The sequence below is a fragment of the Homo sapiens genome, chromosome 8, assembly GCF_000001405.40.
Source record: "Homo sapiens chromosome 8, GRCh38.p14 Primary Assembly".
NCBI classification, from domain to species: domain Eukaryota; kingdom Metazoa; phylum Chordata; class Mammalia; order Primates; family Hominidae; genus Homo; species Homo sapiens.
In genome coordinates this window covers 58,719,522-58,791,610 of record NC_000008.11, presented here as the reverse complement: position 1 = coordinate 58,791,610, position 72,089 = coordinate 58,719,522, and the positions used below count along the sequence as shown (strand labels likewise).

Sequence of the window (72,089 nt, the reverse complement as noted above, 5' to 3'; positions counted from 1 at the left end):
TCTCTCTCTCCTCTTTCAATCATGTGATGGAGAAACTGTTAAATGGCATAATTTTAAGGTTGTTTTTGAAAATTAGTGGCTCTTAAAGACCACTCAAATTATTCCAAACCAAATTCGAACCAAAAGGCTTCTTTGTTTATTCCATTAACAAGGGAAGGGGAGAATATCATTATTAACAAAAATAGCAATTGATGCTTACTGCTAAGATGAGCCTGATGTCTGTAGGGTGATGTCCAAGAGGAGTCATAATTCCTGCAATGAATAGACTTTGAATGTTGAGCCAATCAAATAGTTGCTTTGAAGTGTGAGTCATATTAAACTATTATAAAATATTTTTTCTAAAGACATGCTCAATCATTGCTTTTACAAGTATCAAACCAAGGTGGTTTGATAATACTTCGGGTTATTTGGGGTTGGGGGAATTTTTGAGCTGTTGATGGCTTTGAGTGTTATGATATATCATGCATGAGCAGCCTCACGCAGAATGCATTGGATGTTAATGCATTTCTGACTATTCAGATATGGCTCCAACCTCACACATAATCCTGCCAACCTCACACCTAATGCTGCTATCAAAAGGTGCCAACAGCCCCATACCGGAAGAGCAATATAGGTTCTTCTCACTGGGGCTGTATTCACACTGCTATTTCCTGGGTAAAGACCAAGTATCTCACTGGGAAGAGGGTTGAAGATGACTGGCAGAATCTAACCTGCTAATTCACTTACCAGAAAGCATAACTCAGTAATAAGAATCAGCACAGGTCCAAGTTCCCCTAGTCTAAAAAGGAATGCAAAAAAAAAAAAAAAAAGAATCTTAACCTAATAAAAACTCTGCCTTACATCTGTGTTTCTTTTGGGCCAGATTTTTGTGATCATATATGTTTGAGAAAAAAAATCCCTTAGTGGAAAATACAATAGATTCTGGTTTCTCCTAACTGGTGTTGTGGAAGACAGTGGGCAGAACCCTGGCAGAGCCAACACCTGCTTGGTGGAGAAGAGACTGTTCCAGGTCCCAGAAGCCACATGAAGTTGAGAAACTATAACTTTCTAAGACCACTGCAAGGTGTTAGAGAAAGCCTGAGAGGCAGATTCAGTGTCAAGAAGCCTGAGCCCAAAAGCCAGATCATGTATCATCTGAACCAAGAAACTCGTGTGAATAAAAAGGAGGTACAACCAACAATTACACTGAAACAACAGAGGACCATTTCGAACAAACCGGAATGTATGATTGCCTTACTTCTAAGCCACACAGAACGTGGGCAACTGGCTTAATCTCATGAGTCCTCTATATCCTCATCCATAAAATCATATTGGAAGAAGTTGCAATAGCAACCCCAAACAGGATAATGAAAATGTCAGGTCGGAAACTATACAAATTTAAGGCACTGCACAGATTGATTAATTTGGAAATGTGTCACTCAACAGCAGGATCTAGTCAACCCTGGAACAGCCTGCAGGTCTCCAGTTTTTCCCCCACAGCCCTCTAGAACTTGGCCATTCTCTTGACCAAGGTTTCTGAGCCAACACTCCTCAGCAAGGTGTGTGCTTCTCTGGTCTAAGAACACATTTTACTGTCCAAGTTCCACAAAGTGGTTACAAACCACTCTCAGAGGGAAAATGCTTTCTTTGTCATCATATGACTACGAACACTTGGACAACCAGAGCTGAGGACTCTGTGGTCCTTCAGGCCACACCTAGACCTGGCAGATGATTTTCAAAGCAGACATGTTTTTTAAAAACTTATTTCAAAAGTACTTCTCTCCAGTATTTTGTCTGCCTCTAGATATCCATAAAGACCTATAAAATCCTAAGCACACCAGCATAGCCCACTAGGGTAGATATAAAAATAGATCATGTATATATTGTATTATGATATATGATATAATGTATATATGTTATCATGTGATAGCTATATGATATATGGCTTACACACAAACACACACACACAGACACACTACATAGAGGAACTTTATCCCCAAAATCAACCAAACAAATATGTTGGTAGGAAACAGAGAGTACCACGGGAAAGAGCTTCATCACGTTTTTGCATACCTTAAGAGCTAAGCCACATAAGGAGAGTGGCGTGGCTGCCGTGGTGTGACACCCAGATGTCTCCCTTCAGGACTAAGCGACTCATTGCCCCAGCTGTTGGGAGCATTAGGTCAAGGCTCTCAGCTAAGACCCTCTCTGGGGGCTACTCTTAACCCAGGGAAGCTGCCCTGCCAGGTCCATGCCCACACCCCAGGGGCAGTACACAGCCGGTGGTTTGGCACACATGGTTGGATGAAGGCCCTGTCTCCTTGCCTCAAGCCAGGACAACTCTGCAGGGCTGTTCCAGCCCAGAGCTCTCTGTGGGATCAGGACAAGATGCAGCCTTCTTGGTGATTACATTGTGGTTCTCTGTCTGGTCCTCCTTCCCTCTTGTTCCACAGGTGTTGATCCCAGGAACACTCCTCAGCCATACTCCTTTGCTCCAGTCCAGAGTCTGTTTCCCAGGAAACCCAATTTTAGGCAATGCACCGTTCCTCTTTTTGGCTTCTTGAAGGAAAAAAAAAGTACTAATAAATATAAAGAAAATGTGTTAAAGATGCCTTGCAAGGCCAGGTGCAGTGGCTCACGCCTGTAATCCCAGAACTTTGGGAGACCAAGGTAGGCAAATCATTTGAGGTCAAGAGGTCGAGACCAACCTGGGCAACATGATGAAACCCTATGTCTACTAAAAATACAAAAATTACCTGGGCATGGTGGCAGGTGCCGGTAATCCCAGCTACTCAGGAGGCTGAGGCAAGAGAATCACTTAACCCGGGAGGCGGAAGTTGCAGTAAGCTGAGATCGCAACACTGCACCCCAGCCTGGGCAACAACAACAACAAAAAGATGTCTCCCAAGATGAGCAAGGCAAGGTAGGTCTCTTAGGGTGAGCTGCTGAGAGAGACACTCCACAGCCAACTTTCAGCCATGCAAAACTCAAAGAAGACACAGCCACAATTAACCCATAGGAAAAGAGCTTTATCCTACCAACAAGCACAGAATCATTTAACTGTTATTTTAATAAAGATATTTTTAAAACTTTTTATAATGTATAAAGCCGTGTGTTTTAAAAACTGCCTATTTTTCTAAATTTCTGACATGCCATTAATCATCCCTGGGGAAAATCTATCCAGTTATTATTGTCTAACTGCTCATGTGGGGAACCCTATCTGAACTGCAGACAGTTCCAAGGAGGAAAGGCCCATTTATGAAGGTCTGGCGGGAACACCAGAAAAACCCCGTTGTATTTTGGCGATGCAAACGTTAGAGGAATAGTTCTGTATTCCTGGAACCTAATTCCTAATGCATTTCTGTACTGAAGAGTTTACTCATAGCTCAATTCTTTGGCTGAGTGCTGCTGAAAAGGGAAATCCCTCTCATATTTGACCTTTAATTTTTCTGCACAGATCTGTATAAAGAATCTTGCTGGAGAGCTTCCCTAAGGCTTCTGATTGGACAAAAGTTTCACTGTCTGACAATAGGAATTCTCTAAAGCTGATCAGTCAGAAAGGTAGCCCTCCGGACAAGTCAAAAAATACCCTTCAAGATATACTTTCTTATCATCTACAAAGGCCTGTGAGCTCAAGGGCAGAAAGACACTATAGAATAATAGATACCAAGTCCCCTTTTGAAATTACTATATGCACATAAATCCTTCCTTTTAAATTATGAACCAAAGTATGTTAGTAGTGAAATTGAAACTAGGTGAATGAAATTCAAAGAACCAGAAATTATTACTTAGGATTTGCTACACAGGATCTTGGTCTATCTTGAAGGCCTAAAGGGAATATGAACAAGAGTTAAACAGGTGAGGCATTAGCATGGACCCCTGGGATCTTGTCTCTGCAGATATAAAACCCTCCTTTATATTCCCAGGCAGGTACCATATAATTCAACAACGAACTGCAAAAGCACATGCATTTGAAAGGTGGCCCCTCTCTCTAGCTGTCCAGGATGGCTCAGGATTCTGGCTACCCTCCAAGAGTGGTATAGGCATTGAGCTCATTTGCTTCTGTGGCATTTAATCTTCATATTCTCTTAATGGCATGAATACAAACTCACCTTTAAGAAAATCAAAATAGAGGCCTCTCACCTACATGGGATAGCAAATGCCCAAATCCCTAGATTTCGTGTACCTAATGGAATCTATAATTCAGAGGTATATTCAGGAACAGCACTTGGAAACCATGTGCAAAAGAAACCCGAAATGCCAGAAATGGAAAAATCAAAGTGGTCCCTCGCAGCAAGCCTCCAACTCCATGTGCGGCCTCTCTCTGTATACCCATGCTGCTTCCCAACTTTCCCCACGCGGCTAATGGAGATCTTGAGTCACAAGCTGTCAGAAAGACTGTTGAAGGGAGAATAGCCTTTTGAGAAACAGATTCAATGACATAGCCAGAAGATCCTGAGTGGTACCAGTCAATGTACTGAAGCATACTTCCCCCCTAACTCCAAGCCCATGTGACATCCTAAGCAGCATTATGTTGTCAGAATTCAGGTGGATTCCTGCAGTGCATATCAAAAATTTGAAGGCTATGGTTAGATTCCACCTGGTCAGACAAACTGATAGAAACAGGGAGAACATTTTCTACGGAGAGGTCACTGCAACAGGAATGAAGTGCCCCACTCAGCTCCATCACAGGACAGTAAGACAATCTCTAGAATTCTAACCAGCAGAAATTGGGACTTGAATTCCTGTTGTCCTTTGGTTATATTAAAATCTTTTATTTCTGTAAAATTTTGAATTGTTCAGAGGATTTCCATCTATGATTTCCTTTCACTATAAGACAAACAGCACCAGAAGTGCAACATGAAAATAGATATAAATCAAAATATCTGTATGCATATGCTGCTGAGAAAAGACTCCTAGTGACCCCAGATGCTCACAGACACTACCCACCCAAACCACAATGCCCGACCACGGCATCACCTAATGGACTAAGACTGCTTCACCTCTCGGCAAGGCACAGGCACAGGCAGTTCACTTTCAGGTGCATTTTTAGTAACGTGGGGCCAGGGTTTACTCCTATTTTTGATGGATTCTGGCTTCAAGTCTCTAGGGTTTTGTTGAACATCTTTTTTTTGTTGTTCTGTTTGACTTCCACTTGAACCCCCATCTGAAATATAACCTGGAAATAGGGAAGGTAGAGGGAGCTATGAGCCAAAAATTTTTAAAGAATTATGTGAATTTCTCCTGTCTACTCTCCTGGCATTCAGTTGATTCCAGCGGCATCCTGCTGCAAATAGAACTAATTTTTTTTATTTAGTTGACAGGCAGACACCATTTTATAAACCTCAGAAAGGAAATGCCAAGGAATCGCTTACATTTGCTGTTCATTTAAATCACAGTTTCTCAAGCCATTGTGCCATATAGCCTAGATGGTGGCTTTCAGCAGACTGGCTATGACTTGGCAATGCAACAAGTGCTAATCTCATTGAAGGGGTAAAGTAAAAAAAAAATTTGCTGCCATCAAGGAAAATGAAGCTGAAAAAGGAGTGATTTGAAAAGCAGGAAAGCTCTGGTTGGGAGAGTGGTCTTTACACAATACTATTACCTTCAGCAGCGGGATTTTCAACTACAATGTGTTAGCATCGCATTACCACTCTGTTCTATATTCTGAAAAGGACTGCTTTTGCAATCTCTGGTCAACATAAATTATGTGGCTCACAAATAATTTCTAACCTATGTTTTATTTTAGCCTATGACTTAGAGTTAAGGTGATATCTTGGTCCCAATCCGCTCACAATTTTAGCTTTGCAAACAGAAAGGGAGAGAGGGAATAAAGAAATGAGAACAAGGGGAGTTTCTCTATGAGTAGTAAATTTACTACACCAGGCAGGAGCTCTGCGCCCCACAGCTCTGATTCGCATCACAGAAGCCTTGGTAGGTAATGACAGGGTGTGGGAAGAAGCTTCATCCTAAGTCATAATCCTGTCATCACTAAGGGAGTCAGTAAGGAATGTTTACATTCCTTGGGGAACCTGAGCATGACATTTTGGAACCAAGGAAAATCTAAAGCTTCTCTGTCTTTCTTTCTCTTTCATAAATCAGGAGGAAATGATAGGTTTCTGAAACTGATAGGGATCCATTTATAAGGCTCACTCAATCGGTTGAGTGCAACAAAACTCTGGTTGCTGCAGGGACCACTACTGTTTCACAACCACCTAAAATTGAAGGCTGGAAATTAGAGATGTAATAAGAAAAATGCCAGCAGGAGGTAATTGTGTGCTGTAATCATGAAAGCTCAAGTGCCATTCAGTTGTGTTGCACACACCAAATATTTATAGCCTATCATGTACCAGAGTGATGGAAGGCCAACAGATCCCTCAACTGGTCAAGGAATGAAACTCCAGGAGCCACAAGAGAAAAACGCTAAGGAAAAAAGGTTACAAACAGGGAGAATCAGTTGCTTCTGCCATTTTTGTTATCATGCATAAATAAGGTGAGTGATTTGAACATGAGTAAGAATAACAGGAATGGTCCATGATGTGCCTGGTTCAGGCATGAAAAGAACAACTGGCAAGAGTGCCAGTAAGAAAGAGGAGGAGTGTGTTGGCATCTTTCCTTCAAGGCTTCCAGCAAGTTTTCATGAGGTGGTTCATCTCAAATTACTCAGTGACAAAAGTGAGCATTGCCGCAGCAGCAGGCGAGCCCACCAAAGGAAAGACAAGAAGGTGCCAGATGGGGCTCTTGTCTGGACAGGTAGGTCACGTGTGGCCGTGTGCTGCAAGGTGCTGCCAAGGTGACAGCACACTGTGCCTGGATACACTAAATCCAAGTATCATTCCGGAAGAGAGCAGTTGCCTGAAGGAAACATCTGTTCCTGATCACTCATGGGCTTAATTGTGAGGCTCTTATCACCCAGAAGTGTTTGTCTACACACCACATGCCATTCCTTCTGTCCAACAGCAGTGGATACCCACCCAATTCAGAGCAATCAGAAAAGCTGATTAGTTAATTGACTCATAGCCTGATACTTTCAACCAGCTGGTTAGCTTCCTTTATAAGGAGGGCAAACACAGAAAGATGGACTTTGGAATTTGAAAACGTTGCCTTGAATTTTATTTTTAAAGGACAATATGAATCAGCCAGGAGTTTGAAGGGGGGCGGGGGGGGAACTATTTTCTTGTTCCTGTTCCCTACTAGTAGTTTTCTCCCTAGACGAATCTACAAGTCTTCACTATAGAATGTGCGATTGATAGGTACATCCACTTAGTCATTCCAATAATATCCACATGTTTTACCAAAAACCAAGCTGAGGTGGAATAAAACTGTAAGCCATTCTCCTCTTGCAGCTCGCTGTCTCTTAGGTATGCTGCACCCAACTCCATGGTACACTGGGCACCAGGCATTTAAACTGAGGGCATAATTCCTGCCCTCACTAGGCTCACATTCTCACCAGAGACCCACAAAGGAAGCAGCACAGGCTTCTCTTTTCTTCAGCTTTTCCTGCTATCCTGTCAAATCAGCAGGAAGCTCTGGCCCCAGAGATGTACAGCAAATTGCTAGTGACCAAGCAGGGAGAAAGGCTTACAAATCCTGCCACCTGTTGTTTTTGCTGTTTTAACCCAGATAAACCTTTGTCCTGCCCTTTAACACTGGACTCTACAACCTACAAACTGTGTACCACATTTCAAATATCTACCTGGATTCTCTGTGCTTAACCCAACATAAGAAAATGAAAGCATTCACTAAATTCATTTACTTGCCTGTGAAAGAATTGGATAGCCATCTCTTTCTAGGGTAGTATCTTAGTGAGATTAATTGAATCAAATCAATCCCACGGAACCCTAAGAAAATTTTGATGAAAAAGAGTCTAACTGCACCATAGCAGATGATGTTTTATATGCCTACCTTCCCTAGGATTTCCATAGTGTGAATATAATTTTGTTGATATGGGTACTTTGGGTTTTTTTTTTTGCCTGATTTTCATATTACTATATTCTGCCTTCATGCTCCTTTTTAGATAAAACCCCTGCTATGGAGGATAAGAAGTTTTGTAGGGATACAAAAGTCTTTCATTAAGAACATCTGCTCCTCAAGAGGGCTTCTTCAATCCTGGAAATTATTCCAAGAACAATTACAAGTATGTCTCCATTTGGAGAACTGAGTTGTTTCTGCATTCAAATGAAGGCCAACTTCTGAGCATGTCAAGTCAAAGACAAGTGGCTTTTGTTGGCTTCCAGGGAATGTTTCTGTATCAACCTTTCATTTATTAAAAACAACAACAACAAAATTATTCACTGTATTTTTAATACTAACACTGGGATAAAATAATGGCCAGGTGGCCAGATGTTCATTCTTTTAAATCTCCAAATTGCATTTATGTGACTTATTCCCTTAGAGTAACTCTTAAAGGATAATATCATAGAGACTCTGGATTTCTTTTAAGTTGTGTAAAGTTTCAGGCAAGTATTTCTGGTGGGATTGAGCCCACTTCCTAATTGGGTTTTAAAATTGCCACTTTACCTTTCCTCTTTCTTAATTTGATTTATGATTCGTTAGATAGTTACAATGAGGAAGGAACTTTCTTAAGAATTAAATTTCTTAAGGCTGAAAATAGGCAATAAACCAGAGAAAGACAGTCCTCTTTCCCACAGTTTCCTGTTCATTCTCTGTTTCTCTTTTCTCTGTGTCTCTCAGACTCTTTTCTTCTTTCTCTCCCTCAGTTTCTTCTCTGATCACAAATGCACTTCACAATCAAGAAATCCAGTGGTAATATTTTTGTTACATACAAAACTGAACTCATCATGTCCGCCTTCCCTGAGTCTACTGGTTTTCTCATAGGCCTCAAAACAATTAATAACATTGCCTTTGCTCTCTTCTCATTGATCCAAATCAAAAAGTGGTCATTCTCAACTCCTCTATCTCTTCCATCTCTTACAATAAATTGGTCACTAAAATCCATTGCAACCTTCAAAAGATGTTCTTAATCTATCCCTTCTGTCCATTTCACCATCATTGTCTTAGCTATTGTTTCATTGTGTCTCACTTGGACCTTTGTAGTAGGCAAATGGAATTCACACTAGCTATTCCTTTACTCAGATCCATCTTCTTGTATCACTTAGGAGATCTTTCTAAAATGGGAAACTGGCCATTCACATTCTGGCTTAAAATGTTTTCAATGGTGCTTTACTCCCTGCAGTTGAATTCAAATTCTTCTGTGTAGCATATACACGTGGCCCTTTTGTGATCTGTGCTCTTCTGGATATTTCTCCTCTGTGCATCCATATTATTGAGCCATACTTTATCCTTCCACGAGCACCACAGTCTTGTGGTTTCACTTCTTTACTCATGTTCTTCATTGGTCTGTAATGCCCATACATCCCTTTTCTGCATGGAAATTCCTTATCAAGGCATCGCTCAGTATTACTTTATCCGCAAAACTTTTCATTATTCCTGTTCTTCTTGCCTCTTCTTCACTTCTACCACAGCGCATAATTATAACAAGCCATTTATCTCATGCACTTAAACTATTGACATGTCTCTCTCTCACACCAGATTGAGAGTTATGTGAAGGTAAGGTATCTTTTCGATTTTCTTTGTATTCCTGGCATCCAGCACCATATACCACATATAATATGCTGTCATTAAACAACAGGTAAGTGAATGCTGATCATCTTCTGTGTGGTTCTGCAGCTTTCAGCACAGTTGGCTGTCAGTTCTTCTGGAATTCTCGAAGCCTTTGTTTTCCAAAGCATTGCTGTCTTCTTATTTCTCTATACCTTTCTAGACCATCTTTTATCCAGATCATGAGGAATCAAGGAATCAAAGGTCTAAAAAGATTTACAGACCATAATAATCACGAAAACAAATAATATCGTGTTTATATCGGAACATAAAACTCAGTGTGGAGCTAGGAGAATTTAGACAGAAATTAAAGTTAGGCTACTCCTATTTCCTGTTTATGTCTAGGAAGCCTTTCAAGGCAATTAATGTGATTGCACAACTCTTAGAGTGATAATTCCATTCTAAAATATGAATCCCACTGCCTTGGCCTCACCTCACTGATAGGTATGTGGAGTCCAGAGCCCAAATGGGAGGCAAATGCTTAATTTAGTGGAGATAATGCTTGCTGCCCTTTGGAGACACTCTTTTGGGAAGGCAGAAATGGGAATTCTCCTAGAAGGACAGGCTTGCTGCTTCAGTGATTGTTTTCGTTTGTTTGTTTATAGTCCATCCTTCACCAACTTCCCTATTTGTCTTCTTGGGATTAGAGAAGGCAAGAATCATGTTCACTTCTCACTCAATTCATAGCCTTTTTATTGGTGGCTTATTTGGCTTTGGCATTGGGTTCAGGCTTTGGCCTTATAGAGGAAAATTTCATTATCTTAAAGGATGGGGATTATCTCATAATTCTGCTTATTTCCCATGATGGAAAGAACACAATTTACCAAAACTTCTTTTAAAAAGTGTGTGTGTGTGTGTGTGTGTGTGTGTGTGTGTGTGTGTGTGTTTTCAAACAAACTGCTTCCCCCTAACTACACGGATTGAAGATTAAAGAAAATCACAGATCCTCTTTCTGACTCATCATAAATTGTGCCTTGCCCTGGCCATACAGCTATCTGAAGTTTGATTTGGTACAATGATGAGGTTCCTTAATGTTCGCTTAAAAATTCACTTATCTTCTCTTCCTGGATGTCCAGTGTCCTCAACTTTGCCCCTTTTGATAAAGGTACCAAGAACATACATTGGGGAAAAGTCATCTTCTTCAATAAATAGTGCTGAGGAAACTGGATATCCATGAGCAGCAGAGTAAAACTAGATCCCTATTCCTCATGATACATGCAAATTAACTCAGAATGTAATAGAGACTTAAAGTTTTGAGACCCAAAACTGTAAAACTACTAGAAGAAATCTTGGGGAAAACACTCCAGGACATTGGTCTAGGCAAAGATTTTATGGCTATGACTTCAAAGGCACAGGCAACAAAAATAATGGTACTATATTAAACTAAAAAGTTTCAGCACAGCAAAAGAAAAAGTCAACAGAGTGAAGAGACAACCTGCAGAATGGGAGAAAATATTTGCAAACTATGCATCTGACAGGAGAGTAATATCTAGAATATATAAGAAACTCAACTCAACAGCAAAAGAATTCCCATTGAAAAGTAGGCAAAGGCCATGAACAGACATTTCTCAAAAAAAAAAAAAAAAAAGACCCATACAAATGGCCAACAGGTATATAAAAAAAGGCTCAATGTCACTAGTCATCAGGGAAATACAAATCAAAACCACAATGAGATAGCGTCTTACCTCAGTTACAATGGCTATTATAAAATGGACAAGAAAATAACAAATGCTAGCAAGGTTGAGGAGATTAAGGAACTCAAACACTGTTGGCGGGAATGTTAATTTGCATAGACATTATGGAAAACAGTATGGAAGATTCTCAAAAAACTAAAAATAGAACTATCATATAATCCAGCAATCCCACTGCTGGGTATATACCCAAAGGAAAGGAAGTCAGTATGTCAAAGGAACACCTGCTCCCCCATGTTTACTGCAGCACTGCTACCAATAGCAGCGATATGGAATCAACCTAAGGATCCATCAATGAATGGATGGATAAAGAAAATGAGGAATATGTACGCACACACACACACACACACAAACACACAATAGCATACTATTCGGCCATAAAAAAGAGTATAATCCTGTCATTTGCAGCAACATGGATGGAACTCGAGGTCATAAGTGAAATAAGCCGGATGCAGAAAGGCAAATATCATATGTTCTAACTCATATGTGGGAGCTAAAATAGTTGATCTCATGGAGGTAGAGAGTAAAATGATAGTTATCAGAGGCCAGGAGGCATGAAGGAGGTGGAGATGAAGAGAAGTAGGTTAATTGGAACAAACATACTGTTAGATAGAAGAACTAAGTTCTAATGCTTGCTGGCACAGTAGAATGACTACAGTTAATAACAAAATATTGTATATTTCAGAATAGCTAGAAGAGAAGATTGGAAATGTTCCTAACACAAAGAAATGATAAATGATCAAGGTGATAAATATCCTAAACACCCTGATTTGCTCATTACACATTATATGCATGTATCAAAATACCACATGTACCCCATAAATATGTACAATTGTTATGTAGTAATAGAAACTTTTTTAAAAAGAAGTCCTTTTAGTTATGGAACACTTCAACTCTAGAGTGTGTTGGCAGCTGCTCCACATTTCAAAAAGAAGTGTCCTGGCCGAAGACATTAGAGGCACAGGAAGTATTAGGAAAAGACTTCCCAAATGATGGGCCAACTTTATGGTATCTCATTCTTTTACTTCTGAGTGGGTAAAAAACTCAATGAAACATGCACTTCCTCATGCCCTGCCTTCCTCTGAACTTCTATCTTCCTTCCACGGCCTGCTGCTCCTTGTCAGCTTTATTCTCCCTCTCCCCAATAGTTCCCAAAGGGAGAGAGATACCAAACCCATGCCCAGGATCAGAATGGGGGCAGCCTGGGCATTCCCTTTGCCCAAATCCTTGTCCTACGGAGCAGAGAGGCAGATTCTGTATTTCCTACAAAGGCTAACCCTGAAGACACCAGTGCTTTCCCTGTTCACTTGGTGACTGTCCATCATGAAGAAAAATTATACTCCTCATGATGGTTAATCTTACGTGCTAACTTGGCTAGTCGATGATACCCAGCTTTTGGTCAAATACCAGTCTGGATGTTGCTGTGAAGGTATCTGATGTGATTAATATTTTAATCAGTAGACTTTGAGCAAAGTAGACTATTCTCCATAATGTGGGTGAGCCGTATCCAATCAGTTGAAGACTTTATGAGAAAAGACTGATGTCTCCCGAGGAGGGAAGAAATCTCCCCCAGTCTGCCTTTGGACTCAAGGCTACAACATCAACTCCTCTCTGGGTCTCCAGCCCACTGTCCCGCCTGCAGATTCGTATTTGGGTTAGCTAGCCTTCACAATCGTGTGAGCCAGTTCGTTAAAATAAATACCCCACCCCTGTATACACACACACATGCACACACACATTCTTTTTTTTAAACTTTTACTTTAGGTTCTGGGGTACATGTAAAAGTTTGTTACATAGGTTAATTTGTGTCACTGGGGTTTGTTGTACAGATTATTTCATCACTCAGGCATTAAGCCCAGTACCCAATAGTTATCTTTTCTGTTCCTCTCCCTCCTCCCACCCTCCTCACTAAGTAGACCCAAGTATCTGTTGCTTTCCTTTTTGTGTTAATGAGTTCTCATCATTTAGCTGCCACTTATAAGTGTGAACTTGCACTATTTGGTTTTCTGTTCCTGCATTAGTTTGCTAATGATAATAGCCTCCAGTTCTACTCATGTCCCCACAAAACACATGTTCTTGTTCTTTTCTATGGCTGCATAGTATACCACGATGTATATGTACCACATTTTCTTCATCCAATCTGTCATTGATGGACATCTAAGTTGATTCCATGTGTTTGTTATTATTGTGATTTGTGCTGCAATGAACATTCACATGCATGTATCTTTATGGTAGAATGATTTATACTCCTCCGAGTATATACTCAGTAATGGTATTATTGGGTTGAATGGTAGTTCTGCTTTTAGCTCTTTGAAAACTCACCATACCGCTTTTCATAATGGTTGAACTAATTCACCAACAGTGCATAAGTGATCCCTTTTCTCCACAACCTTGCCAGCATCTGTTATTTTTTTGACTTTTTAATAATAGCCATTCTGACTGATATAAGTGGTATCTCATTGTGGTTTTGATTTGCATTTACCTAATGATCAGTGATATTGAACTTTTTTCATATGATTCTTGGCCACATGTATGTCTTCTTTTGAAAAGTGGGTCTGTTCATGTCCTTTGCCTACTTTTTAATGGGGTTTTTTTTCTCTTGTAAATTTGCTTAAGTTCCTTATAGATGCTGGACGTTAGATCTTTGTCAGATGCATAGTTTGCAAATATTTTCTCCCATTCTGTAGGTTGCCTGTTTATTGACAGTTTCTTTAGATGTGCAGAAGCTCCTTAGTTTAATTAGATCCCATTTGTCAATTTTTTTCTTTTGTTGCAATTGCTTTTGGTGTCTTTCTTACGAAATGTTTGCCCATTCCTATGTCCAGGATGATATTGCCTGGGTTGTCTTCCAGGATTTTTATAGTTTGGGGTTTTACATTGAAGTCTTTAATCCATCTTGAGTTGGTTTTTGTATATGATGTAAGAAAAGGGTCCAGCTTTTATCTTCTGCATATGGCTAGCCAGTTATCCCAGCACCATTTGTTGAATAGGAAGTCTTTTCCCCATTGCTTGTGTTTTTTTTTTTTTGAGTCATAAAACCTTTTATTGACATCAAAATAAACACGTTTATTTTCCATAATCTTCAGTTAAGATTGGAATTATGTGAGAAGTCTCTGGAATAATGGAATATTCCAGGGGAGATCTCTGTCAGTTTTAGGGAATTTTACCTGGTTATACCACTGCATAATATCCATTATTTTTTTTAAAATTTTTTTAGTATTTATTGATCATTCTTGGGTGTTTCTCGGAGAGGGGGATTTGGCAGGGTCATAGGACAATAGCGGAGGGAAGGTCAGCAGATAAACATGTGAACAAAGGTCTCTGGTTTTCCTAGGCAGAGGGCCCTGCCGCCTTCCGCAGTGTTTGTGTCCCTGGGTACTTGAGATTAGGGAGTGGTGATGACAGATGCTGCCTTTAAGCATCTGTTTAACAAAGCACATCTTGCACCGCCCTTAATCCATTTAACCCTTAGTGGACACAGCACATGTTTCAGAGAGCACGGGGTTGGGGGTAAGGTTATAGATTAACAGCATCCCAAGGCAGAAGAATTTTTCTTAGTACAGAACAAAATGGAGTCTCCCACGTCCACCTCTTTCCACACAGACACAGCAACAATCCGATCTCTCTATCTTCTCCCCACATTTCCCCTCTTTCTACTCGACAAAACCGCCATCGTCATCATGGCCCGTTCTCAATGAGCTGCTGGGTACACCTCCCAGACGGGGTGGCGGCTGGGCAGAGGGGCTCCCCACTTCCCAGATGGGGTGGCCGGGCAGAGGCGCCCCCCACCTCCCAGAAGGGGCTGCTGGCCGGGCGGGGGCTGCCCCCCACCTCCCGGACAGGGTGGCTGGCCGGGCCCCATTGCTTGTTTTTGTCAGCTTTGTTGGAGATCAGATAGGTGTAGGTGCGTGACCTGATTTCTGGGCTCTTTATTCTGTTCCATTGGTCTATGTGCCTGTTTTTGGACCAGTACCATGCTGTTTTGGTTACTGTAGCTTTATAGCATAGTTTGAAGTCAGGTAACGTGATGCCTCCAGCCTTGTTCTTTTTGTTTAGGATTGCTTTGGCTATTTGGGCTTTTTTTGTTGGGGGATTCCATATAAATTTTAAAATAGTTTTTTCTAGTTCTGTGAGGAATGTCACTGTTAGTTTAATAGGAATAGCACTGAATCTGTAAACTGCTTTCAGCAGTATAGCCATTTTAATGATATTGATTCTTTCTATCTATGAGTATGGACGTTTTTTCATTTTTTGTGTGTCTTCTCCGATTCCTTTGAGCAGTGTTTTGTTATTCTCATTGCAGAGAACTTCTACCTCCTTGGTTAACTGTATTCTTAGATATTTTATTCTTTCTCACACACACATTCTATTGGTTCTGTTGCTCTGAAAAACCCTGACTAATATATCCCTAAAGGCACAAGCCCAAGACTCCTGAAACCAAAGGAGAGGATGTGTAGAACCAATATATTTTCAGGCTCATTCGTTCCTCATTTGGTTTATATACACCACCAATTACATTGCACATTTTGCAAGTGATTACCCAGAGGGTTTCTAGGATATCCCTGGAGTGACCAGATGACTGCAGCGGGACTAAGGTGGCAAATTTGATTTTATATCTAAATTCGTTTTTCAGATTTGTTGGTATACTAAAGCTGCTTCTCCTTTTTGTACTGTTTCCTTGGTGATTCTGTCTAAAATGTGCATTTTGTTTCTCTGTTCTGTTGTAAGGAACAATTCCTCTTTGTTTTCTGTAAAATCATCCTAGTTAGTCTTAGTGTTTTGCCTGGGGTCTGGCACTCCTTTTCACTGATTACCTTGGTATAGAGTCAACAGATATATAAACACACACACACACACACACACACACACATAATGGATATATGAAATCTAAGAATCTAGTAAAAAATTGATTTCATTGCTTGGAACACCACTAAAAGTAATCAGTGAAATCTTTGACTTCCTTAACTCCTTTCTGGATTGAAATGAAAAATTAATAAATTAACACATAGAGTGTGCCATATTCCAAGAGGACCTAGTAACAGAAGCTTCAGGAAAGTAAGATTTATGAAATATTCCCACATATCTGCTAATTCACATTCATGTAATTCTCCCCCCAATTTTTTGCAAAGTGCTATAGAAAGGAGAAGGCTAAGTAAGAAAATGGCAATGAATTTTAATAAAAGCATTAAAATTAAGTCAACACTAAGATAGCTGGAAGCTGTTCACTATTCCGTTTGGTTGAACTAGTTTCTTGGAAAATAATAAAATGAGTCAACATGAGTACATACACACAAATGATCTATTAGATGGATGAACCATATTGGTAGCATCTGTGCTTACGTAAGACGACTCTGTATTTTGGTCTTTAAAATATATTCTTCTCATTTTTGACCACTGCTAAAAGCAAACAAACAAAATGGTAAATAAAATGTGACTTCAAAATGCCTGTCTCTTTACAAAAATGATCCAAAGAGGAACTGAAAGTTTTGAGCTCTTTGGGTCCTTGGGTTTATTCTTCTGTCTATAAAGGGGTTGGACAAGATCAGAAGTTTCTGAACTAAACCAATCACCAGGGAACCCTGGAGATAATAGCTGCACATTCCCAAGCTCCTACCTAGGCTAATTAAGTTAGAATCCCCAGAAATAGAGCTCTGGAATCTGAGGTTTCAAAAAGCTTTTCTACTTTAATCTACGATAGATATATAAATCTTCTTACAGTCAAAACATCTAGGATTTTATAGGGGAAAGATGGCTGGGCTTTTTCTTCCATTTAAAAATGTATTGTAATGATAGCACTAACACAAATTATTGAAAGGGAAAAAAGGTCATCTTTATTAGCTCCATTTAATATGTTGTTTTAATTCTTCCATGATGGCTAAAGACTTTTAGGAATTCCAACAACAAAAAGTAAATATTAGGAACTGATTTTATTTCAGTGTTTGATAAGATTTAGAATATTTTCATTGTTGCAGACTCAGACTTATTCACGTCCCTGCCCTACCCCAAGGAAACTTCCATAGGCTCCCTGTCTTTCAGCATCAGGCCCACCCTACTCCCTGTAAGGGAAGGCTGTGCTCACTTCCCTCTGGGGTACAGCATTCATTTGGCAACTCTGACCCTGCGTCAACGTCTCTGCAAAGTCTGATTCTTCAGTTAGAAACCACCCCGCTCTGTATGAGTTCATCTCTGTAGGAATTGATTGAAAGTGGGGTACGGAATTGATTGAAAGTTGCATATTGGCCAGGCGCAGTGGCTCACGTCTGTAATCCCAGCGCTTTGGGAGGCCGAGGCGGGCGGATCACGAGATCAGGAGATCGAGACCATCCTGGCTAACACGGTGAAACCCCGTCTCTACTAAAAATACAAAAAATTAGCCAGGCGTGGTGGCGGGCTCCTGTAGTCCCAGCTACTTGGGAGGCTAAGGCAGGAGAATGGCATGAACCCGGGAGGTGGAGCTTGCAGTAAGCCGAGATTGCACCACTGCACTCCAGCCTGGGCGAAAGAGCGAGACTCCGTCTCAAAAAAAAAAAAAAAAAAAAAAGAAAGTTGCATATTGAAAGTTGGTACCAATGGAATTCACATCTTATATTTATTTCTATTGCATGTCCTCAGAGTGCCTGGCTTAGGGTGCTAAGCCATGCTGTGAAGTAAAACACAAGAAAAGGAGCACAAAAGAAGGCCACATTTGGTCTGCCAGGGCCAGCAGCCCAGGATTGAGCCTCTGCACACAGCCCATGGAGCTCTCAAGGCTATTATTTTGAAACTCTGGTGTTCAAGGTCTCTTAAACATCCTTACTTCACTTAAAAACTTCTGAGTAGCATAGATATAGTCTCTCTAAAATTACCTGAATCCTCCTTGAGTTTATTCATACTTTTAACTTTTCCTACCTTCATGCTGGATGTTCCAAAGATGTCCTGTGACTCACCTTGTAAAGCCCTGTATCCTTTTGTTGGATTAGAAGCAATATTTTTTCTTTTTTTAATTTTACTTTAAGTTCTGGGATACATGTGCAGTGCAGGACATGCAGGTTTGTTACATAGGTATACATGTGCCATGGTAGTTTGAGAAGCAATATTTTTTCAAGTTTTATGTATTGACATTCCAGAGTTTAAGTCATTCTTTATCCTTTTTATCTGAGGGCACTAAGAACACATAAGGAAGAGAACAATGTCCTCACTTCAGTGGAGCTTATTAATGGGGGAAGGAGACAGAACATTAAAAATCAAATAAATACATAATACAGTGGCTAGGCAAAGTTTACATGGGGTGGCCAGGAGGGCTTTTCAAGGGCTTAGGCCCTGTGCAGTTGTAGAGGGCCCCAAACTCAGAAGGGCCCACACCTGGGGCTTAATGCCCTGTGGTTATTGTCCTGATAGTCATAATCTCATCTTTGCATCTGGGTTTTGTAAGTGAAATCTTATGGGACAATGGGGCATGGAGTGGAGACTTGGAGCCTCAGCCCCATCGTGCCTCCTGCCACCTCCCAGGACAAGTTCCCAGACACCTGCTCCCGACCTTCTGGCACTCCAGGCCCCATGGGGCCACCCCATTCATGCATCCACCCCTTGATCGCTGCCACCCTGTGGCCCCAGCTGGGACATAAACAAAAGCATGGGAAGGGTCAGGATTGGGCACATACGCTCTGTGCCATCCCAGATGGGGTGTGGCCAGGGCTGTCTTCATCCCAGAGTTGGTAGCACCGCAGTGCATTCAGTGGGTGACTCAATGAGGGCAAGCCTCTCTCCCACCCTGATCTAGGTACCTAGGGCATCGTGGTGCTCACCTGCAACTTGGTGCCTTGTGCAGCTCTCTGGCTGCCAGGTTCCCCTTCCCACTGATTGCCAGATGACTGATGTGCCATGCCCAGGAAGTTGGGCCAGGCATCTTTCCTTCCACCAGGCCCACCACAGTGGATGGGCACCCCATGTGCTTCTGAAGGTCTACCCTCAGTCTACAAGCATCCTGCGTTTTAGAGCACAGCATTAAATGGCAAGTTAAAAAACAAGTTGAGAAAGAGGTCACGAAGAAAAGAAAAAAGTTTCCTATTTTAGTACTTTTAACAGCATTTTTCCCCTGCTTTTTGAACCTCATATTTTATTTTGTACTGGGTCCTTCAGAATATGTAGCTGATCTGGGGGTCATGGGAGAGAGAGCAATGGGTGAAGAAGCTCTGGTTTATTCAGGGTGGTCAGGGACAGAGGGCCTTTCTGATACGATGTCGTTTGGACAAAGTCTAGAAGGAGGTGACAGTGAGCCGTGTGAATATCTAGGTGAGAGGGTTTCAGGTAGTGTGAAGAGCCAGTGCAAAGGCCCTATGGCAGGAGTGCGCCAGTGTGTCGTAGGAGGTGCTGGGAAACCATTGTAACTTAAGCAAAAGGAGCATGGGTGGAAAGGTAGAAAATGAGGTTGCAGCAATTGTGGAGTGGGAGCCTATTAGGTAGGACATGGCAGTCTATTGTAAGGACTTTGGATTTTACTTTAAAATGAAGAATGACTAGAGATATTTTAATATGTTAAATCACTGAGGGACCTACTAAAGAATGGCTTGGTATGATTTATATTTTAGAGGAACTGTCCACGGAGTCTCACTCTGCATTTGCATATAACAGTTCTGTTCCTCTCCCATCCAACATCCTTCCCTATCCCTTTGTCCTGTGCACTCCTCCTTCATAGAGCACTTATCATCACCCTGCATATTACATGTGCCTTTATTTATCTGTCCCCTCAGACTAGAATATAAACTTCACGAGAGCAGTGACTTGTTCACCAGTGTCTCTGAAGCCTAGACCATTGTCTGAGGCTTACTGAGTGCTCAATAATCATGTGCTGGTTGAAGAAATGAATAGATCCATTAGGACACTGTATAGAGCATCTTGAGGTTGGATAACCTAGTGCTCCCTCACCTCCACGGCCTCTGCAGATCCTCCCCCAGAGTCTCCCAGGTGCTCCCTCACCTCCACGGCCTCTGCAGATCCTCCTCCAGAGTCTCCCAGGTGCTCCCTCACCTCCACGGCCTCTGCAGATCCTCCTCCAGAGTCTCCCAGGTGCTCCCTCACCTCCATGGCCTCTGCAGATCCTCTCTCAGAACCTCCCAGGTGCTCCCTCACCTCCATGGCCTCTGCAGATCCCCACCCAGTATATCCAAGGTGCTCCCTCACCTCCATGGCCTCTGCAGCCCCTCCCCCAGAGTCTCACAGGTGTTCCCTCACCTCCACAGCCTCTGCAGATCCTCCCCCAGAATCTCCCGGGTGCTCCCTCACCTCTGTGGCCTCTGCAGATCCTCCCCCAGAGCCTTCCAGGTGCTTCCTCACCTCCACGGCCTCTGCAGATCCTCACCCAGAGATCCCAGGTGTTTCCTCACCTCCACAGCCTCTGCAGATCCTCATCCAGAGCCATCAAGGCCACCCGCTCCACTCATGGAAATGTGTCACCATTAGACAGTTCTTCCAGATACAGACCTAAATCTAACTGCATTAACCTCCATCCATGGTCCTTCCTCTGCCTCTTTGTCTTTCTGTTTGCTTTCATTTTTAAATGTTTTCCCTGGATATCCAAGTAATGTTTTTGCTTATTACAGAACATGTGGAAAGAACAGGGGCTAATAAAGTGTGCTGGTCAAGAGCACGGGCTCTACAGCCTCACAGAGCTGGATTCAAACCCTACTTCCTTCACCTACTAGCTGTATGACCTCGGAAAAGACAATTACCCTCCCTGGCCCTCAGTTTTCCCATCAATAATATGGGGACATACTATTTTCTCACCAGATTGTTCTAGGAAATAAGAGAGGCAACATTTGTGAGGTGCTTGAAATAGCGCTTAGTGGAGTTCATGCAGTCTAAATAGGGTAGATTTTTTTTTAATTAAAGAAAAAGAACAAAACAAAACTATTTTATAATCCCCCCACCCAGATAGAATCAAAAGCAGTTTATGACAACGTTCCTTATATTTGAAGATGGTTTCGTATTCCCCACAAGGCTTCATACCTCTAAGTTAACTCTCTCCAGATCCCTGAGCCAGCACTACATAGAGCAATAGCAACTGAGTTGAACCAGGTACTGGGCCATCTTAGTCATCTTCCTGAATCCTTTCTACATTATCAATGGCCTCCTTTCTACATATGTCTCCCAGAACCGGTACAACATGGGACTATCACCTCGACCTAGATTTAGACTTTTAAGAACACAGCCTGGGTTGCTGTGACTCATTTCCCCCAGGATTTTTTCTCAACTTTCATCCTATCTTATATAATGTCTTCATCTTCAGTAATGGATTGTACATTTATCTGGCTGAATGACATTTCATTAGTTGAATCCATAAATCTAGCCCGTAGGTTTCATTTTGAATCTTGATTTTATCATCCAGTATATGAGCTGCACACTCCACAAGTATGTTTTCTATGTTTATAACTATGTTCTTAATGAAAGTGTTAACCTAGACATGCTACCAATGACCTTTCTCATGTTCGACAATTACCTATTAATCTACACCCATCTAAATTTACCATTTTCTAGGATATGTATTCAATTGATCTATAGTGATATCATAAAAATATTCTTGTCAGATGCTATGTTAAAAGCAAGAGTCATCATCTCTATGGACTGAATTGTGCCCCCCACCCCACCTGGAGTTCATATGATGAAACACTAACCCCCAGTGTGACTGTATTTGGAGATGGGGACTTCAGCAAGCAATTAAGGTTAAATAAGGTCATAAAGGTGGGATCCTAATCCAACAGGATCGATGACCTTCTCCTACCCCCTCTTTCCACACTCAGGCATCAAGGAAAGGCCATGTAAGCACACCATGAGAATGCAGTCATCTGCAAGCCAGGAAGAGAGACCTCACCAGGAAATGACCATGCTGGCACATTGCTGTCAGACTTACAGCCTCCAGAACTGTGAGAAAATAAATTGTTGAATCTAGCCAGTCTGTAGTATTTTGTTGTTGCAGCCCAGTAGAATTTGAATATTTGTCCCCACCAAATCTCGTTGAATTGTAATTCCCACTGTTGGAGGTGGGGCTTGGTGGGAAGGGTTTGGTTCGTGGGGGTGGGTCCCTCATGTTTTGGTGCTGTCCTTGAGATAGTAAGTGAGCTCTCACTAGATCTGGTTGTTTAAATATGTGGTGCCTCCACCCACCCCACTCCGCCTCTGTTGCTCCTGCTGTCATCGTGTGAGCAATAGGCCTGCTCCTGCTTTGCCTTTTGCCATGAATAAGAGCTTCCTGATACATCTTCAGAAGCTGAGCGGATGTTGGTGCCATGCTTGTACAGCCTGTGGAACCGTGAGCCAAATAAGTCTCTTTTCTTTATAAATTACCCAGCCTCAGGTATTTCTTTATAGCAATGCAAGAACAGCCTAATACACAGCCCAAGCAAACTAAAGCAACCATCTTTGTAACATTTTCCATAGCTTGCAGAATAATAATCCCACTCAAAAAGGGGATAAATTAAGTTTAGTGAAATTTTCTCTTAGTGAACCAATCCTGACTTCCAGGAATGATTTCTTCTTTTATAAGTGGTCACAAAACCTTTGTTAAATGATGATTTCTAAGCTTTTTCCTGGTATCAACATTAAATATACAAATTTCTAGTTTCAAGAAGTCATATTATTTTCCTTTTGAAAAGTCCAAACTTTTGATCATGTCTTATCTTCTGGCATTATTCCAGACCACCACTATTTCTCAGAGATTGCTCTTGGTAGAGATACATGATATCACCCCTGCCATTTCTCTTAGCAGCCTGTAACTTGGTAAATGTGTAATGATATGAGTCAAAACATTTGTAAGTTTCCATTTCCCCATGTCTCATTTTTGTATCTCCTGGGCCCAGCACAGTGCCTGGTCTGTGGTAGGAGCTCAATAACTTTTTACTCAGATGAAACCAAACTTACTGAAGAGTGAATGGGGGTATCCAGTGCCAAAAACGCAGAGTTGTTAAAAGGTTTAAGGGATAATGAATGTGACTGTGGGCATGCCTAGTAAACTCTACAGCACAATATAAAAAGTCTCAAATTCTAATCATACCTAAGGGAGTCTACCAGGAAACATAACTGGGTAATACCTTAGGGGTATAAGAGATAATAGGGAATGGATCTTGCCATACTAGAGGTTGCATGAACCCGGCTACAGAGCATATTGAGTAGCATCTGCTAACTGTTGTGTCTGATGAATGCCAACATACAAAACGGCTCAAACATCACAGACGATTACTTCTTGCTCACCCAATCTTGTTTTGGGTTGGTGCAGGGAAAGAGGAGGAAAGAGTGGGAAAGGAGACTCTCCTCCACACTGTCATTCAGGGAAACAAAAGGGCAAAGAGCTGGGAGGGCTGCTCATGGTCGGTTTGCATGGGCCAGACCTGTAGGAAGCGCCCATCGCTTTCATTCACATTTCACATGGTGCGGTGGAGGCTGAGAAATGCAATCTAGCTGTGTGCCTGGGGGATGAAGTGAAGCAGTTTGGTGAATAGCCAGGCTGTTTCTAATTTTAAATCTGGGTAACTACTAAAAATTTTTACAAACACTATCTGGCCAATGCTGTGTGGGCCAAACAAAACATATTTGGAGACTGAATGCAGCCCAGGGGCCTCCCATTTGCAACTCTGCACTGTATAAATGTTAAGTACCATATTATTACCTAGGATGTAATTCTTGGGGGTATTGAGATCCGAGCTCATTTAAAGTGGTGGGTTTAGAATGTGGTGGGGTTTTTTTAAAAAAACTTTTCATTCTTCTCATATGGAAACCTCTCTAGCTCTTTTATTGTTTTATACACTGTTTTCTTGACTCCCGTTGTTTAAAAGCAGCATGTAAGAAAGTATTTTACCTGCACCTCATTTTCCTCCGAACTTTTTAATAGTAATCGCCAGTCACCTTCTCTCACTTTTGCCCCGGATGATTTTCTTGTTGGAACAGCCACCCTTGCCAAGTCTTTTCTAACAAACTGACCAGACTGGTTTCACTTTTGTCTGGTAGGGGACAGTGGAGCCAAATGGGAGCCCTCCTAAGCCTGCCTGGCAGCCTCTCAGACCTCCTCTCGTCCCCTCTCTATCCTTCCTCTCTTTACCCACAATGCAGCACTCAGGTACTCCAGATCTATTATACCAACAGGGAAATACCAGCAGGGAGAAAAAGGAGTTATATTTGAAATAAAAGTAAATTCTAAAAATAAATTTTAATTTCCAATCACTTGAAACCATCTCCCTCCCCAACAACCCTTTAATGAACAAATACGTGACTTTGCTTAAGGCCTTGATCTACTTTAATGTTGCAAATAATTGCTGAGGAAAGATATGTACTTGCTCCAGATGCAGGGAAATGTATCACTGATTAGTGGAAACTACCAAAATGAATGAAGGTTGTTTTTCTCAAGAAGCCTGTAGTCTAGAGGAAATAAAAAGACATACATTAAAGAGCCTGTGTTAGTAGGAATATATTGATAGGTTTAAAAAAGAGATGAAAAAAATAAATCTTGACAAAGATGTGCAGAAATTGACCAAAGCCTAGTGTTTATTTAGTAATGGTGTCTAAATACTTGGTGATGTCTTGGTCCATTCGGGCTACTATAACAAAATACCATAAACCGAGTGGTTTATAGACAACAGAAATGTATTCCTTACAGTCCTGGAGGCTGGAAAATCCAAGATCCAAAGTGCCAGCCAATTTGGTGTCTGGTGAGGGTCTGTTTCCTGGCTCATAGGTGGCGTCTTCTCACTGTGTCTTCACATGGTGAAAGAGGAAAACAGACTCCCTTGGAACTATTTTATAAGGGCATCAATCCCATTCATGAGGACAGAGTCCTTGTGATTTAATCACACCCCAAAAGCCCTACCTGCTAATAACATCACACTGGTAGTTAGGTTTCAACATATGAATTTTAGGGGGATACAAACATTCAGACTACATCAGAGAGAGTAGTAGTTGTTACAACCAACCAGGAGAGCGATTTATCAGGATGCATAAAAATCTTGATGTACATTTCCTTTGTAAAGCAATTTTACTTCTAAATGCTTATCTTAAAGAAATAATAAGATAGGTATAGTAACATATATCTTTATGTAATTGATTTAATTATAGCATGGTATATAATGGAAAAACTTGGAAACACTTGAGTATACATTTGTAAGAGACTGCTTAAATAAATTATTTCTATACACATATAGAAAGAAGCACCACATAATCATTTTAAAAGATGAGGCACATCTCTACAGGTTGAAATTTAAAGACATCTACTATTTACAGGAAGCAATAAAAGGAGATTAATTAAACACAGTATAATCCTAATTAGGGAACATTGTTTTTATAGTAGCATTAGAATATCTAAAAGGACATTCACTAAATTATGTATCATAGTAAGTAGAGGGGATCCTAGAAAATGTCAGAATGATAATTTTATCACTGTCTCTGCTCATCATCATCACCATTATCACCTTCATCATCGTTTGGGAGGAACATACTACGTATCAGACAATAAATTAGGCCATATACAAATACGACCTCATTAAATCCCTGTGACAACTCTGTTAGGTATTGCTCTGCAGAATTTAAATATGTAAAAAGTAAGGTACAGAAAGGTAACTTGGCCAAGGTCTCACAGTTAATGAGTTGCTGAGCTGGACTCAAACAGCTCTATCTGACTTAAAAGTTCACACTAACCCCAAAACACCATAACTGTAAGCTATCTTACCCAGCCTCAAAAAAGTATATAAATCTAATGTGGGGGGAATATACAACCAAAAATGACAGTGGCAACAATAATAATAATAATAACTAAAGCTTATTTAGTGCTTACTGTTTACCAAACTCTATTCTAAGTGTTTTGTATTTAATAATGTGTTTAAATTTGACGGCAACTGTGTGATAGGTACTATTAATAGCCCACTTCACAGAAAGGAAAACTGAAGCCCAAAGAAGGTCCAAAACTTTTTCAAGGTCACAGTTTCAGGATCTTAATATTTAGTTACTCTACTTACACTACCTCTAAAATTAGCACAAGAAAAGAATCAATGGATTTTTATGAGTGATCAAGGGACAAGATTACTTCCCAATAGAGATTTGCAAATCTTCTGAGGCTGAGGACCTTTTCTGCCTCTTCTCCTCTGTGTTTCCAGGGCCTAGGAAAGAGGCTGATGAGTAAGACCTGAAATAAATGTTTGTTGAATGAATGAATGAGCATCCTGGAGGAGGCGTTTCAGCAGGACCTTGCAGAACCGTTAGATTTGGGCTGTACATATGTATGTCAGGTGAGCAGGTTCACTTCAGACAGAAGATACGACGTGAGTTAATGCACTGAGGCTGTGAAGCGTGGGTCCTATAGAGGCAACATAAAGAATGCGTATTTGGCTGAACGTTAAAGTTCACGAAAGGGGAAATGAAAGATCAGTCTGAAAAAATAGGCTAGAATCAAGTCATAAAGAGCTTTAAATGTCAGTCAAAGGAGTTTGGGTTCTAATTCATAAACAAAGAGGGATTTGTTTCAAAATTTTTTTAGCAAAAGTTTAACAGATTTTTAAAGCTGGCCATTAGGTAACCATGAATAAGACGAAATAAAGAAGACAGAAATTAGAACAGGGGATCAATTAAGAGTATTCACTAACAGTACAAATGAAAAATTGTGAGAATCCAAGCTAATGACGTTATACTAAGGATAGAGAGGACAAGGATGCAAAAGATATTGAGAACATAGATGTGTAAAATGTCTACTTGGAATTGATCCAAGTAGGGCATTGAGGTTTTTTAAAAATGGCTGCAGATTTTTTTACATCCCTCCCACTGGGCAATGGGGTTTACGTTCCCTCTTCTTGAACATAGCAGGCTGTGGCTGCTTCAATCAATAGAATGAGGTGGAAGAGACACTAGGTGACTTCCAAGGCTTGGTCATAGAAGTCATGCAGCTTCCACCAGGCCAGCCACCTCATTAGAGGGTCATCTAATTACCCTGAGATGTCCACTGTGGAGAGGCCACATGGAGGTACTCCAGTCAACTATCCCAGATGAACCCTGTCTCCCAGCTATCCCCAGCAAAGTTCCAGAGTTTATGAGTGGACCATCTTGAACCCTCCAGATCAGCCCATCTGCCAGTTTAGTGCCTCCAAGTGACTGCATTCAAGGCCAGTAGAGCTAAAAGAATTGCCCAGCTGAGCCCTGCATGAATTCCTGACCCATAATATTGTGAGCTATGTTAAAAATTTTTATTTTAAGCCATTAAGCATTGAAGATTATTTGTTACAAAGCAATAGATAACTGGAACATGGAGCAATTATGTAATTTATTACAAAATCCAGGGCATCTGGGGGGGTGCAAGTGAGTGTTAACAATTTTGCCAAAACAGATAGATATGGTTTGTAGAGACGGTTTTCCTATCTATAAGCTTCTTGAGATCCTGTTCATTATTACATCACCAACCCCCAGCCTTGTGCATTAGTAAACCTTTATTGATGAAATAAATCAGTTTGTTTTTCTTTCTTATTAATGTATACCTTACATAAAGTTGACAAATGTTAAACTAGATGAAGATTTAAATGTAGATTGACCCATGTAACCGCTACCGAGATCAAGATCTAGAACACATTTCCATCTCTCCCGATGGCTCCTTTGTGCCCCCTCCTGGTCTATAACCCACCCAAAAATAATCATTATACTATTGTTTTAATCTCTAACACCACGGATCAGTTTTGTCTGTGGATGAACTTCATAAAAATGAAATCAAAAAGTATAGTCTTGCTAAAACTGTGACTGTGAAAGTCAACCCTGTTATTATATGCAGCAACAATTTGTTCTTTCTCATTGCTGTGTAAGATTCCATTGTATGGATATAGCATGCAACTTTTGATAGAGATTTTGGGTAACAACTCTTGGACTATTATGAATGATGCTGCTATAAACATTTTTTATGTCTTTTGATCCATCAGCTGACAATTCAATAAGACCTTTTGAAACAAAGTTTTAGAAATCACTGGCTCATTGGATTTATTTACTTAATCAATTTCTGGGAAGAATACTTTTTAAATTTTACCACTTTAGCAAGTGATTATTAATTTACCTGCTACTCTTTCACTTAGAACCACCTTTTTAAACCCAGTATACTCAGAAGGGGAGAGGAGAATGGTGATAGTGTTATCTGAATACACCTTTGTGAATTATATTGTCGCAAGTTAACTATTTTATTTATTTGTTTATTGAGACAGGATCTCATTCTGTCACCCAGGCTGGAAAGTTGTAGTGCAATCATGGCTCACTGCAACCTCAGGTAATTCTCCTGCCTCAGCCTCTCAAGTAGCTAGGACTGCAGGAACGTGCCACCACATCCGGCTAGTTTCTTTCGTAAACATAGGGTCTCCCTAGGTTGCCCAGGCTGGTCTCGAACTCCTGGGCTCAAGGGATCCTTTCACATTGGCCTCCCAAAGTGTTGGGATTAGAAGTGTGAGCCACTGTGCCTGGCCCCAAGTTAATGATTCATAGAGCCTACTTTCACTCTCAAGAATGCCCTTGTTCGATTGTAGGTTTTATGGTCACCTGAGTTTCTACACTCCAGGCAACACACCATAGTGAGAACCAGGCTGGGTGAGAGACGTGCCTTTCTTTTGTAAAGTGTAAGAAACATGATAATGACAGTGGAGGTGGTTTACCTGTGTGTTCTCAGTTGAATAAATTTTAGAAAAGAGTATATGTGGAAACTGAAGATCTGAATGTTGATTTCCTTTAAGTGTTTTTGTCTGTGAATCACCTGAAAAATCTTTGTCTATCCCCAGAAATACTTATGCCCCAGTTTGAAGACAGCACTGGCTTATTTTACCTAAAGTGGAACTCCTAACAAGAATAGACAATTGAATTTACTAATTAAAAAAAAATTAAACCAACTGATTATTCAGGAACTTTAATTCATTATGGTAAAGGAGTCCTAACACAAGAGCTTTTGTTCAATTGTGATAGTTTCCAAAAATTCACTCATTAATTTATTCAACAAATATTTCTGGAGCTCCAAATATGGACCAAGCATGGTTTTATGCCCTGAGAAGGCATCAGTGAATACAGCAGACATATCCCCATGTTTGTAAACTGGGAATTTACAGTGAATGGAAAATGGCAGTGATGTAAATAAGGAGGACTGACGGAGCCAAAGAGTCCCACAAAAGGAACCATGGAAAGAGACTTTGTGATAAATCTCAACGCATGTTTTCATTGCTTTTACAGTTTGAAGGAACTTGTTCCCAACTTCTAACTGTACTGCAGGGCTATAGTAACCAAAACAGCATAGTACTGGTACAAAAACAGGCACATAGACCAATGGAACAGAATAGAGAGCCCAGAAATAAGGCCGCACACCTACAACCATCTGATCTCCAACAAAGCTGACAAAAACAAGCAATGGGGAAAAGGCTTCCTATTCAGCTAATGGTGATGGGACAACTGGCTAGCCATATGCAGAAGATTAAAGCTGGACCCTTTCCTTACGCCATATACAAAAACCAACTCAATATGGATTAAAGACTTAAATGTAAAAGCCAAAACTATAAAAAGCCTAGAAGAAAACATAGGTAATACCATCCTGGACATAAGAACAGGAAAAGATTTCAGGACAGAGACACTGAAACAATCCAACAAAAGCAAAAATTGACAAACGGGATCTAATTAAACTTAAGAGCTTCTGCACAGCAAAAGAAACTATCAACAGAGTAAACAGACAACCTACAGAATGGAAGAAAATATTTGAAAACTATGCGTCTGACAAAGGTCTAACATCCAGCATCTGTAAGGAACTTAAATTTACAAGATAAAAACAAACAACCCCATTAAAAAGTGACAAAGGACATGAGCAGACACTTTTCAAAAGAAGACATACATGCAGCCAACAAACATATGAAAAAAAGTTCAATATCATTGATCATTAGAGAAGTGCAAATCAAAACCACAATGAGATACCATCTCACACAAGTCAGAATGGCTATTACTGAAAAGTCAAAAAATGACAGATGCTGGCAAGATTGCAAAGAGAAGGGAACACTTATACACCGCTGGTGAATTATTAGTTCAATAATTGTGGAAAGCAGTATTCCTCAAAGAGCTAAACGCAGAACTACCATTCAATCCAGTAATCCCATTAGTGGGTATATAACCAGAGGAATATAAATCATTTTACCATAAAGTAATATTAATGCAAATGTTCATTGCATCTGTGTTCACAATAGCAAAGACATGGAATCAATTTAAATGCCCATCAATGACAGATTGGATAAAGAAAATGTGGTACATATACATTATGGAATACTATGCAGTCATATAAAAAGAACAAGATGATGTCTTTTGCAGGAACATGGATGGAGCTGGAGGCTATTTTCCTTAGCAAACTAACACAGGAACAGTAAATCAAATACTGTGTATTCTCACTTGTAAGCAGGACCTAAATGATGAGAACACTTTAACACAAAGAAGGAAACAATAGACACCAGAGTCTACTTGAGGGTGGAGGATGGGCGGAGGGGAGGAGCAGAAAGGATAACTATTGGGTACTGAACCTAATACCTTGGTGATCAAATAATCTGTACAACAAACCCTCATGACATGAGTTTACCTGTGTAACAAACCTTCACCTGTACCCTAGAACCTATAATAAAATTTCTTTTTTAAAAAAAGAAACTTGTCATATTCAAGTGTTTATATGAACATATGTTTAAATGCACATTGCTAATTAAAGTCATTAGCCCTATGAGAGACCGAGAGCACAACGGACCAATAATGTGAACCCCAGATCCTGAAATGCTATTGTTTAGAGGCCTGTTTGCATTTCTACTGGACTCTCTAATTGCATTGCCTGTCAGTGAACTTGATAGACAAGTTTGAATTTTGCACTTACTTTTTAAGTTAGGAATAGACTAAGTCAATATTTCACATATTAACACTTAAAAGGAAAGTCATGGTGTTTTATTTAAATTTACACATTATGATCCTTCACAGAGCTATAAACAGACCTCTGGTTCATTAAATTGGTAATGACTCTTCCCTGCTGAGAACATTTATTTCTATTTAGTTGTAAGCCACAGGTTCATTTCTACTCATAAGTAAAGGCGATTTGGATGAGCTGTTGCACAAGGTTTGCCAAAAGGTTTGTCCCTAAATAACTGCTCCCTTTAGACTGTGGAGATCTCTGAAGTAACCAACATTGCAATTAGTGTGTTTCCAAGAGACAATGATTCTAAACTCACCTAACATATGTCTGTCACATAAATGTTTATAAAATCTGAATGGGGGAAGAAAGATCCTTTAATATTACAAACTTACTAGTAAGAAGACCAACATGTTAAGTAAGCTCTTATCAATTTAAATGAGCTCGTATTTTCATTTTAACTGTCCAGTTACCTAAGAAGGACCCAAGAAAAGGAGACAGAATAGCCCTTTTCCTAAAATCTCTCTTTCTTAATGCAACAACCCTGATTTGAAAATTTGAGAGCAAACTGGGACTGTTCAGGGGTATTGAAAAAAAACACCCATAATAAATGTTCTACAAACAGAGCTGCACCTTGAACTCCACTCCTACAGCCCCCCAAGTGCTAGAGAACTACAGAAAGTTTTGTTCTCATGGAGAGTTTTTGTGATGGCTGCTCCCTGGGCTATGACAGAATGGATCCTGACCATATCTGGGCTTGGCAGGTGCTGTGGTCCTCTAGGACTGCCTGTCATAGGCATAGGGAGGAGGAGAGAGAAGACAGATGGATGCATTTGCCATTTCTGTGCCCTGCCATGACAATGACTGATAATGACGTGTCTGGCAATGAAACTTTGAGTTGGGTGAATTTCAAAGCTCAGGAAGTTAAAACCATCATGTCCCTAGTAATTGAGATTAGATCATCAAACAGATCATTCCACCATTCTCCCCTTTAGCTGAGTCATCCAAAAAAACTATTCATTGACTCTCACTGGACTGGTGTTTTGTTCCTTAAATAAGACTGCAAAGTATATTTTTAATGGAAAGAAATCTTAAAAGTTGATTTAAGTGTCTTATTGTCTTTTAATGAAAATCTGTCGGTCCAAAATAATATGATTCCATGATTTAAAACATTTAATTAAACCATCGATTCATACAACATGAACAAAACTTAACAAGTTATTCAGTGAACTGGCTGGGCTCATTCATGCGCAGGTCTTTGGAGCTCCAACTCTGGAGCCAGCCTCCTGCTTCCTCCTGTTTCTCTTACTTCCTCCCCATGCAACTTTTGCCAAGTTGTTCAGTTCCTCTAAGCTGTGTCTCTCCTTATTGTGAGTATTATAATAATATAATAATAATTCCCTCTTTGCAGATTGTTTTAAGAAAAAACTGAGATATCCCTGTAAATTGCATGTGGTCCACTATGTTTATTCAATACGTATTAGCTGTCATATCACAGTATAGAAACACCTGGCAGAATCATTTCTTACCGTATTTGAAAGCCAAATGGAAATATAATTAAGTTGGATTTACAAATTATTTCACATTTGTACATCTCTCTTTCTTCCATGGTCACAAACAAGCGATTTCTCATTACGCCTTGAAAGTTTAAAATATATTTATGTTTAAGAAGGTCCTATCATATCCAAATAATTAAAGCCAAAATGAGGTAGGAATTAAATTATATTGTAATTTCTTTAATTCTTTTATGTGTGCAAACATGACCTCAAATTCATGGGCTAACTTTTTCTTCACATTAGCGGAACTATAATGTTCAGAAAGATTCCTCAGATATCTGGAATTTCTCATAGAAATTCTAAGATTCCAGGGGCATTCACAGAGACACACAGAAAAACCAGAGACATGGCTATAAATACTCAAAAGCGTACACTGTAGCTGTATTTAAATGGTGACTACTCACTTATCTGGTAGCTCCCACTGTGGCCATTCAGGGCCATTTTATAGTCCCCTCCCTACAACTGAGCTGGTTTGATGATGGATTGACCTATTTATCCTCTCTTTGTTCAGGCCCATTGATCACTGTCAACAATTACAATGTGGGAGGATTCCCCTAGATGAGGCGTACAAATATTAATGTCTGATCATGCCTGCTTTACAGAAAATAGATTTACCTGAATTACAAACACAGCAAATTTTACAGAGCAGAAGTTTCTATTCATTTTGTAGCACAATTTTTATGTTAGCTTGGTTCTTGTGTGCATGGTTTTGTATGTATGTTTCTTAATCAGAAAAGGACTTCATTTGCCTATTCAGAGCTCTAACTTATTTCATTCTTCAAATGTAATGGCCTTCATCATTTCACTAAGCAACTTAAGCACAAGTTCACTCTTGTTTAGAAATTAGGGAATCTGCTTCCATTAATCTTGATAGTATCTTGATCTGTGTTTCAAGCTGGGTTTTCCAAAATCCAAAACACTGAGATGGAGTTTGGGTACAAAATCTTTATTAGGAATCCACACCTGGGAAAAGGAAACAGGTGGAAGTAGCTTTGGGCAGATGAAGCAGAAGTGCAGTGCAGGCCCCCGTGAGAGAGTCTAGAACAGCAGCTGACCATCAGAGTGTCCCACATCAGGCTGAAAGGGCTGGGCTTTTATGACCCTGCTAACTCTCCATTACTAACACAGGCTGTCCTGTAAGGGCATCACTTCAGCAAGGGGGCTATCTGCAGGGGAGGTGGGTCCCAGAGTGTCTGACGGCTGGACCATCTGCTGGGCACACTCCCTTGGGCGGGCAGTGCATCCTTCCTTGGAGGCGGAGCTGGCAGGTGCATCTCTGTGTCTATCACCTTTGGCTTGTTAGCATGCCTTAAAAGTGATGGGCTACAGAGTGAGGTGATTAAAAATAACCCACTAGAGGCAGGAAAAAATAGTAAGAATGAGCATTTATCTCTTACGTATTTTATTAAAAATTGTGGTAAAATATGTATTACATAAAATTTATCATCTCAACCACTTTTTTTTTTTTTTTTTTGAGATGGAGTTTCACTCTGTTGCCTAGGCTGCAGTGCAGTGGCTCCATCTCGGCTCACTGCAACCTCCACCTCCCAGGTTCAAGCAATTCTCCTGTCTCAGCCTCCCAAGTAGCCAGGATTACAGATGCCCAGCACCACGCACAGCTAACTTTCTGTATTTTTTGTAGAGATGGGGTTTCACCATGTTGGCCATGCTGGCCTTGAACTCCTGACCTCAAATGATCTGCCTGCTCTGGCCTCCCAAAGTGTGGGATTACAGGCATGAGCCACAGCGCCCGGCCAATTTTAACCACTTTTAAGCATACAGTTCAGTAATGTTAACTACATTCACATTTGTTGTACAACCACCACCACAACTCTTTTTATTTTGCAAAACTCTGTACCCAGTAAACAACAACCCCCATTTCTCCCATTCTCCATTCTTTGGCAACCACCATTCTACTTTCTGTCTCTATGAATTTGACCTAGGTACCTCAACTACCTCAAATAAGTGGAATCATACAGTATGTGTCTTTTTGTGTCTGGCTTATTTCATTTAGCATAAGCTCCTAAAGCCTCATCCATGTTGTAGCATATTCTGAACTTTCTTCCCTTTTAAGGCTGAATAATAATATTTCATTCTAAGTATATGCCACATTTTCTTTATCCCTTTGTCTTTGACTGTCTGTGTTGCTATAACAAAATACCTGAGACTGAGTAATATATAGAGAACAGAAAGTTATTTCCTACAGTTCTGGAGGCTGGAAATCCAAGAACAAAGCATCTGCAAGTCTGTTTCCAAGAAGGCACCTTGTTGCAGTGTCCCCTGGAGGGTATTAACACTCTGTCCTCACATGGCAGAAGAGACGGAAGGAAGGGCAAAAAGGACAAATGTGGTGTCCTCATAAGGTAGAAGACATGGAAGAAAGTGGCAAATGCACTCCTCAAGCCCTTCCGTAAGGGCATTAATCCCATGTCTTAATCGCCTCCTAAGGGCCCCATCTCTTCATTCCATCACTTTGGGAGATAAGTTCCAACTTATGAATTGTGGAGGGACACATTCATCTGTTGATGAGCACTTGGGTTATTTCCACCTTTTGGCTATTGTGAATAATGCTGCTATGGACATGAGTTACAAATATCTTCTCAGGACCCTTCCTTCAATCCTTTTGGAGATACACCCAGAAGTGGAAATGCTAGATAATGTAGTAATTTTATTTTTAATTTTTTGAGGAACCTCCATACTGTTTCCCATAGCAGCTGCACCACCTCACATTCCTGCCAACAGTGCACAAGGGTTCCAATTTCTCCATGGCACACCAACACTCGTTATTTTCTGATTTTTTTTAATAGCAGCTATCCTCATGGGTATAAGGTGATATTTCATTGTGGCTACTTCATCTTTCTAATGTTTGCTGGTGATATATAATACAAACTCTCTGTTACTGCAGTGGCAGATGTATGAACTCGTTCACTCAGCAAGGGGCTCAGAGCAGAAGAAGGCTGAGAGCACGTTCAGCCTTGGGGGCCCTGAGAAGGCCATTTCAGCATAGAACTGTGAGATGGTAAGTCTGTAAACATGTACTGGAGTGGGGCTTAAATATTTTATAAATAAAAGTGTAAGATTAAAAGAGCTTACAAACTGTTTGAAGAGGACTTCTTCTGTATTCCAAAAGTTAGAATCTAGAATCCTCAGACAGTGTCTATTTCCTAGGTCTCAGTCAAAAGCCCATACACAACTGTTATCATTTGACTTGTACCAAAAACAAACAAACAAACAAAACCTAAAACCTAAACATTAAAACCAAAAATCAAAATGCGCAAAACTCAGGCTGGGCGCAGTGGCTCACACCTGTAATCCCAACACTTTGTAAGGCCAAGGTGGGAGGATCATCTGAAGTCAGGAGTTCGAGACCAGCCTGGCCAACATGGTGAATCCCCGTATCTACTAAAAATACAAAAATTAGCTGGGCATGGGGGAGGGCACCTGTAGTCCCAGCTACTTGGGAGGCTGAGGCAGGAGAATCGCTTTGAACCAGGAGGCAGAGGTTACAGTGAGCCGAGATTGCCCCAGCCTGGGTGACAGAGCAAGACCTTGTTACAAAAAATAAAATAAAATATGCAAAATTCATTTTGGAGGGATGAGTAAAAGTTGAAATAAAGAGTAATAAAACTGAACAGAATCTAAAGATGTTAAAAGTAACATTTAGGAATAAAACCTGTAGATGAGAAAAGAGGCATCGCTCCTTAACACCATTCCTGGTTGTTCTCAAAAGCAAAAAGCTGAATTACTGCATGGAAAATGTCAATGTTGAGGTGTTTAGGGCAACTTGAAGTGATTGGCACAGGATTATCCATGGTTTTTTTGGGAGACTAGTGACTTCCATAACTGTGTGCCAAAAACAGCACTGCAAGATGATAACAAAAAATAAATAGAATCAGACAGTCCTATTAGACACGGCTCTCTTCTGTGTAAGTTCACCTACTGAGTGAATGTCAAAATATACAAGAGCACAAATAAACTTTCCAAGGGCTCTCTAGTGGGTTTTGTACTAAAAGCCAAGTCTTCTTTTTCCATCCAATTCCTTTCAAACAATAGAGTGCCTGGGTAAGATGAAAACCAGAGATTTCTAAGAGATACTTAAAAAACTTAAATGTTAGATATCATAATGATGAGTTACTTATAAAGATGTGAAAGACTAATTTAGATTAATCAATGTCTACATTAAGTTCTACAGAGAAATTACATTTATCCCACCACAAATCAAGAAAGTGACTTGAGACTTAGATGACTTGAGACTAACAGAAAGTACGATGTGTTCCAGAGGGAAGCCTTGAACTTCAATGGTGACCATCACAAGCCCCAAAGATTTGGCCAATCTTTGAAAAGAGTGGCAATGCTGAAATAAAGCACTAACATATTAGGAGGTCTAAGATTTGCATTTATTTTCCACATGCTTTTAGAAACCCAGCTAACTCAAATGATCTCTAACTTCAAAAAGTTGTATGAATAAAATGCTATCAGGGAGGTTTAAACCATTCATGAATATCCAGGTGTCTGAAAAGTGCCTGGAGTTATTGAAAACATTGTAATAATAAAGTAATCTGGATGTCTCCTAGGGTGCAGAGCCGGATTTGTTATTCTCCACACTACCAGATGCAAAGCCAAATGTTCCATGTTCATAAAAAATGCATCTAGAGTTGCCTATATTCATAAACAATATTTGCATGCATGAATTTTCCATTTCTTGTGATATTAGAGCTGGGATAAAGTAGCAAAACTACTCTCCTAGACCATAGTTAAAAGAAGATAAACCTTTACAATTAGAATCTGCCATTTCCCTGAGATAAAGGGGGGTTTCGTTTCTGTTGTGTTTTTGTTTTGTTTTGTTTTGTTTTGTTTGTTTTCTTCATTAAGTTGACACAGTGTGGGAAAAGCAAATGTAAGCCCAAAATCTGAGGTCAGCTCAGCTCCCCAAGGGTTAGCATATTGTGCATAAAAAGATAGACTATTTAGCACTGAATATTTTGTATTATAATCAAATTGTTCCAATCTGTTCTAAAATAGTAGAGAAAGTAACTTAATAAAAGTGAAGTCACAGATTGTCACAAAATAAAAGATTTTAAAACTAGCCTAAAAGCATTCTTATATAAATACCAAAAAGGATGGCCTAGACTTGTCATATAAAATTCAGCTAACTCATGTGCTTTGGCCCCCAGCCAAGGGATATTAGCTACCAGAAGAACCACAGTGGACACGGCCTCGCACCAATGAGTTCTTAAGCCTGAATCCAAAGGCAGTGACGACCCCAGAGTACCGTTAGTTTCAATTTAGAGATGGAGTTTTGTTTACCAAAGGAATCAAGATATTTTATATTGTTTATTAATGGTCACATTTAATATAATACCATTAATAATAATATCTTCATTTATTATGAGTTTTTTACTATGTGCTAAGCAATAAGGCAATATGCTAAGCACCTTTATACAGGGATTGTTTAATTTAATTCTAAAAAAAAGATGTGTGAAGTACTGTTATTATTTCCATCTTACCAATGAAGAAACTGATGCTTAGAAAAGATAAGTAATTAGGAGGTAATGTTTGTTATTTTTTGATCTTTCTATATTTATTTATCTTTTTTGATCATTTTAGATTTCTATTTTACAACTAGAAAAAAAAAAAGAGAGAGAGAGAGACACCAGGATCTAAAGCCCTGGGAGTTTTGTCAAAGCTCCAATTTTCAAAATGCTCCCTAGAGACCAATATATACATTACAAAACAAAAACAAAAACAAAAACAAAAAGCACCTTGTCATGGGTAGAAGTTCCCTTCAGGAAGGACTGCTAGAACATTTCATGTCAATCTGGGTGATCTTTTCATTTTGAAGTCCCAATGATGATCACAATTTACTCTTTCTTTTTGCCACCAATATCTCCAATTTCTCATGTCCAAGACATCCTAAATTCTGTCTCCAAGGTATCAAAATATATTTAGCTATATGTCAAGCCCATGCCAATTTCCAAGAGCTCCAAATTCACAGCACACTGTGCCTGGGCTAGGACTTGGTGCCGGCTTGCAGAGGGCCATGGAAATCAGGCACAGTCAGCCAGAGAGCTGCCTCTGTCCCTCACATCCAGTCCTTAATGTCTTATAGGCTCTATCTTATTACAGAAATCAGAGTAATCAGAGATGTTCTTTCTGTTTGATCTGTTTGTCTGCATGCCACACCTTGAAACAAACTTCACTTAGATCCAGTGGAAAAATCCAGTAGATGAGAAGGTGAAGCTTTGGCTTAAGAAAAAGAAAACCTGGGTTTTCTTTCTGAACCTTTGGGTAAGCTGTGAAATGTTCTGGTATGACAGCAAGAATTCAAGGGGAATATTGAAATTATAAGCCAGTTTTTCAGATATTTTATCTACACACCACTATAGGCTTCCCTTGCTACGCTGAAACACCAGAAGGAGATACTGGAGGGAATCTGAACCCAAGGGTCTCAGAGCCGACCTGGAGAGGAGACTTCATGTCATTGTGAGTCACACCAGCTACATTTGGGAACTAAGCCAAATGGGGTTGCTAAACACATGGGATAATGATTCAGAAAGTCTGGATCCAAGTCTGTGCTCTGTCTTGATTTGGGGAAGATAATCTTTCAAATCCTCAGTTCTCTCATCCATAAAATGGGAATACAAGCATCTCATAGAATTTTTGTGACTAATAAAATAGATAGTGCATGAAAAAACTAACAGAAATCCTGGCATGTGGGAAGTACTTTAAAAACATTACTTTTCTTTTTCTTTGGGTTTTTTTTTTTTTTACTTTAGCTCTGTGATACAAGCTTTGGCCTATTTTCCCTCAGTCAATCAAATTGATTGAAGGCTTTGGCATCATTGTGGCACAGACTTTATCTTCCTTTTGCACAACTGTTAGTGTCTTGTACTTATGTTTAAAATAAAGGAGAGATCAGCTTTAAACGCATTTTTAATAATGTATCATTTCAATGGTAGTAATTACTTTGGTCCTTGACTGTTGAATAATTTCATATAGATCAAAGAAGATAAAAAAACAAATGTTTAGAATTTTTAAGAGGAGTCCTACCAGTTTTTGAAAATTCTATAGAAAAGATTTGCTTTTTTAAAATTGATAAGGCCCTGTAGGTTACTTTTAGCTTTTCAGAAATAGTACTGCATACATAAAAGATGTTCGCTGAAACATTTTTGTCCTCAAGGGCAAAAAAGAGAAACCACCTCCTAGCTTCCCTCCCCCCTCCTCCAGGACCCAATGCCTGGTAGAACAGTGGCCATTAGAGGGCACTCGGTTGTGTTCCTGACACACACTTGACTCATTCCCATGCCCCAAACACCCCCTACACCACCTTACATTTCCATTTCCCAAATCCTATTTACTTTCCCAGACACACTCTCAAATAAGCCTTCCCCTACTGCTGAACTCACCTTCTTCAACCCCTGCGGTGTCTATAGTCTGCACTCTGCCTTGCGTGCTGTCTTCCACAGCTCTCAGCAATTTAGCTTTATCTTCCAAAAGTAGATTCTAAATTCCTCAGTGGCAAAGACTACGCCCTTCTTTTGCTTGCCACTGGTACAACAAAGCATAATTGTTAAGCACCTGTACCCTGAAACAAGACTGTCTGGGTTCAAACACCAACTTCCTACTTAGCAGCTGTGACCATAAGCAGATTTCTTGACCCCCTGTAACTCAGGAATCATAAAAGTCTCTACTTCATTGAGTTGTTGTGAATTAACACTATAAGATCTTAGAAAAGGGCTCCGCATATCATAAGTGTTAAGAAATTGTTAGTTTTTATTATAGTGCTGGGCCAAGTATATTAAGCCTCTGCATCAGTAAACATGAGAGGTGGTAGATGAGGCAAAAGTGTGGGATCAATAGATATAGGAGAAAAGTGGCCCCTAGCTGCCAAGAATTTACAGTTATCCTGTTGGTTATGGAGTAAACAGAGAGTACCTCACAGGCCAGGACTGTTTAAGACTCATCTTTGTTTCCTGGGGCATGGTAAAGTCCATGATACATGGCAGGTATTCAACAAATGCCTGTTGATTTATGTGGGGTTTTTGTGTGTGTGTGTGTGTATATATATACATATAAATAATACTATTACATATTATTGTATTATTATTTTATAATATAATTTTGTCTGTTTTTACTGTTGTTTTACATTTTGTCATAATTAAGCAAATCATTGGACTGTAGAGTGAGGTCTGTGCAGTAGACACCTGTAAATACACATTGCTTCTACATGATAGTCCAAAAACAGTTGTAAAATAAAAAATTTCATAGAACTGAAAAATATGGTGGCATTTAAAGTGAACCATCAAATTTCTTATTTCACACGCTTTTGTGTGGCTCCATTTGTGTCCTTGGATTGGTTTCTGCTGGCTGACTGGCATGAATTTGACCGATGCTACAGCATCAGTCTGTTCCCCATAATGGCGAAGATCATAGAGTAGCAGAGATCCCAGAGACGCACAGCTGGATCATAGCATTACCGCCTTCTCACTTTTCCAGTCCAGGCTTACCAGGCTTCCCCACCCATGAGACTTTTGATTAGAGACAGAGCTTGGATACACCCTCTTGGTTACATCGAAGAGAGCTGTGGATCCAGTTAATGAGGTTTCTGAATGATGAGTCTAAATTGTCACTCCTTGCCTTACCTGTTCTGAGAAGAAGGCTCTTGATTTTCAAGGTCAAATTCCCACACCTCTCTACCCCATGTACTCCACGCTTAGATAACAATACAGTGCCTCTCTTTCTTTACCTCTTTCCCCACAATTTCTTCCTTTTTCTTGAATCCCAGCCCATCCTTGAGGCCTGCCACCAATTGGAAGATCTTCAGTTCCACCTCTTTCCTGGACATCTGACTGTATTGCCCATCATTGTCTATGCTCTGCCCACCGAGAAGATGCATCTGGATCCCTGGTGTCACTTATTGCTGAACTGTTTGAATACCAAGTTATACCGACCTGAATCTCCCAAGTACCAACAGCAGCCTGGTGAGTGACTCTCAGGCCAGGCCCTGGTCCCCTCTTCATTTTCCTGCCTCAAGACTGAATCTTAATATTGAACTAGAGCAGCTTCCTGCCTTTGCTAGAGCACCAGGTATGGAGTACTTCTGAAAGCCCAGAGCCAAAGCTTTAGTCAGATGCTACTGATTGTGAATTTCATTGCCGAAAATCTTATTGACCAGAACAGTTTGTCTATTCTTTTTTTAGCCATGCCATTTAATAAAAAGGAAATATTGCTGAGGCTGACATAGAAATTTTTTTTTCAAGCCTATGAATATACCATCACATATTTACATATAATCACACATGACTATTTTTATTGCTTCCAAAATATTATTATAAGCTACTTTGTAATAAATATCTTGTACATACATATTTGCATACATTCCTGTTTATTTCCTCAAGATATACTATTTAAAGTGAAATTGCTGAGTCAAAATATATGATCATTTCTAGGGTCTTTGATATATTTGATATATATGGTCCTTTGGAAAGGCTGTACCAGTGGAGAATTCCATCAGAGTATGTATGAGTCCTGGAATTCTAAAGATAACAGGAATGTAGAGAATCATCTGCCTAATCTTTCACTTTGAAGATGAGGATACTAAAACGAAAGATGGCAAGCCATTTACCCAAAGATAGAATGCAAAGTGTAATTTTTGGTGAATGCATTTTTCCTTGTGTTCATCTCTTTGTATTCTAGCACACTGCTATCATTAGAGATAAACTCTTGAATGGTAAATACAAGGATTTAAATGTGGGCAACAGTCTCTGTTCCTACCATCATTCCTATTTCTGATTTTTCATATTCCATATCACATTATAAATGCATGAAATGGAGTTTCAATATTCAGGGACTGTCTCAAGCTTCAAATTACCAAGAAGGAAATTCCAGTTAGAAAAATGCCTGTAGCTTACTCCGTGGTCCTGCCTTCTGGTCTCTTTCAAACCCATCTGTTTTCTTGATGGACAGGGCTGGGCTCAGAAACCAGATGTGTTTTTCTTCTAGATGCCATTCTTCTAGAGGACCGAATGTCTGACACATGACAAAAGGCAGGAATTTGCTTATTTATGTTAGTTGTTAAATGTGGAACAAATCAACAGTATGTCTCTTCTTAAAAATACTTTGGCAGGCTGCAGCTTTTCTTTCTGTTTACAAATCTTTGCTAACATAATTACAGGATTGCTTTCCTTAAATATCTTATCCTGAAGTTAGCTAGCCTGTGGCTCCCACAGCAGACCCCAGAATCTTGGTGTACCTGTGGAAATTGTCACAAATATAGCACTTACAGCAAACAACTATAGCTTCTCAATTTTGCTCTCAAATAATAGGCTCGAAGCCAGAAGGAATGACTGGATATCCCAAGTACCTGATGGCCACATAAACATTTGAAGTATCAAGCATTAGAAGAAAGGTAAGCAGGTTGCTATCAAGTACTGTGCCAGACAATACGACTACAATACAATGGTGAGCAAAACAGATATGAGCAGAATTTACAGTGGTAGAGTTTTCTTGTTTGGGGGTTTTCCAATTACTTTGCTTACGTCCAATTTATAAAGAACTTTATCAATTTAGCTCTAGTTTCTTTGCAGTGACAAATATAACATCCTGAACCCTGAATAAATCCTCAGTGAGGTCCGTGGTGGACGCCTTGCCCTCTTGCAGCATAAAAGCTTGAAGGTATACTCTTTCAGGAAAAAAGTACGCAGGGCTTTAAAAAGTCTTCTCCAGGGCAGTTCTATTTCCCCCCTGAGTATCTTCCAGTAAGACCAATAAGATTCCATTCAATGATGCCAGGCTTGATTTGCATAGAATGGAGAATCCCACTGTGCTAAGAAGGAAGGAATCTTAGAATGTAACCACTTAGCTTATTATACGCTGCCAAAAAAATCTGTAATTTCAAAATATATTCAGTAGGCCTTGGTTGATTCACGCTTTTTTAAGTCCTAAGATTTCTTTTTCTAAATTGATACAAAATAATTGTACATATTTATGAGGTACATGTGATATGTTGGTACATGTCTATAATGTGTAATAAGTCCTAAAATTTATTGTAAGAGCTCTCTCTGTTTATTAATTCAATAACCTGTTTTGTTCCACATAATGGCCCTTTAAAGGTAGTTGCAGTCAGGCCAATTAGCAAATGTCATACAGGTTCAGACTTAAGTACCGTATAATCAGACCAAATTACTCCTTGACTTAAATTCAGACAATTTCATTTTGCTTTATCCTTTAAAAAATTTAAAAAAATACTTCCCCTATCCCCCCAAAAATCCATACAAGCACTTGCAACAGGAAGGAGGCTAGGTCTGAAGAATTTCAGGAGTCTTCTGCCCCTGTTTCCTCTCTTTTAGCCAATCAAGATACCTGGAAATCCACGACTAAAGAGTCACTCTTGGGTGTTTTGTTTCTTTTAATGTCTTCTGGTGATTCACAACTGACAATAGGAAGAAAAAGTCCCCATTCATTCACTCATTCATTTTTCCATTTACTCTCTTATTCATTTATCCTTTTATTCAACAAGTATGGGGGGGAGCATTTTTATATACCAGGCACTGTACTACCTTCCATGGCACTCACCTTACTACCTGACATAGCACACAGGCTCAGATTGTCAATAAAGATGCCAGAGAACCTGAGATCTCACCCAGCATCAAGCTTTACTAGTAATTTCAGGAGTCATTGTGAGCCACAGGGGAAGCAGAGAGAGGTCTGCCACCCTCAGAGCAGCTCTCCAGGACCTTTCCTGCCATGGGTCATGTGTGACCTCTAAGGTCTGCATGCAGTTCACATCACTTGCACAGAAGAGGGCCACATCAGGCATGAAGGTTTTCCATCTTATACCCACAGTCACATAGCATATATATGTGGTGTATTCTAGGAGGTCATGCTCCATCTATTTGTAGATTCCAGGTCTGGTTACCACAAACAATCCTACACAAACAGGTACATCCTAAACACCATTTAGCTGTTTGCCAAGTCTACCATTAACCTGTTTATAGAAAGATTACAAAGAAGTCTCATAGGAAGAGAATGGATTGCAAAAAACCTGCTGTTTTATCAATTAACTTCCCATTACCCAATCTGAGCAGGCTCTAAAAGGGAGAGGGTGGGCTACCAGAGAGCTATAGGCAGGACTTGATGATTTTTGTCCAACACTGACACTGACAAAATCAAATTGAAGCCACAGTGTACTTGCATGGAAGTAGAGGAAAATAAAAAAGAATGTGTAGTGTCACAATGGAAGGGTATTTTATCAAACATTTCCATAGCCAAACCCCCAAAATGTCAAGCATTTCCTTCCATAACTTAGACAACTACCATGGATGCCACTGCTGCAACTTGCTACTCTTTATTGAGCACTTACTATGTAGCAGGCACTGTGCTGGGCATTTATACATAAAATCTCATTTAATTGTCACTTTCCTATGAGATGGATACTATTAATCTTATACAATTTACGAGGAGCTGAGACTTAGCGAAGTTCCACACACCAGTTTAATGAGGAAGCTAGCATCCATTCCATCCAGCCAGTGCTGAATCAAAGTCTGGAATCTCTATTACCACCCTCTCCCTGTCAGGGTACAGGGCGATTGAATGAGGTGGCTCAAAAGGTCAGGAGTCCTCTTCTAAAGACCCAGAAGCTATGGGACAGAACCTTCCACAAGGAGTGAGTTCCCTTTTTAGGCCATTCTCTGGGTGGAGCAGTGCCCCAATTCCAGTCCACTTTCCTGGAGAGAATGTAGGTTAAGGAGCTCAATAGCACATAAGGTCTGTGAGGGCCCAGACCAGAGATGGCAAATTAAGGTTTTAGAGGAACATCATGTGGTCTATTTCAATTAGGAAACTTTATTCACTTCAAAAAGGTCCCCAGAAATCTTTCATAACTTCCTTTGTTCAGGTGTCTCCTGAACTGTAAATTCATCAAGGGGCATCACAATTCTACAAACGGTGTTTGAGGGAACAGATTTCCTAGGGTGGCACCTAGCTGTACTGAGGATCTTCTGGAAAATATTTAGGGTGTGTTTTTGTCCTCTCATGGACACAAAGTGTGTGGTGGCCTCTTTGTACAAATGAGCAAAAATAGAAGCTCTTCTGTATCTTTTGCTAAAGTGAGGGGAGTTTCAGATCATCTCCTTGCATTTAGAACACTAGGTATTGAATTAACTCCTATTACCCTGCAAAAGTCCCTTCTGGAATTACTCTTAAGTTTCAACCAACAGTAGAACTAAGAATTTTTTTGAAGTAAATGATAATACATTTCCAGTGTTAATAAGAAAACAATTTTAATCATATAAATGATATCATTGTATTTGGATTTTTTTTCCTCCTGTAGCAATAGAGGCAATTTTTAAAAGCACCTTCAGAAGGAAAATGGATGTATGCAACCAAGACAAAGAACATTTTGAGGCAACACACATCTGTGGCTACTGAGTGCCTGTTTTGAATTACATTTAAATTGCCTGAAGAGCATTTGGCAAATGCAAAGTTTGAAGTTGGTTTAAGCTTTTCCATGGACAATTTAGGTTTTGTACTGTTATTGTTATATCTATGCTTTAGCATTCAAATCTTTTCAACCAGCATGGAAAAGAGAAAAACATTGTGTTAAAGGCTTTTTAATGACATAGTAACTCCTCTTGACAAACAGTGGATCTGTTCCATTATCTTATCTGCCAAAAAAGAAATATCTTCCAGGAGAATAATATGTGCTTAATCATGAAAGCCTTCAGCTCTGAAAGCTTCAAATGATAGAATCAGCAACAGAAACAAGTACTCCACATCCCCAAATTAGATGTGTTTTTTTGATTATCTTGCAGTAACATCTGTGGTAATAATACTTTCTGGAAACCACTGCTGATATACTCAAATAGCTTTACCAAGCTTGCCTGGTTTGTCATGTCAAAAATCTAAGCATAGGATCGCCCCTCCCCTCATCATTTGCCCTTTGGCTTTGCCCCCGCAACCCCGGAAGCTCAGAGAGGCTCCTGTGAGCTATGACTTTGGAACACGACCATCCCCTAATTTCCACACTCTCCTTAGAGCTGACCATCCTACCATGTGCAATGTGGCCAGTTAGCTCTAGGGAAGTCATCATTGCTTCGCTGCCTTGAAAATTACAAAATTACAATCAAAAGATAATATAAATTTAGAGAACGTACCTACTTCAAATGGATGTATGGTCCTGCCTATAGACAATTCTTAATAGGACTTCTCTTATACCCAAGGCCAGACTACTTTGCAGGTGAGAACTCAGGTTAAAGAGTTCTAAGCTTATCTTACCTGCCTGGGTCCAAATTAGAGGTAGCACAAGTACATGTCTCTCTGGCAACCTCTGACTGTGAACAGGAAATCCTACTATTTGACCTCGTTAGGAAATAGAACCTACTCTTCCTCTGCATTTGTGGGGTTTTGTACTACATGTTGTGCATTTATTAAAACATTAATGTTATAATGGTAGAATATAGAATCCACTTAGATCAGCCTCAGGCTTGGTGTGTTTGCAGAGGGCCGGGTTGCTTATTTTGGGAGCAGGGGTGAGTTGAGAATCTGATGAGAATATTAAAATATCAAACATTTTGGAATCAAATGGGCTCTTGGTTGTCAAAATGCTGACAGATATTAAATTTCTGAGAGTTATTGAGTTTGTAGGATACTAAAGAAGAGAATGCTAAGAATGTTTCATGTCACTACTTTAATACATTTTATTTTTTACCGTGTTTCACCTCTCCACAAGGGAGAGAACCTATGTTGCACAGCAGAACTAGAAAAAAAGCACTTATCCTTCCAGAACCACTAAGTAGTTTACTATATATGGTCCACATTGTCCCCAAGAGACAGAAAAAGCTGTCCTATATCTTAAATAAAATATTATTAGTGCTGGAACAGAATCACATAACTTCGTTCTCATAATGTGATACTGAAAGTCATATGAAAAGTATAGAAATAGAAATAGAAAAATAAAACCCTAAATAAATGATATAATCTGAAAATAAAATTTTATATACTTTTCCTCCTCCAAAAAAAAAACATAATATTACCAAATTTAGTAATATGTATGAGAAGATAGCAGTATTCTCATGCATGCCTCATTGGTAAGATTAGCTACAGGCAGTTTTGCAGAAAGACAGAACTTTACTATGAACTCATTCTGATAGTATATTAGGTTTTTAAATAGCATACAAAACTTAGGTTTTAAGTATGTTCATATGTGTTAAAATTTTGATCACTTTACTGGAGAATTTTTTACTCCTGTGTAGTGCATAGTAAACAGTTCAATGACGGCGATAGTGGTAGTGATGTTTTGAACAGCTGTGGTACTATATTCATACACTGATTTTATTGGGCCTATGTTATAACCCAGATACAGAAGGATTCCACCCAAATTTGGGGGGGGAATGTAAAGCCATTAAAATGAACTGAAAGACTTTTTTTTGAAAAGGATATTAATGATGCCAATGCCTTTTATATCTGAATTTTGAAAAGTAGAATATCAATGAGACCCATTAGAGAACATTTGGGGAAATTTAGATGTTGAAAACCTGCCTTAATTGATTGCAAAACAGAGAGACAGCTAATGTACGACTTCAGTAAGCATTTATTTTAATGAAGAAAGAGCTAGCTGTCCTAATGATTTTGAAGGAATCTCTGCACATGAGCAGGGTTAGTATGGACAACTGCCAACATTTGTGCCTTTCACCAAATGGACATTTCTAGCAGCATGTTGCCACAATACTTTCAAGGCTCAACTGAATTTATGACAGTTTGGTTGTATTTTTCTTGGTCCATAGAAGCTGATCAAAGAATCCTCAAGTCACTAGCTAACGGTCAATTTGATAAGAACGCTAAAATTATCTGGGTAAACTGTATTGTGGCCAATTATTTTAATAATTGGAATTGGATGAATTATGTGTTAATATAAACAACTGTGCTCAACACAGTTGTGTGTAAACCCTCAAGACGATTGAGCTCAGGGGCTGTATAGACATGGACATGCTCATTCAGCAGATCACGCTAAGCAATCAGGAGCCATGCTGAGCTGCACGTAGCTCATCAACTTCAAGGTTCTGACTCATATCAACTGCCTTTGCCCCAGATTCTCAATTTTTAGTGGTAAAATCAATGTAACATATTTCCTTGGTATTTTTTTCTGATTAAAGGTAGCTCTTCTCAATAAAACTAGTTTTCTGCTTACAGGAGAGCTAGCTTAAAGAATGCCTTATGGCAGATTGTAACATTGTCTCCTGTCTTTCGAGCATTCCCCAGAACTGAAAAATTGGATTGTTTTAAGGCTGTGTCAGATTACCCCACAAGTATTTAGCACTATCACTGGAGATGGGGCAAAGGAAGGAGAGAACATTCACCACCACTCAGGATCTTTCTGGGGCAAGCTGAGCCTGTGCAGCAAATTCATTGTCATCTGAAGAAGGCCAAGGATAAACATGAACTGAAAAGTGAAACGCCAACAACCCTTCTTTCCTTGGCCCAGAAGGATTTTTAGATAGTAACTCAAGTGAATTCTTCTCCCACTGCTATTCAGTTTTGTTGTCCACAATAAATTAGGACAACTGTGGACACGGAGTGTGATCTAGTTTATCCTCCTTGTTACATTACACTCACACGGGAAGCCATCAGAGTTGAAAGTGACATTCTATTCTGGCTCCAGAAGTCATAGTAAAAAGTGAACCTTGGAATTTGTGATAAAGAAGGAACATATCTTTAGAGGAGAAATCTAATAGCATCTTCCCTCCATGGGACAGGTAGTCAATCAAACGGCATCTAAACCCAGTATGGAGAGAGAGTAAGGAGGCATACTCTAAACTCACTCCATGTGATTGAATTCCATGAACTATCCTATTTTGTTAGATCGGCTCTTGGAGAAAGAATGAGTTAAACCTCAAGACACATGCTGCACATTATATTATTTTTTGTACTTTCTTACATTATACATATACTACTATGAATTATATATTGATGTGTTTATTACAAATACACATTATATATACTAAGGAAGAATAGATATATGGTATATATATATTCTTTCATATTCTGTTTCATCTTTCATCTTACCTTGTGAATGTGTGATTTAGATAAAATTAAACATGTAAACTAGATGAGTCAGCTGTCTTTTACTCTTCCTTAATTATGCTATGATTAATCAATTGAAAGAGGATCAAGAAATTTATTTTCAGTGTTGAATAACTACAAAATTAAACAGAGTGAGAGGTGGCTGTCTAATCTGGTATAATAACCCTCCTAAGAACAGCCTTATAAGAGAGGCTTCACGATTGTCCTCAGGGAAATGTCTGAAACAGGTAACAATTCAGAAAGGGGAAGAAGCCCAATAACAAGGGAAGGCTTTCTCTTGAGACAGGTTACTGAGTAAGAGGGGGAGATTAACTAGTGTTTATTATCCCTAAGATATAGACGCTTATCTGAGTACTGAGATAACTCAATAATCAGCCAAAGAAGGAACATGCTCCCATGTCCTAGTTTCAAATTCTTGTGCCTTACCAGTCATAGCAAAAAACACTTGAAAAGGATAAAGAGATAGAAAAAGTATTCTAAGAGTTTTTTTTCCAAGTGGACAAAGTTAGTGGCCATAACTGGGTCCCATCCCGCCCCTTCCCCTGGACATATGCTAGGTAAATCCTGGATGTTTGGCCCAAGGTATATCTAGCACAGAGGGAAGAAAGTCAGAATTTATCTCTGGGAGCAAAAGTTAGTTCTAAGGAAGAAATATTTATCTTCCAGGTGGGCAAATATCTAAGGGGGAGTCCTTATCTTGGCTCATATCTGATGTGGTCAGGGATATGAATACATGAAAGAGGCAACTGTACAACCGGACTCAAGGAAGGAGTTTCCTCTGATCAAAAGGAAACAGCTCCAAAATGGAAGTGTGTTTGCAGAAGCTGCCTGGTTATGGAAATCCAAGACTAATTTATTGCAAGTCAATGTTTAGAAGTTAAACTAATTGTTACCTTCTTTGGGAACTAAGCAAGATCTCACCACGGACTAGTAGTCTCTTGTACATGTTTAATACTATATTGTACATATTATTTGTAGGTCTGTTCCCCATCCTGACTTTGAGCATGCTTCATGGAGAAACTGCCTCCCATAGACTATCTGGCTCGAGCTCCCCTGCCCTCCAGTGGATTTGGCCAATAGGAGGCATCAGCAAGAGATGAGAGGGCAAGAGAAAAGAGAAGTGAGGATATTTCTCTCCCTTCTCCCCTCCCTGTATTGGTGCCCCATGCTGACAGGGGCTGTTTCCTTTGTTACTACATCTCCTGCCAGACTACCCCTCCCTGGCTCCAGCCTCATAAACTCTGCTGAAACTCAATCTTCCCTTTGCCCTTTCAGGCCTAGGGGTATGAACAGCTGTCTGTTCAACTTGGCTCCCTTAACCATGCCCACACCTCTGTAAATGATCCCTTCATTAAACTATCTTCCCTTAAGTCCTTTTGTTTCTTGCTGTAACCTTAATGGATACACAAAGCTTCATTTGCAACCTCCTTGCCAACTTTCAGAGCTTCATATCCACCTGAGACCCTGTTCTTTTGTTCAAACACATATATTTGTTAGATGTTTGGTAGGGTTTACATGTGCAACAGTTAACAAGACAGTCTTTGCCTACAAAGAATTTACAGTCTTGTTCTGAATACGTGTAAGTAAAGAGTTCATCAAAACAGTGGGTGAACCATACATTAGGGCTGTGTGACTCTGTGCTGGGTATTTCTTCCTGGATGTCACCCTGGCCTGAATCTTCACATCCAACATTTATCATTCTGAACTCACTCCCCCAAGCCCACTCTCTACTACCTTTGTTGATGACACCAACATACCATCTACTCATTTGTCCAGGTTAGAACCTATGGAGTCATCCTACATGCCTCTGACTTTCTTTTATCGGTGTGATAAAAAATTTATAAATTTATAGCCTAAATTGCTTTCAGTCATATTCTCCTCACACTCAGTGTTCCTTCCCTGGTCCAGATATCCACAGCTTTTCTCTCCCAATCTCAAATCCTGCTCCCTTGAATTCATCCCCGACTGTGCCATCCTGTCAGTTACTGACAACATATAAAACCGATTGGAATTCTATTCTGGCCACAGCTTTTCTGGCCCCTTCACAAGTGAGTTTAAAATGTATACTCCTTTGTAAGTCTGACAAGGCCTTTTATGATCTGGCCCCTACCTGCCTATCTAGCCTTGTTTCACCCAAGCTGCTCAACTACCACCTGACCCCAGCAATGCTAAAGTTATTATGGTTTCCCAAACATTCCATACGCTCTCCTGTCAGGTCCACTGAGAACACTCTATTTATCTTTCTTTCTTTTGGAGTTTCACTCTTGTTGCCCAGGCTGGAGTGCAATGGCACGATCTTGACTCACCACAACCTCCGACTCCAGGGTTCAAGCAATTCTCCTGCCTCAGCCTTCCTGAGTAGCTGGGATTACAGGCATACGCCACCATGCCCAGCTAATTTTGTATTTTTAGTAGAGATGGGGTTTCTCCATGTTGGTCAGGCTGGTTTCGAACTCCCGACCTCAGATGATCTGCCTGCCTCAGCCTCCCAAAGTGCTGGGATTACAGGCGTGAGCCACCGTGCATGGCCTTATCTTTTCCTCAAATGCTGCCATTTCTGTGAAGCCTTTTCTGTGTTCTACAGGCACCTGTAATTCTCCTATTACATTTAGTAAACTTCTCCCATACCTGTGCTCTTATCATAATTATTTGTTCAGACATCCATCTCCTCCTAAGGCTACTAATTCCTTAACTACAGAAACTATGTATTTTCTTCCATGAATCTAAGACATGGGCATTCAGTAAATACCATTTGAGAAATGAATAAATGCTTCACAATTTTCAAATCACATTGGTACCTTTTGTCTCATTGAACCCTCCCCAGAAGTGGCAGCTGTAACTGATTAATGAGGACTTACCTGGAGCCAAATTGTCAGTAAGCCTCAGCATACGAAGTGTAAGTTGACTTCACAACTCTGGTGCCCCTGTCTAACTTTATGGCTTTGCTGAAGTTACTAAATGTCCTTGAACCCTGGATTCTTGATATGTAAACTAATAGCGATAATAATAGTAACTATCTGAGAAGCTATTGTGAAATTTAACAAGAAAATGTATACTTAGCACAGCATCTGATACGTGGTGAGTATCTGCAGATGTTACCTCTTTCTATCCTTTCTTTCACAACCCCACCACTGCTAAAAATATTCCTTGTAACAAAGGCCAGAAGATGCAGAGACCCATAGTCATGTAGTTAATTTATGCAGCCAAACTATATTGCCTTGATTTCTCCTATTTTCAAACATATGTAACTACTAGTGTCAGCAGTATTTCTAACCTGTCCTGAGCAAGAGTTCTGCCTCATTCATCTGGCATAAATCTGCTACATGAACAGGGGAAAAAAAAGTGGTAGAAAGTTGAGAAGCAGATAGCATAAAAGAGAAAGGGAAAATCAGTTGCCAGTTCTCCTAATCTTCCTTTTAAATAAGAAAGACTCAGTCAAGTAAATAATGCATTTACCCTGCAGCTTAAAGGCATCTCTGCAATTCCTACTGTCAGAACAGGGAAATGTGGTTAGTTGGTAGAGCACCAGACTGGCCCACTGAATTCAGATTGTGCAGGCATGTGCACTCTCATTTTACGTAATTCACCTTTTTTTTTTCCAATTGTCAACATTTATTACAGCTATCTTTAGCACCTGTAGCAATTGCAGGAAAAGCTCTTTGTTGAAGAAGCAAACATAATATGAAAAAATGAGGCTTTTTCTTGAACACTTGCATTAGGATAGTGTGCAATTAGAAACTTTATTACCACAGCTTTTGTATATCCTCCTCAAACATACTTTAAGAATTTATTTAAACTTTTAGAGCAACTTTCCATTTTTCTTTGTCAATATAAATGTCTCTATTACACTTATGGATAATGATCTTTAGGAGGTAGAGAAGGAGGTGATAGTAACATCTGACATTAGGTGATAGGATTCCATTAAATGTGCTATTAGAGTGAGCTGAGATGGTTCAAAGGATGAGTAATAGGCCACAAAGCCTTTCACCTGTGTGTCAGTGGGTCCAGCATCTCAGTTAGCAAGGCCTGATCGCTTGACTATTTTTCAGTAATGCAAAAGCATAATTCCTGTAGGGTTTCCTGCACAATAGACCATTCTTCAAATGGTCACTAAGAGGACAGAGCACTAGATTAGGAATTATAAGACCTGAATTCTAATCTCAATAATTACTACCTTATTTCCATATCATTTAACTTCTCAAGGGCCTCAATTTCCTCATCTGCCAAAAGAATGCACAATAAAACAAAAAAATCTTTCATGGTTTTGATGTTCCTCAGACGTTTGAGTAGATCCAGATTTTTATCTGGTATTATATTTGTTCTACCTGAAAGATTTTCTTTAACATTTGTTATTGTGTGTCACAGAAGCCCTACACATCTCACGAAAGCAAGTGCTTTAAAAAGTATTAATTGCTATACAAATTCTAATCCTGTTATCCCAGAGCAAAATGATTCTGATCTGCTCCACTAGTCCTTAAGGTCTTTGAGCACCTGAGCTGTGTCTCACAGGTTGTGTCAGCCACCTTCCTGAATGCATACCTGGAACCCACTTTGGCTAGTTTATGCAAAGATAATTGAGTAAGGAGTATATCTGGCTCAAAAAATTGTTGGGAGGGCTGAAAAGCAGACATCAGGCTGAGCTTCTGAGAATAATTTACCTACCTGTGGCACCAAGGTGACTGCTGCCTCTCCTACAGTGCAGTAGAGATGGGAACATCGGGGTCTGGGTACATGTCACCTCAGCCGCATTCACATACATAGCTCAAATGCCCCACATTCTGCTTCTCCTCACTGGGACTCCTCTTTCTAAATTTTAGATTGACAAACAACAATTATATATATTTATAGGGTTCAGTGTAATGTTATGTTTTATGTATGCATTGTGGAATGATTAAATCAAGCTTATTAACATGTATATCAACTCATATACTCATCATTTTTTGTAGTGAGAACGTCAGGCCTGTAATCCCAGCACTTTGGGAGGCAGGTGGATCGCTTGAACTCAGGAGTTGGAAACCAGCCTGCGGAAAATGGTGAAATCCCATCTCTACAAAAATTACAGAAATTAGCCGGGCATGGTGGTCCATACCTGTAGTCCCAGCTACTTGGGGGTCTGAGGCAGCAGGATCCCTCCTTGAGCCCAGGAGGTCGAGGCTGTGGTGAGCCGAGATCACGCCACTGCACTCCAGCCTCGGTGACAGCGTGAGACCCTGTCTCAAAAAACAAACAAACAAAAACGCAAACAAAAAACAACAACAAACCTCTATTCTTTCAGGAATTTTGAAATATACAATACATTATTATTAACTAGAGTCACCTTGATGTGCAATAGATCTAAAACTGATTCCTCCTGTCTAACTGAAACTTCGCATCCTCTGACCAACATTTCTCAGACCATAATCCCTGGTAGCCGCCATTGTACTCTCTACTTCTACAAGTTTGACATTCTTAGCATCTACATATAAATGATACCATGCAATATTTTTCTTTCTGTGCCTGACTTATTTCACTTAGCATAACGTTCTTCAAGTTCATGCAGGTTATCAAAAAATTACAGGATTTCCTTCTTTTCTACGGCTGAAAGGCTGAATATTATTCTATTGTGTATACGTGCCACATTTTCTTCATCCATTCATCTGCTGATGGACACTTAGGTTGCTGCCTTATCTTGGCTGTGGTGAACAGTGCTGCAATGAAAATATCTCACTGATGTACTGAGCTCAATTTCTTTGGATACATACCCAAAAATGGGATTGCTAGACTATATGGTAATTTTATTTTTAGTTTTTGAGTAAGCTCCACACTGTTTTCCATAATGGCTGTACTAATTTCTATTTCCACCAAGAGTGTACTTTTCTTCCACATCCTTGCCAACACTTGTTATATTTCATCGTTTTGATAATGAACATCCTAATAGGTATAAGCTGGTATCTCATTGTGGTTTTAATTTGCATTTACCTGATAATTAGTGATGTTGATGACTCTTTTTGTATATATCTTGGCAATTTGTATGTCTTCTTTTGAGAAATGTCTATTTAGGTCTTTTGTTCACTTTTAAATCTGTTTTAAATATTTTCTTTTTATTGAGTTTTTTGAGTTCCTTATGTATTTTGGATATTAGCTCCTTATCAGATGTATGGTTTGCAAACTTTCCTCCTGTTTTTTACAGTTTCAGTTAAGCAAATTGATAAATGTGATTCACCATATTAATAGAAGAAAGGACAAACAACATATGATCATTTCAATAGATGCAGAAAAAGCATTTGACAAAATTTAACATCCTTTCATGAAAAAACCTCAGTATATTAGATAAGAAGGAATGTTCCTCAACATGATAGAAGCCATATATGACAAGTTCATAGCTAACATCATACTCAATGGTGAAAAGTTAATACCTTTTTCTTTAAGACCAGGAAGAAGACAAGGATTCCCACTTTCATCACTGCTATTCAGCATAGTACTGGAAGTCCTAGCCAGAAAAACTATGCAAGCAAAAGAAATAAAAAGCATCCATATAGGAAAAGAAACAGTGAAATTATCTCTATTTGCTGACAACATAATCTTACATATAGAAAACTCTAAGATTCCAAAGTCAGAACTGTTAGAAACTAATAAATGAATTCAGTAAAGTTGCAGGATATAAAATCAGCATACAAAAATTAGTAGCATTTCTATGCACTAACAATGAACTATCTAAAAAAGAAATTAAGAAGACAACTCCATTTATGATAGCATCAAGGAAAGACAATATAGAGGAATAATGTTAACCAAGGAAGTGAAAGATCTGATCCTGAAACCTACAGGAAATTGATGAAAGAAATTGAAGACAACACATATAAATGAAAAGATATCCAGTATTAAAGGACTGACAGAATTAATATTGTTTAAATATCCATATCACCCAAAGTGATCTACAGATTCAATGCTATCCCTATCAAAATTCCAACGTCTTTCTTCACAGATTTAGAAAAATAATCCTAAAATTTGTATAGAACTACAAAAGACCCAAATAGCCAAAGCAATTTTGAGCAAAAAGAACAAAAAGCATCACACTCCTTGATTTCAAAATATATTACAAAGCTATAGTAATTAAAACAGCATGGTGGCTGTGCCCAGTGGCTCACACTTGTAATCCCAGCACTTTGGGAGGCTGAGGCAGGTGGATCATGAGGTCAGGAGCTCGAGACCAGCCTGGCCAAGATGGTGAAACCCCATCTCTACTAAAAATACAAAAATTAGCTGGGCACGGTGGCAAGCACCTGTAATCCCAGCTACTCAGGAGGCTGAGGCAGGAGAATCACTTGAACCCGGGAGGCAGAGGTTGCAATGAGCAAAGATGGCACCACTGTACTCCAGCCTGGATGACAGAGTGAGACTCCTTCTCAAAACAAAACAAAACAAAACAGTATGGTGCTGGCATAAACACAGACACATCAACCAATGGAACAAGATAGACAGCCCGGAAATAAACCTATATGTTTACAGTTGATTTATTTTTGACAAAGGAATCAAGAACACAAAATGGGACACGGATAGTGTCTTCAATAAATGGTGTTTGGAAACTGGATATCCACATATAGAAGAATAAAACTGTAACCTTATCTCACCCCATACACTTTTCAAGCCAAAGTCCTGTGTATTGCATGTGATTGCTGGAAAATAAATCATAACCTTTGTCTTAGTTCATGCTGCTGTAACAAGAATATCATAGACTTAACGGCTTAAACAACAAACATTAATTTCTCACAATTCTAGAGGCTAGAAGTCTGAGATCAGGGTGCCGGCAGGGTCAGGTTCTGGTAAGGACCCTCATCCTGATTTTCTCACGTGCCAGGAAGGAGAGAGAGATAGAGGGATAGAAACAGCAATCTCTCTTATGTCTCAAGTCTCTCTCTCTTTTTTAAAAAAAATTTTAGAGACGGGAATCTCTGTCACCCAGGCTGGCCTGCAGTGGCACGATCACAGCGTACTGCAACTTTGACCTCCTGGGTTCAATTGATCCTCCCACCACAGCCTCCTTAGTAGCTGGGACTACAGATGCATGTCACCATGTCTAGATAATTTTTTAAAAAATTTTTATAGAGATGGGGTATTGTCATGTTGCTCAGGCTGGTCTCAAACTCCTGGTTTCAAGCAATCCTCCCGCCTCTGCCTCCCAAAGTGCTAGGATTACAAGTGGGAGCTACCACGCCTGGCCACATGTCTTTTCTTGTAATGGTACCAATCTCCTCATGGGGATTCCAGCTTCATGACCTTATTACCTCTCAAATGCCCCATCTTCAAATATCATCACATTGGGAATTAGGGTTTCAACATATGAATTTTGAAGGGACACAAACATTTAGTCCATAGCAAGCCTCTTAATAGAGTCTGAAAAATGTTTTAATTTTTAGCACTTTAGAAGGAAGTTGGGGTTTTGATGGATATCCGTACAGATTCTGCCACTTATGCCTGTAAAATCCCTGTAATATCATGGACACTCAAGAATATTTCTTGGACTCAATTTAACATAATTAAAAACATAAATGTGATCAGGCGACAGATAGTGATTGGATATCTACTATGTGCAATCAACATCCTACCCATGTGAGAAACGCTTGTCCTATCTCAAACCTTCCATATTGCTCTGTGTTTCTAAGCTTTTGCACAAGCTCTTCCCTGGAGTGGCCTGCTCCCATTCTTCCACCCATCAACTCCCAAAGGTGAATATCTTTGGCCCTTTAAAGCACGAACTAATCTTCACTACTTTGGGAAACCTTCTGTATCCGTTAGAATCTTTTAAGTCCATGTAACAGAATAATGGAAAGTGGCTTAAACAAGAAAGGTGTGTTATCTTATATAACAATAAACAGCAAAACATACAGAGACAGAAAAGAAGGGCCCAGGTTTGTACTTCAGGAATGCTATGATATCAACAAGGACCCAACAGCTTGCCCTATTTCTGCTCTCCCATCCTCACTCTGTTAGGGTTCATCCTCAGGCATGTCCTTTCATGATCACAGCGTGGATACTATACATGTTTTCACACAACTGTAGTCAAAGCCAGGAAAGGAGGTGTCTCCTTGCTTGTCTCCTTCTATCCAGAGACAAACCTTTACTGAGTTCTGTCTAAAGAATGACTTTTAAGTCTCATTTCCCAGGACAGTGTTACAGGCCCACACCTAAACCAATCAGTGACCAGGAGAAGGGAAGCACTTCGATTGGCTTAGACTTGTGAACATTCATTTTCTGGCCCTGGAAGAGAAGAGTGAATACCAACACTGAATCAAGGTGGCTCTTCCAGCAAGAAAGAAGGAGAGAGGAGTAGGTAACCCCTGGCATCAGCTACACCCCCTCAATCACAACCATCACATCCTCCTGAGCTGTGGGAGGTGGCCCACCTCAGTGCTCTCATAGCAACCCATAATTAGGGTAATTGCAGCACTTAGCATATTGTCAACTCACGTCTCAGCTCTGCCTCTCTGTGAGCTCCTCTAGGGCAGAGGCTGTTTCTTATTCATCTACCTCTCTAGGCTTAACTCAGTGTTCACCACATTGAATGCACCCAGCAAATATTGGTTGAACTCGAATAAGTTGAATTACATGGATCATGATTCTATCCATGCAAATAGGTATTAGCTATTTAGAAGAGTTATTATTGTACTATCTAACTAGATCACATTTAGAAATGTTATGTGAAAATATTTTTGGACAATTAAATGTGGTTATTTCAAAGTGCCAGGGAAGAAACTGGTAGGGTGGACAGGCACGAGCAAACTTACAACGGTCTTGCTATCCTGATCCTGTTAAGTAGCTCATCTTTGTAGTTAACTATTTCATTTTCACTCCTTTCATTTATATTGTCTCTTCTTAAATGCAAACGTAAGTGAGGTAACTTGACTGAATGAAAACAATTTTGAATTAAGTTCAGAAACATGTAAACAGTCACACTAAGTTTGTGTTCCATTATGTGGGGCAACATGAAAGGTAGAACAGGGCTGGGCATGGTGGCGCATGCCTGTAATTCCAACACTTTGGGAGGCAGAGGCGGATGGATCACAAGGTCAGGAGTTTGAGACCAGTCTGACCAACATGGTGAAACCCTGTCTGTACTAAAAATACAAAAAGTAGTCAGGCATGGTGGCATGTGCCTGCAATCCCAGCTACTCAGGAGGCTGAGGCAGAAGAATCACTTGAACCCAGGAGGCAGAGGTTGCAGTGAGCCAAGATCATGCCATTGCACTCCAGCCTGGGTGACAGAGAAAAAGTCCATCTCAAAAAAAAGAGAAGAAAAAAAAGGTAGAACAAACATTTTATTGACATTTATTCAACACATTTTAGACTTACACTTACTGCTAAAATAGAGAAACCAGGACTGGCCTTATCCTCCACCTGAAACAGCCAAAGACAACAACAAAATGATATAATGACTCACAAGACACTAGGTGGACAACAAAGGCCACAGGTATTCAGATGGGTACAGATTGGGGCACACAAATAAGAAAACCACCAGAGGCTGGAGGAAAAAACACACAAAACATTAGAGGTAATGGTGCCCAGGGTTTCCACCAGCCAGAATGGAAAGCCTCATGATTCAAGGAACATCGGGTAGAGTACCCAGAAGAGTCTTGCCTCGGCATTAGGGAAAAATGTCCCTAAGCTTAGTATAGCTCCAGTCTTGCTCAATAACATTGAGATCAAGACCTGAAAGGATCAAACTGTTTCCAAGTAACTTAACTGTGTCCTAGAAAAAAAAAATCAAGAACACTGATGGGAGTAGAAAAAAAACCTAGCACCCCAAAAGATAAGTTTCATAATGTTATACATCTAATAAAAAAAGTACCAGGCACACAAAGTAGCAGGAAAATACGACTTTCAGTAAGAAGATAAATCAACCAATTGAAATTGACCGAGGATGGGCACAAATATTAGAATTAGCAGGCATGATGTTAAAGAATCATTACAAATGCATGCTGTATGCTCAAAAAGTTACAGAATGCTATATATATATATACATATATATATATTTTATTATGCTTTAAGTTCTAGGGTACATGTGCACAACGTGCAGGTTAGTTACATATGTATACATGTGCCATGCTGGTGTGCTGCGCCCATTAACTCGTCATTTAACATTAGGTATATCTCCTAATGCTATCCCTCCCCCCTCCCCCCTCCCCACAACAGGCCCTGGTGTGTGATATTCCCCTTCCTGTGTCCATGTGTTCTCATTGTTCAATTCCCACCTATGAGTGAGAACATGTGGTGTTGGTTTCTTGTCCTTGCGATAGTTTGCTGAGAATGATGGTTTCCAGCTTCATCCATGTCCCTACAAAGGACATGAACTCATCATTTTTTATGGCTGCATAGTATTCCATGGTGTATATGTGCCACATTTTCTTAATCCAGTCTATCATTGATGGACATTTGGGTTGGTTCCAAGTCTTTGCTATTGTGAATAGTGCCGCAATGAAAATATGTGTGCTGTGTCTTTATAGCAGCATGATTTATAATCCTTTGGGTATATACCCAGTAATGGAATGGCTGGGTCAAATGGTATTTCTAGTTCTAGATCCTTGAGGAATCGCCACACTGTCTTCCACAATGGTTGAACTAGTTTACAGTCCCACCAACAGTGTAAAAGTGTTCCTATTTCTCCACATCCTCTCCAGCACCTGTTGTTTCCTGACTTTTTAATGATTGCCATTCTAACTGGTGTGAGATGGTATCTCACTGTGGTTTTGATTTGCATTTCTCTGACGGCCAGTGATGATTTGCATTTTTTTATGTGTCTGTTGGCTGCATAAATTTCTTTTGAGAAGTGTCTGTTCATATCCTTTACCCACTTTTTGATGGGGTTGTTTGTTTTTTTCTTGTAAATTTGTTTAAGTTCTTTGTAGATTCTGGATATTAGCCCTTTGTCAGATGAGTAGATTGCAAAAATTTTTTCCCATTCTGTAGGTTGCCTGTTCACTCTGATGGTAGTTTCTTTTGCTGTGCAGAAGCTCTTGAGTTTAATTAGATCCCATTTGTCAATTTTGGCTTTTGTTGCCATTGCTTTTGGTGTTTTAGAGATGAAGTCCTTGCCCATGCCTATGTCCTGAATGGTATTGCCTAGGTTTTCTTCTAGGGTTTTTATGGTTTTAGGTCTAACATTTAATTCTTTAATCCATCTTGAATTAATTTTTGTATAAGGTGTAAGGAAGGGATCCAGCTTCAGCTTTCTACATATGGCTAGCCAGTTTTCCCAGCACCATTTATTAAATAGGGAATCCTTTCCCCATTTCTTGTTTTTGTCAGGTTTGTCAAAGATCAGATGGTTGTAGATGTGTAGTATTATTTCTGAGGGCTCTGTTCTGTTCCATTGGTCTATATCTCTGTTTTGGTACCAGTACTATGCTGTTTTGGTTACTGTAATCTTGTAGTATAGTTTGAAGTCAAGTAGCATGATGCCTCCAGCTTTGTTCTTTTGGCTTAGGAGTGACTTGACAATGTGGGCTCTTTTTTGGTTCCATATGAACTTTAAAGTAGTTTTTTCCAATTCTGCGAAGAAAGTCATTGGTAGCTTGATGAGGATGGCATTGAATCTATAAATTACCTTGGGCAGTATGGTCATTTTCATGATATTGATTATTCCTATCCATAAGCATGGAATGTTCTATTTATTTGTGTCCTCTCTATTTCGTTGAGCAGTTGTTTGTAGTTCTCCTTGAAGAGGTCATTCACATCCCTTGTAAGTTGGATTCCTAGGTATTTTATTCTCTTTGAAGCAATTGTGAATGGGAATTCACTTATGATTTGGCTCTCTGTTTGTCTGTTATTTGTGTATAAGAATGCTTGTGATTTTTGCACATTGATTTTGTATCCTGAGACTTTGCTGAAGTTGCTTATCAGCTTAAGGAGATTTTGGGCTGAGACGATGGGGTTTTCTAGCTATACATAATCATGACATCTGCAAACAGGGGCAATTTGACTTCCTCTTTTCCTAATTGAATACCCTTTATTTCTTTCTCCTGCCTGATTGCCCTGGCCAGAACTTCCAACACTATGTTGAATAGGAGTGATGAGAGAGGGCATCTCTGTCTTGTGCCAGTTTTCAAATGGAATGCTTCCAGTTTTTGCCCATTCAGTATGATATTGGCTGTGGGTTTGTCATAAATAGCTCTTATTATTTTGAGATACATCCCATCAATACCTAATTTATTGAGAGTTTTTAGCATGAAGAGCTGCTGAATTTTGTCAAAGGCCTTTTCTGCATCTATTGAAATAATCATGTGGTTTTTGTCTTTGGTTCTGTTTATATGCTGGATTATGTTTGTTGATTTGCATATGTTGAACCAGCCTTGCATCCCAGGGATGAAGCCCACTTGATCATGGAGGATAAGCTTTTTGATGTGCTGCTGGATTTGGTTTGCCAGTATTTTATTGAGGATTTTTGCATTGATGTTCATCAGGGATATTGGCCTAAAATTCTCTTTGTTTGTTGTGTCTCTGCCAGGCTTTGGTATCAGGAAGATGCTGGCCTCATAAAATGAGTTAGGGAGGATTCCCTCTTTTTCTATTGATTGGAATAGTTTCAGAAGGAAGGGTACCAACTCCTCCTTGTACCTCTGGTAGAATTCGGCTGTGAATCCAACTGCTCCTGGACTTATTTTGGTTGGTAAGCTATTAATTATTGCCTCAATTTCAGAGCCTGTTATTGGAATCTCCGAACCCTATTCAGAGATTCAACTTCTTCCTGGTTTAGTCTTGGGAGGGTGTATGTGTCCAGGAATTTATCCATTTCTTCTAGATTTTCTAGTTTATTTGTGTAGAGGTGTTTATAGTATTCTCTGATGGTAGTTTGTATTTCTGTGGGATTGGTGGTGATATCCCCTTTATCATTTTTTATTGTGTCTATTTGATTCTTCTCTCTTTCCTTCTTTATTAGTCTTGCTAGCAGTCTATCAATTTTGTTGATCTTTTCAAAAAACCGGCTCCTGGATTCATTGATTTTTTGAAGGGTTTTTTGTGTCTCTATCTCCTTCAATTCTGCTCTGATCTTAGTTATTTCTTGCCTTCTGCTAGCTTTTGAACGTGTTTGCTCTTGCCTCTCTAGTTCTTTTAATTGTGATGTTAGGGTGTCAATTTTAGATCTTTCCTGCTTTCTCTTGTGGGCATTTAGTGCTATAAATTTCCCTCTACACACTGCTTTGAATGTGTCCCAGAGATTCTGGTATGTGGCCTGCCTTGCTAGGTTGGGGAAGTTCTCCTGGATAATATCCTGCAGAGTGTTTTCCAACTTGGTTCCATTCTCCCCGTCACTTTCAGTACACCAATCAGATGTAGATTTGGTCTTTTCACATAGTCCCATATTTCTTGGAGGCTTTGTTCCTTTGTTTTTCCTCTTTTTTCTCTAAACTTCTCTACTTGCTTCATTTCATTCACTTGATCTTCAATCACTGATACCCTTTCTTCTAGTTGATCAAATCAGCTACTGAAGCTTATGCCTTCATCACATAGTTCTTGTGCCATGGTTTTCAGCTCCATCAGGTCATTTAAGGACTTCTCTACACTGATTATTCTAGTTAGCCATTCTTCTAATCTTTTCTCAAGGTTTTTAGCTTGTTTGCGATGGGTTCGAACTTCCTCCTTTAGCTCGGAGACGTTTGATCATCTGAAGCCTTCTTCTCTCAACTCGTCAGTCATTCTCCGTCCAGCTTTGTTCCATTGCTGGCAAGGAGCTGCATTCCTTTGGAGAGAGAGAAGCGCTCTGATTTTTAGAATTTTCAGCTCTTCTGCTCTGTTTTTTCCCTATCTTTGTGGTTTTATCTACCTTTGGTCTTTGATGATGGTGACATACAGATGGGGTTTTGGTGTGGATGTCCTTTCTGTTTGTTAGTTTTCCTTCTAACAGTCAGGACCCTCAGCTGCAGGTCTGTTGGAGTTTGCTGGAGGTCCACTCCAGACCCTGTTTGCCTGGGTATCAGCAGCAGAGGCTGCAGAACAGTGAATATTGCTGAATAGCAAATGTTGCTGGCTGATCATTCTTCTGGAAGTTTCATCTCAGAGGAGTACCCGGCCGTGTGAGGTGTCAGTCTGCCCCTACTGGGGGGTGCCTCCCAGTTAGGCTACTCGAGGGTCAAGGACCCACTTGAGGAGGCAGTCTGTCCGTTCTCAAATCTCAAACTCCTTGCTGGGAGAACCACTACTCTCTTCAAAGCTGTCAGACAAGGACATTTAAGTCTGCAGAGGTTTCTGCTGCCTTTTGTTTGGCTATGCCCTGCCCCCAGAGGTGGAGTCTACAGAGGCAGGCAGGCCTCCTTGAGCTGTGGTGGGCTCCACCCAGTTTGAGCTTCCCGCCACTTTGTTTACCTACTCAAGCCTCAGCAATGGCAGGCACCCCTCCCCCAGCCTTGCTGCCGCCTTGCAGTTCGATCTCAGACTGCTGTGCTAGCAATGAGTGAGGCTCCATGGGCGTGGGACCCTCCAAGCCATGTGAGATATAATCTCCTGGTGTGCTGTTTGCTAAGACCATTGGAAAAGCACAGTATTAGGGTGGGAGTGACTCGATTTTCCAGGTGCCGTCTGTCACAGTTTCACTTGGCTAGGAAAGGGAATTCCCTGACCCCTTCAGAATGCTATATATTTTTGAAAGACACATATCAAACTTGGAGAGATAAAAAGTATAATGTCTGAGGCAAAAATTACACTGGATATGATTAAAAGCAGATTAGACATTGCAGAAGAAAATTTGTAAACTTGAAAACAGGAATTAAAAACTATCCAAAATGAAGCAAGGAAAGAAAACATAATTTTTTAAATGATCGAGAACGTCAGTGAGCTGTGGGAGTACTTCAAGTGGCCTAATGTAGTTGGTGTCACTAAAGGGTGAAGGGGATAAGGACAGAGAAAAATATTTCAATAAATGGTGGCTCAAATTTTTTCCACGTTTGATGAAAACTATGAACTCTCAGATCTAAGAATCTCAAAGATCATTAAGCACAAGAAACATGAGGAAACTCAGTAAGTCACATAAATAATTAATTTGCTCCAGGCCAGACGTGGTGGCTCATGTCTGTAATCCCAGCACTTGGGAGGCCAAGGCAGGCAGATCGTTTGAGGTCAGGAGTTTGAGACCAGCCTGGCCAATGTGGTGAAATCCCATCTCTACTAAAAATACAAAAATTAGCTGGAGGTGGTGGCAGGCAACTCTAATCCCAGCTGCTCAGGAGGCTGAGGCAAGAGAATCACTTGAACCTGGGAGGTGGAGGTTACAGTGAGCCGAGATGGTGCCATTGCACTCCAGCCTGGGTGACAGAGCGAGACTCCATCTCAAAAAAAAATAATAATAACAATTTTCTCCAAACCAATGACAAAGAGAACATCCTGAAAGCAGCCAGAGGACACATACAAAGATAGGTTATATAAAGGGCAACAAGGACAACAGCTGATTTCTCATCAGAAACAATGCCAGCGACCAGACTATAGAGGAAGCGCTTTAAAATACTGGAAAGAAAACCTGTAATTCTGTTTCTTTCCATTTTCTTTCAAAAATGAAATTTTAAAAAAGATATTTCAGATACACAAAAGCTGAGAGAATTGTGACCAGCAGAGCCACACTGTAAGAAATGTTAAAGGAAATCCTTTTAGGCAGAACCGAAAGAATACCAGCTGGAAATCTGGATCCATACAAAAGACTGAAGAACATGAAAAAATATGCAAGATTTTTTTCATGACTTAAATCTCTTTTAAGAATAATTGACTGTTTATATAACTGTATTAACAATTTAATATGAGGTTTATGATATATAAAAAAGGAAAATCTATGAATAAATACCACAAAAATGGAGAAGGGAGAAATGAAAGTATACCATGGTATTCGTCCATTTTCATGCTGCTGATAAAGACATGCCCAAGACTGGGTAATTTATAAAGAAAAAGAGGTTTAATGGACTCAGTTTCATGTGGCTGAGGAGGCCTCACAATCATGGTAGAAGGGGAAAGGCATGTCTTACGTGGCAGCAGGCAAGAGACAGAATAAGAACCCAGCAAAAGGGGTTTCCCCTTATAAAACCATCAGATCTCATGAGACTTATTCACTACCATGAGAACAGTATGGGGGAAACCCCACCCCCATGATTCAATTATCTCCCACCGGGTCCTTCCCACAACACATGGGAATTATGGGAGCTATAATTCAAGATAAGATTTCAATGGGGAAACAGCCAAATCATATCAAGTGTCATGAAGCTGTTTAACTAGATGTAGGATGACTAACTGCCCCTGTTTTCCTTGGACTAAGGAGTTTCCTATGCAATCAGACTTTCAGTATTAAATTAAGACAAACCCAGGAAAACTGAGGTCATTAGTCACCTTAACACATCAAGTGGTGTGCTATCACTTGAGGGTACACTGCAATAGCTAAACTGACATTGGCAAAGCCACTTAACTGCTCTGTGCCTTGGTTTACTCATCTGTAAACATTGGAACAACAATACTTCCTTATTAGTGTCATGGTAAGAACTTAATAATATGATGTATGTAATGTGTATGGTACATACTAGGGATTAATAAATAGTAGCTTTATCATGATCTAAGTTCACTTTGGGAAAAAAAATCAAAGTTACCTGTAGAGAATGAATAAAAGAAAACATGACTGAAAGTAAAGAGACAATTTAGTTGGCAAGTACAGTAAATAGAGCAGAGATTATGTGCTCCAGCACTGTGCTGGGAACTGAAGACACACATCCGGATCAGGGCACTGTCCTCTACACTAAATCTGTGTTTAGAACATATTCCACATTTCCATTTTGACCCAGAAATTCCGGAAATTGACTCAGCCAATGAGCAACTTTTCTCCCCTGTGCATTGAAGCTTTTTTTTAATGTAGAGAGAAAGAAGGAACATTTTGACTCAAAATATGAAAATATTTTGCTCTTTAAACCTGGTCAGAAAGACCCATATGAAGCATTCGTTCTTAGCAATTCTTCTCTTTATTTATCTAGTAAAGTTGTTTTCAATTTTAGATATTCATAAAAGCATACGAGGGCACTATTTGATTTTGTCTGTGAAGACAGTTTTCTATATCGGGAGAGACTACCATTAAACAGGGAAGATTTTGATTCATAGCTTTTAAATTGTATTTTGTTAAATTTCAAGAAATCCACATTGTGATGCTCTCCTATTGTTCTGATATTTCATAAAATTTGTCTGGGCTGCATGAAATACAAATTTGGCTTATGGAACTCTTCCTGGCTGAATTAAGGTTAAAATGAATATTCCTTCTGTGCAGGATATTTCTTTTGGCATTTTGACAAATGGCTGATGATTCAAGAAATATAAAGATGAGTCCTACATTAAAAAAAAAGATTCGATTTTATGTGGGGTTTTTCTTTAGCCTCGTTGGGTTTTGCTTTCTTTTGTTTTTTTTTTATATTTTTAAAAAGTCCAACAGATCTGTCTACTTTTAAATTTCTATTACTGGAATACAACTAAGTTTTGCTTCTTATGGGTAATATTTAAAAATTAATAGACAACTAAAATTGCTTAAGACTGGCAAATAATGCTGAAGGAATTCTCACTTAAACTTTTTTTGTTTTTGAGAGAAATAAATGCAATCTGAAGTATTTTGGACAAAACTACTGGTCCTTCACAGCAAAAGAGGAAGGAAGTGGTAAGGAAAGCACAGAGTAGTGCTTTATTTGACAAAATAAAGCATATAGATTTAAAACCATGTGCACAGTTTATTTCATTTTCTATCAAATTTTCTATCTTAAAGAAAATTTATTTATGGACATATAAGAAAATCAAATCTTCACAAAAGGAAGAAAATATAAAATCAGGTCTCAAAATGAACAGAATGACGAATTAGTCATCATATTTATGTTTATTGTATATTCACCTCCCTAAGCCATTGAGTTTTCTTCTGAAAACAATACAGATGAAAATAAGACATAGCCCCTGCCCTCAAAAATCCTCCTCTCTCCCTAAGGAAACAGAGCCTGCTATGTGCAGAGGGTACTTACAGGCAAAAGGACCCTGAAAGTCCTCACATAGAAGAAAGCCCTTGCAGAATTTTTAAAAAAGAATTTTGGTGATTGCAAACCAGGAAAAGGGCCTGTTAAGATTAATCTAAGAAGAGAAATTCATGCAGATTTCTTTGATGATCATTACTGGTATTTCATGCAGCAGTAACAAGTTTGTCTACAGTTTTGCAATTCCAAATAAATTCTGACACACTCAAAGAAAGATTATTTCACTCAGAGAACATGTAGGCCAATTCCTTCTTTGTAGCTATATGTAATTTCAAATTAGAAGTGAAGACTTTATTGAATGTACCCCATTTTCAGTAAATGCATCCTTAAAAAAACAGTAGCTTCTCATATTTCTTCTACCAATTCCCTTCACCTGCCAAGAATTAGTTCCCATTGCTTACAGCTAAAGAGTCATAGCAAAGAAACCTTATTTCCCTTTAAGATCTGAGCGAAGATGCTCCTTCAAAAAGGCAACCAGCATCCTTCCTTAAACTGCAGAACCCACGCCAGCTTAATTGAATTCTTGCTGCCAGTGTGCAAAGCCTCTGCCGCTTCCTAGATCTGCTATGAAGGGCACCAACCACGGCCGAAACTTCTCCATCTCTTTGTCCTCACAAAAGAATTCAGTTTCAAATCTTGTGATTCACATATATCTGTCAAGCCTCTATTATCTTAGGCCAAAATGATTTCTTTCCCTAGGGTTCATAATTGGAGATGTAGAAGAAGCAAGAGGCAAGAAGACATGAAAAGCTCAGTTTGTCTGCCCTAAAGAGTTTTAATGTATCTTTTCATAATTTAAAAAAAAACTTTAATTTTTTAAGAATTTTTAATCCCTTTTCCCCTGCTGCATATCTCCAAAGTGCTAAGCCAAAAAAGACCTTTAGAATTCACAAGGTCTAAAATCATGAAAACACATTAATGCACCAGACTTCCATGGAGGATTAGCCCGTATTCTATGTTAGTTTAGTGCCATCTAGTGGTCCAGTTGAAGAAGTAACATTTCTGAATGTTTTTATTACTGTCTAACTTGTAGGCATTAGGTCCTCTTTCATGCCTGAAGGCATTTACTGAGAATGAAGTAAATTTAAAAAAAGCCTGACTTTTAGTTTCATATTCCATATGTTTATAATAAAAGAAATTGGTCCACATTTTCTGCAAAATTTGATAAAACAGATTGGGACTGTCAACAAATTTTATTAAAAGTCTGTCTACAACATTTACAATAAAAAATGACTGCATCAAAGTTCAACAAAATTTTAACGTTCATGATTGTAAAAATTACTTAGGCACACTACACCCTTCATTAAATATTCTGTGGAGCTAGGAAACTATGATTTGTCAAAAAAAGTCTGAATAGATATCATATTCTTTCTTTTTGCATAAATTTAAAATTAATTAGTTATTATGAAATAAACAGTCGTATTACCACTACCTAAGTTAGAAACTAGAACATTCTCAAGACACCTGGTTGCCCCTTCGCTTTCGTTTATAACTTAGCCTCAGATTAAGTATCCCCTAAATAAAATGTTCTAGTTTTGTCTAATTAGAATCACAGAATATGTGGTGTGTGTGTGTGTGTGTGTGTGTATACCTTGCTCCTTCCACTAAGCCATAGGTATTTAAGACTCATCTACATTGAAGAATGTAGCTTTTGTGAGCTCATTTTTTTTGCTATGTAATAAGCCATTGCAAGAGTTATTAATTTGTTCTGTTGTAGGTGTATACCTGGGTGCTTCCACTCTTAAGATATTATTGATAATGCTGTTGTGAACATGTTCATACATGTATTTTGGTGCTTCTTACCTTACAATTCTGAAGGGTAGATACATCTTGGGGATGCATATCTTCAATTTTACTAGTAAGAATTTTTCTACTAATCTCTAATTCTAGAAATTTATATTTTTTTCTACATACACTATCATATGATTGGCAAATGGTGATAGATTAATTACTACTTTTTTATCCCCTTCTATTTCTTGCTTTGGTAAACTAGCTTGACTCTCCAATACAATGTGCTGTGTATGTGCTATGAATAACAGCAGTGATGATGGACATCTTTCTCTCCTTCTTGAACCTAATGAGATTTTATAACATTTAATCATTAGGTATAATGACTGCTGTAGTTTGCTTTATGAGATACCATTTATGAGATTAAAGAAGTTCCCTTATATTTCTAGTTTCTTAGGAGTTTTTCTTTAATTATGACTAAATGTTGAATTTTATCAAACACTTTTGGCATGTAATGCATTGTTTATATTTTTTTCCCTTATTCTGTCCATGTGGTTAAAATAATACATTTTAAAAATTGATAGTCTAATGTTAAACCAATTATTCATTCCCAGAAAAAATTCAAACTGGCTATGATATATCATCATTTTTTACATGGATACATATGGATTTATTTTTCTAAACTTTTTACAAAATTTTTATAGACGTATCTAATTGGCATGTATTTTCTTTCTTTCCTTATACTGTTGTTATGGGGTTTTGGCGTCAAAGTTATGGCAGTCTCCTGGGTTGGAGAGCACATCTTCTTTCTCTATACTCAGGAAGAGTTTGCTTTAGAATTATTTCTAACATAAATGTTTACCAGAATTCACTGTCAAGATCTGTACTTTTCCTTGTGAAAACATATTTAATTCAATATTTCACTTATTTCTTTTTTATTTTATGTATGTATGTATTTATTTTTAGGGATGGGGTCTGGCTCTGTCATCCAGGCTGGAGTGCAGTGGTGTGATCACGGCTCACTGCAGCCTTGACCTCCTGGGCTCAAGCAATCCTCCTACCTCAGCCCCCAAAGCAGCTAGGACTACAGGTGTGTGTCAACATGCCCAGCTAATTTTTGAAATCATTAATATTTTGTAGATACAGGGTCTTGCTATGTTGCCCAGGCTGGCCTCAAACCCCTGGCCTCAAGCAATCCTTCCACCTCAGCTTCCCAAAGTTCTGGGATTACATGAGCCACCTCATCCTTCTGAAATATTGTTAAGTTGTATTTTTCTCAGAACATGGCCATTTCCTCTAAAATTTTCAAATATATGGGTTTACTATTATTCATAATAGCTTCTAATTATCCTTAATGTTTTTAGAATTGGCTGAGAGATCAACTTTTTCTGTATTCTGAATAACAGCTATTTGTCTATTCTCTTTTTTCTTTCTTATCAGTAGTGTCAGGAGTTTGTCAATTTTATTAATCTTTTAAAAGATCTAATTACCAGCTCTGTTGATGCGCTTCCTATTCTATTTGTTTTCTAAATGATTAATGTCTGCTTTTATCTGTATT

At 39.4% G+C, this 72,089-nt stretch overlaps 1 long non-coding RNA gene across 1 annotated transcript, besides 2 other annotated features; it reads left to right on the top strand.

Annotated features, from left to right (window-relative positions):
* Positions 18,938 to 19,438: an enhancer, noted in NCBI's record as "H3K4me1 hESC enhancer chr8:59684732-59685232 (GRCh37/hg19 assembly coordinates)". NCBI's record gives its function as "activates a minimal SCP1, AML or CMV promoter by ChIP-STARR-seq in naive H9 embryonic stem cells {active_cell/tissue: H9 hESC(naive)}" and the evidence as "EXISTENCE:reporter gene assay evidence [ECO:0000049][PMID:30033119]".
* Positions 22,962 to 23,021: an enhancer, noted in NCBI's record as "active region_27414". NCBI's record gives its function as "activates an Ori minimal core promoter by ATAC-STARR-seq in GM12878 lymphoblastoid cells {active_cell/tissue: GM12878}" and the evidence as "EXISTENCE:reporter gene assay evidence [ECO:0000049][PMID:35858748]".
* LOC105375858 (uncharacterized) lies at positions 41,604 to 50,899 on the top strand. The gene is made up of 3 exons (XR_928924.3): positions 41,604 to 41,710; positions 43,055 to 43,137; positions 50,787 to 50,899. It is a non-coding gene; the product is annotated as an uncharacterized LOC105375858 (long non-coding RNA).
* Positions 50,900 to 72,089: the final 21,190 nt, after the last annotated feature.